Source organism: Microtus oregoni, unplaced genomic scaffold (assembly GCF_018167655.1).
Source record: "Microtus oregoni isolate MIOR12 unplaced genomic scaffold, Mior012 000012F_ref0000307, whole genome shotgun sequence".
In the NCBI taxonomy this organism is placed as follows: domain Eukaryota; kingdom Metazoa; phylum Chordata; class Mammalia; order Rodentia; family Cricetidae; genus Microtus; species Microtus oregoni.
This window is the reverse complement of record NW_024543071.1, coordinates 26,482,763-26,543,710: the sequence shown is the minus strand read 5'-3', so window position 1 is coordinate 26,543,710 and position 60,948 is coordinate 26,482,763. Positions and strand designations below refer to the sequence as shown.

The following is a 60,948-nucleotide window of genomic DNA, read 5'->3' as shown; positions in this document are numbered from 1 at the left end:
AGGCACTAATCATGGACTCTGTGGAAGGACCCTGCCTCGTCAGGATTCCAGTGTCTGCACCTCTGCTATGGTTATTACCGTTCTGTCCACTCTTCAACTGGTCCAGGAGCCTCAACAGTCCGGTCACTGACAAAGTACTGAAGGCTGAGGGAGGGCAGGTTGGTCTTCGTCTCCAGCAGTTATTCAAGGTCCAATTCCCTCAGGAGTTCTTTCCAGGGTTCAACGGCAAAAGGAGCAAAAGGCTCTCACTTGAACTGAGGCCGTGCCTGTGGAGGCACCCAGGATGGGGGAATGCCCGGTTGTGCAATCAACCCCTTCTCTAACTACTCCTCACTCCCTCCCCGCCCCAGTGAGTCGATGAATCAGTGGATTTTCCCCGACCCCAGAAGACTTCCTTCCAAACTCAGGGGCTTTACATAGGTTGTGTCTGGTCCCTCAGAAAACTGACATACAGGTGTTCAAAGCGATTTCTGCGGAGAGCTCAGGGAAGCCGTTTGAGAACTACATTCAGGCACGCCAGGGGCGGGGCCCAGGCAAAGTGCAGTCCCAGAGACCGTCAAGAGCAGAGGGGGTGGGGACTGCCCGCGTAAGTGACTCAACCCTGCTGAGAGGTGGAGACTTAGGCTGGCTTTCCCTCACAGGCACAGAAATGCTATGGATCTGGGCTGTCCTCTCTCTGGTAAGCTTCGGGACGCTTGGGATGTGGGACGCTGCCCACTGTGGACCACCGCGCCGAAATCCAGATGGGGCTAGCATGGCATGACGGCCACCCCGTTCCGTCCAGATGTTCAGAAAGTCGGGGGAGCTGCTTTCTTTCTTGGCTCAGTGCTCAGGACTGAATCCTGGGCTCAGACCCTGCAGCTCGAGCGTTTTGTTTTGTTTTTTTTTTTTTTTCTGGGAAGAGTATGGGTGGGGTACGACCAGAGCTTGGTGCTGGCCGAGTCTTCAATGGCTTTGGCACGGCTGGAGAGGGACTCGGGCCGGGAGATATGCCCAGGCAGAGATCCATTTTGTGGCAGGAGAGGGGTTCCCTCCGAGCCTGTGTGGCACGAGTGGACTTGGCACTTCTGACAATTGGTTCAAACGGGAAAGTGAGTCGACTCTGGGCTGTGGTTACAACCCAGGAGTCAGAAGGCACCATTTCTGAAAGTAACTTTAAGAAAGTAACTTTAAGGAAGTTACTTTGGATTAATAAACTTAATACGTCTCTGAAGATTTGTTTACGTTCTTGTGACAACACGGAAAAAACAAGCAAACCAATTTTCTTCCCTTCCGGGAATTCACGTGTGAAACTGTGGGTGACTGGACTACTGGCTATTTTTACGTTGTTGTTTTGCCCTGTTTCTTCTCTCACTTGCATTTTGCTAGCGCTTCACGGCAAGCTTGTCCCGGTAACCCTTGGGCTCTGGGTCTCAGCCCGGTGTCTGCGACAGGCACAGAAATAAGAACCCTCCGGTCCTTCTCCTATCCAGAAGAGTCCCCTAGGGGCTCAGAGGAGCTAGCTTGATAATGGCCTATCAAAGGGATTCTACCTGGGAAGGGGGGAGGGGCTCACCCTGTTCTGAGTTTAGACAAACTGTCTTATTGGGACCCTAAAAACTCCGAAGTACAATGATCTGAAATCGGTTTTCACGGCAGCAGAGAAGGGAGGAAGACAACCTCTGCCCAGCCTCTGCTCGCTTTTACAAGTGGAAATGAAGTTCAGAGAGCTTAAACACCACAGAGATAGTACAGCTGTTTGGTGGCAGCGCTGATCTGGAACTCAGCTTTAACGCCAAGGCACAAGCAGTTTGTGTATAAACTGAAGACATGCCTACTTCATGGCATGGTTAAGGGGAAATTTTCTTACTATTGATGAGAGAGAGAAAGGGAGAGAGGGAGAGAGGGAGAGAGAGAGAGAGAGAGAGAGAGAGAGAGAGAACAGCCAGAGGTCTGGAGTGTATAGAGAAAGAAGTAGATTGAACATAGCCAGTAGACAGGACATGCCCAGGGCTCTTGTGAGACAGGGGAGAACAGCAGAAGATAGAGAATAGAGAAAACCTAGTGGGAGAAGCAGGAACTGAACATTGAGGAAAGAGAGAGAACAGCAGGATCATCAGGGAGGGAAGCCTGTGAGCTGGAGGGAGTTTAGGGTAGGGGAGAAGATGAGAGGGGCTAGGATGCTAGCATGGACTTTGTGTAACAGGCAAGATACCTTGTCCTTGGCAGGATGTGCCTAAAATTAGAATCTGTGAAGGCCTTTTTCTAGCTACTTTTCGACAACTTGATCTACTGACTCCTCTCTCTGCCCTAGACCACGTTGATCTACCCCTGGAAGGGACATACGAGAACAGCAGTCTGCATGAAGGTTTCCCATCTCTAGTTTTTCTAGATTCTAAGTCCACGCTTGGAACAGATGAGGACTGTGTATCCTCGGTTAGCAAACTTATCTGTGAGGGGCTCAAGTTCTGACTGACAGTCCACCTGTTGTCAGCCTCGGTGGCCTTTCTCGGGGACCACACCAGGTACTCTAACAGCAGCTGGGGTGCTGAGGACTAGACAGAGTTCCCTTCCAGACAGATCCCAGGTTCTGGGCAGGGGTCTTCTGTATCTAAACCAAGACTCCTGCCTGGAACTGGTGGGCAGGGCCAGAGGTGAGTGATGGCAGGACCCCCTTCACAGATCAACACCGGTCTACGGCTTGGCGGACTTTCTGTGCTGTAAGTGTGCTATAGATTTTTAAATTATCAACGGTTTTTGTTACAAATTTTAAGTTAACTTTTTGTTACAGATTTTACAAGTTTTTTTTTAAACCACATCCAGTGAATTTACAAATCCTGAGATACAAGAAGTTTCGAGAAGGGGAGTATGAGTAAAGGAACAATGAGCCGTACTGGGCTGTTTTAGAGCACAGAGTATGTTTTCCTGTGTTATTCTGTTTTGCTGCCCTTCTTCGGGTCACAAAGGCAAGTGACCCTACCTTACCCAAGACAGAGATTTTGTAGGAAACTTTTAAACAACCATTCTTACACCTGGAGAGGAAGGCCATAACCGAACTCCGGAACTGAATTCTTTTTAAATAAAGCAGAATAGCATTTGACAATATTTAAATGTTATCCATACACACAGGGCATTTGGTTCTCTGTAAAACTGAATTTAGTCATCAGAGGGAAAGACTAGAGCAGACAGAGCAAAGACGGCGCAGAGATAAGAGCAGGGAGCAGAGAAGGCTTAGAACTAAGAGATTTTTTTTTTTTTTTTTTTTTGGAGAGTGGAGAGCAGAGAAACTTTATGGATAAGAGATTTGGAGATCGTTTGTTTGTGCAGTGGCAGAAGTTGTTACAATGTGTGAAAATTTGGAAATCTAGTGTGCCACGTTTGGCCATTGGGATGTACTGAGGTCAAGCCATTTGCAGTGAGACAATGAGGTTTAATGGGATCTCTGAGTCTGTGGAAGAAAAGAGATGAGAGAAGAGGTGAAGGGGAGGGAGGAGCATTCTGAATGGGAAGAGCAGGGGGGGGGAGATTCTTTAGAAACACAATGAAGAGCAGGTAGGAAAGACTTAAGGAAACTCCACCAGCAGGAAGATTCCCTTATCTTAGAGGCCCAGGAGAGCATGGAAATATGCCTGATGTACCTTGCAGGTCTCCAACAGTAGCCCCCAGTGAGCCAATGAGAAGTACAGAGAAAAAGTAGGAAGATCCATTGGGAGCTGAGGAGAGACAAATAGTTAGCCATGGTTAGAGACAGAGTTAGCTTCAGGATGGAGTTGAGAGACAGAGCTAGCAAGGAGGGAGCTAGGATTAGAGCGAGGAGATAGACAAGAGAGACAGAGCAAGCTCCAGGAGGGAGCTGAGACCATGTCGGGAGAGGAAGGATGGAAGAGAGAAGGTGACAAGAATTTCAATCCAGGGCATCCCCAAGTGGACTGAGAGCCTTGTCAGGGAAAAACATCCAAAATCACAGAGAAGAGGCATCCCTTTGCCTGGGTTGAGATTCCCAACAGGGAGAGAGAAGCTGCCTGACACATTAGCATGACTTTTGTGACAGTAGTAGTCTCTAGGAACTGACAGGATAGAGTAGGTAGTTCTAAGGAGAGAGCAGGCAGAGAGAAGAAGCAGCTGAAGAGGGATGCTGGGCATTAGGAGCCAGAAGAACCAAATTTTCCATATCTTAGCAGAGTCAAGTCAGCAGCTTGATTCGGAGAGGCTAGGCACCTTGGAAAGGGGTCTCTGTGTGCCCCGTTGGGCAACTGATGCATAAAATGATGACATGACCGATTCATAGTATGGTTAGGGAAAGGTTTTTTAATTGTAGATATGAGAGAAAGAACAGTCAGAGGCATCTGGAAGAGTCAAGAGCAGCGAGAAAGAAGTAGACAGCCTGGCCAGCAGTCTGGATATGGCCTGGGTTATTTGGGAGAAAGGGGGAGAATAACAGAAGGGAGGGGATAGAGAAAGGACAGCGAGAGAAGCAGGAGCAAAGGTGGGGCAGCACACAGCAGGCATAGCAGGGCTATAAGAAGAATGAGTGCTGTGGGGAGGGAAGCCCATGAGCTGGAGGGAGTTGAGGGTAGGAGCGGAGGTGAGGAGCCAGGATGCTAACAGGGTACTTGTGACCCCAGCATGCACTGTGACACACTGAGAGGCCTTCTGCCAGAGGTAAGGGAAATTGGCTCTTTTGACTGCCTTTTTAGCCAACTGCCAGAAATCCTTATATAGTCCAGATTGAACTCATTTATGGATATTTGTACTGCCTTTTGGAGTTTGAGGAATTGAAGTGTTGTTGTTTTTTTTTGTTTGTTTGTTTGTTTTGGATTAGACAGTTTGCTGGTTGCATCTGATATCCAGAGTATACTAAGAGCAGAATGGTAAAAGTTCTTATACCTGGCACCTTATGAAGGAGTGGAAAAAATCCCTTTGATTCTTTAAGAAGTAGTGTATCATATTTGACCTCCAAAAATGTCTTTAGGTTGTCTTAAGATTCTCCTCACTGCAAACTCCATGGTGATCCATTGCTGCAGTGTGGGTGACTTGGAAACAATCTCAGTTCTTAGAGGTTTGCCAAAAGCCTGGAGCTGTGCTCAACTTAGGTATAGTCGTGTCTTTATCACAGGGTGTTTGCCTCAAGAAGCCAAGAAACAGCCTGAAAGAATGCACACAATACATGTACGCACATGTTAATATTTACACACACCTCAGTACATAAATATTAGAATTAAGAATAATTTGTTGTATTTATGATTTATGGCCTAGGAAATTAAAATTTACTAAATAATGTTATAAAGGCAGAGGAGTAATAAATTTGTAATAATAACCCTGTCACCTACATAATCATTGCTGCATTTGATAGTGTCTTCCATCCATCACATGAGACTCCCAAGTTTCCTTACTTAGAGCCTGGCCTTGTCCAACATCAAGCCCCCATTATTCTAGCCTTGTATCACTCCGTGTTTCTCCTAAAATATGCCTCCCATGTCATAGGGCTTTCTTGGTTGTAGCATAAGTGAAATAGAGACAGAGTGAATTGGAACAGAAAAGGAAGTTTGGTTAAATACAGGGAATTTTCAAGCAGTAGATTTGGAAATGGGTTTTCTTTTTCTCCCTTCCCCAAGTCCTTCTGTCTTCAGCACCATTTACAGATACAGCAACTAGCCCCTTCTTTGCCTCTCTTTCTTCTCTCTACTTCTTAGAGACCCCTTTTCTTGTCATAGTTTCTGGGAATTTTCTTTGTACAATAAGTAAGTCTGAAGTCCCCGAACCTTCACAAATTTTTAGAGGCAATAGAAAAGCAGTCTATTTTTACTTTACACCGTGTGTGTTATGAGTCCTGTGTGCATGCATGTGTGTGTGCAGTGTGTGTGCGCGTGTGTGTTGTGTGTGTGTGTGTGTGTGTTATGAAGTGGTACAGGTTTTTAAAGGTTTCATCCCGCCCTATTTAGGAATGTGACGAATTATTTACTAGACAGCCACTTTCCTCATATTTCTGAGAGCAGTTGTTAGAACTGATGGTTGAAGAAAATGGGAGGCGATTTAGAAGAGAACAGCACTTTTACAAGCCGTCTTACAGAAAAATCATAAACCGTGTGTTTTTGTTTTGTTTTGAAAGGGTGGACAAAGACAGCTGCTTCATTTATAACTTAATTATTTCCTTTAAAACAACTCTACAAACATGAAATATTTTTTTCCATTTTTTAGAAGGCCTTTATTTATCCCACAAGGGACTTGAAAGTTTTATGAATGCAATAACTAGACTAAATACAAATCAAAGCCTTAACAAGGGTGGAAAATTTTAAGCTTTGTGGGTTCTGGCACATTGGATTCAAGCTCTTGTGCTTGCAAGGCAAGCACTTTCCCAACTAAGTTGCCCTCTCAACCCAAAGCAAGTGTTTTTAAATCATGGTCAGACTGTAAAACCAGAATCAACTCGGAAGCCATCAGCATCTCTCACCAGCTGCAGTTAACAGACAGAATGTCTCCTACCGTCCCTGTCCACAATAGATAGAACTACAGTCTTCAGAGCAGATGGAGACTTAAATGTAGAAAAATAATTTTTATTCTGAGGAGAGTCAAAAGTGAAAAAGAGCTGATGAACCAGGGTTTGGTTCTGTCTCACTGAGAGTGAATGGTCTCAGGGCCGGAGTGCCAGTGTATCAAGACAACATTGTGATGGCTCGGGCATGCTCAGTGGGAAGTCTGACCATCACAATCCAATTGCCATTTGGAGAGAATCGCAGTTTTTCTGAATTAGAAACTTGAATAAGGAAATCCCCCTAGAAAAGCCCCTTTTAACTTGTATGCTTTGGGTGAATTATCTTGGTTCCAAAAGTCCCTTACCAAGCACATGTTTTACATTACGGACCAGAGACAACTTACTGAAAAGTAACAAAAAGCATGTGGTTTAAGACGGCAATAAAATAATGCAATAAAAAGTAACTTGGAACAAAGTTTAGGATAATGAATCCGTCTCTTCTTCTTTTTGAGTAGATAAATTCTTAAAAATTGCCCAAACAGAATGAAATTTAACGTAAATACTGAAAAACGTTACTCATCTTTTTTTTTAATCAGCCTTATAGTTTCTGAGTCATATCCACACAGGTACATAATTGAATGTTTAATCATTGTAATGTATGGTCGGCTCCTTGATACTTTCTATGTAGATTAACCTGTGTGTATTTCTGTGTAATTATGATAATTGCATAATTTTGATATGTTATAGAGAGGTAATTTATTAAAGGAGCTTGGATTGCCATAATTTTGCTTACTAATCTTATAATTTATAAATAAGTGTCTCTTGGGTCTAAGAAGTAGCTCAGGGATAGTGTTTCCAGCATATGCCAGGCTCTGAGGTTGATCCCATCACCCTAAATAAAATAAACAAATAAATACAATCCATAAAAAAGAAAATAGTGGATAGAAGTGTCTTACAGCCCAAGTTGGGGCCCCGGACCCCACAAAGTGTAAAAGAGAACAAATTTGTAGATTGCCTTCTGACCTCCACTTGTGCAGGTACACACACACACACACACACACACACACACACACGTTCATGTAAGTACCATAGCCTCTAATTTTGTATTATCTTTTCTCTGGGGGCACATGTGGGTGTGTTTGTATAATTCATCAAAGCAGAAAGAAAACTCAATTACCCGCCATTCTGTTACCCCACAAAACCCTTGCTCTCAAATAGAAGAAAGGGGCTTGGAAGCTGCCTCCGTCAGGAAGACTGCCAGCTACGCAAGCAAGAAGTTGCTGCTATACGATGAGCAGCCTTTCTTTTTTAAAAAGGAGATGAGCAGGCCATACTCTCTAATAACTACTCCTGTTCCTGCCACACAGCCTAGTCACCCCGCAGTCATGGCAGTAGACACAGTTGGCTCAAGCAATTGTCCAAGGCCCGCTCAGTGGAGGTGCATTGCTGGGGTCTCTGTGACCACAGTGGCCAGCATAGTAACAATCCACGGGAGGCAAGAAGGCAGTCCACGTTGGTCCACCCTTTGAGAATCTGACTCTGAGTAGTTTATTTTAAGCACATTTAAGGATAGCAAAAATTCGATGAAAACTTTTCTCGTGATAATCAATTCAATCCTGTGTGTACAATAAAGCTCAAGATATGACTGCATTGAAACATCTTTGAAAAGCACAGGTGACATACTCCAGAAAGATGGGCTCCACGGATCAACTACATGTGACACCTTTCAGAAAAATAGCTTTTTATAGATTGACTATCTCACAATAAAGGTCTGGTGTGGGCTTTAACACAGAACAAAGCATGTGAGGCAATGTGGTGTGTGTGTGTGTGTGTGTGTGTGTGTGTGTGTGTGTGTGTGATGGTACTTGTAATGGTCAATGACAACCTGTCAGCTCTCTGCTTTCTGTCGAAACGATGCAATAAAGAAATAGTCTACACGTTGTTCTAGACTTGACTTTGTTTAGCACACATAGTGTTGATGTATAAAATACATATACATGAATTTATACATTTATTTCTATTGCTAGTTGAAACCATTTAATTTTAGATGTTTTCGATGTCTGTTGGAAAACAGATCTGGGATAGTATAGCAGTTCTTGATTCCCCTGGAGCTTAGTCCCAGCTTGCTCCTGGATCCAGGTACAACACTTTAGCCCAACAAGTGCAGTCCCATTCAAAGGTCTTGATTCTCTGGGTTGCTGCTAAGCCCTAAACATTTTTATCAAAATGAACCATGTATGATTCTGGTATTTGTTAGAAGTTTTATATATTACTTGATGAATTTTATGTATATCAGGGTTTCTCAGAACCATCTCCTTTTCTTTTCTCTTCTTTCTTCTCTCCTTCCTTCTCTCCTTCCCTCCCTTCCTCCTTTTCTACCTCCTCTCTCTCTCTCTCTCTCTCTCTCTCTCCCTGACCATTCAAGGTGAGAACTCCTTCAGCTGTGATATGTTCCCAGGTTTATATGTGCTGTTGATGTTTTCAGCTCAGGAGTGTGAGAGAAGGGACAGGCTGCAGTTCTGCACTTATGTTAGTGTCCTAGGGCTGCTATAGCCAGGTCCCAGTGCAGGATAGCTTGAACAGTTTCTCACAGTTCTCCTCTCAGGGCATCTAAGCTCACACTGATGGGCTCATCTCCTTCTGAGGGCTATGAAGGGTCTGTTCAGGCCTCTGTTTTTCACTTACAAATGGCCCTTGTCTCTTTCTGTCGTCATGTCATCTTCCTCTATCTATGAGCACTCACATTTCCTTGTAAAAGAACACCAGCTGTCTTAGTCGCTGTTCTATTACTGTAAAGAGACACCATGAAAAGGTACATAGGCAGACATGGTGCTGGAGAAGTAGCTGAGAGTTTGACATCTCCATCCACGGGCAGCAAGAAGAGAGACACCGGGCCTGGTCTTGAGACCTCTAAGCACACCCCAGTGACACGATTCGTCCAACAAGGCCACACCTCCAAATCCTTCTCAAACAGTGCCACTCCCATGTGACTAAGCATTCAAGTATAGGAGCCTATGTGGGGGGGTGTCTTTCTTATTCAAACCATCACACCAGTTAAATTGGATTAGGACTCACTCTACTAAACTCAGCCAAACCATTTCTGAAATGGCTCTATCTCAAAATGTGACCTTGTTTTAAAGAGCTGTGGGTGTTAGAACATTAGCGCAAGACTTTGCGGTGGGTGGACAGTGCAGCTACATCAATTGTGGATCAACAAGCAGCATGAGGTTGCACCAGTCACTGTAACATTTTACCAGAGAGGGGCTTGGTTGAATCACCCTTCAGGTCCTTTCTGCTCTAAAATGATAAATCCACAGAGAGAGGGATGTTAAATAAAATTGCAAAACCAGTGAGTTACCAAACTGTGGTTCAGTATCAGAGAGCTTAGGAATTATCTGGAAGCTTTGCTAATATAGACAACTTTAACATATTTTCTCGTTTTCTGTTTCTGCCATTCACTCAAATTAACCTCAACTCCCACTTCCCAAAACCTCTTGTTTAAATTCTGAAAAACAAATTTCATAGTATATAAAGGGACACTGTTTACCCTAGGGACCATGTTTTCCCCCATCTATTTGAGCTTTCGAGTTAAAATGCACACTTTCAAACTGAGTTGTCTATCTTTCAGATAATTTCATCAACATGCATTTAAATGACTTTAGAAGCATTCTGTTCTACTATTGTGTTCACATATTAGGGCCACAAAAATATTTACATAACAAGGCAAATTTACCAAGGTATGGTACAAAGATAAAGCAGTATTACAGACAATTTAAAAGCAAACTTCTAAATCATGTATGTAAAAAAATACAAATCTTTTCTGGTACTTTCCCAAGCATAGCACAGTCTCTATGGATAACTAGAAGTGTCACATTTACCTTTCTTTCTTCCTTCCTTCCTTCCTTCCTTCCTTCCCAAAAAATAAAAATAAAATACCCAACTCACAGAAGACAGTCAGTTCACACTTCTCCAGGTATCAAAGCAATTTTTTGGAAAATATATTTACTTATTCCCAGTTCTAGAGAAGCCCAAGCATTAACTTCTAAGTCACGTTTCCTGACTGTCTCTTGACTGTCCCAGTGACTCAGGGTGCATTTTCCACAGGGTCCTGTTAGAACATGGGTAAGAAGGCATCCTTTTATAGTAAGTCTTCTTTAAGAAAGATACCAGAGACTCTTTGGAAATACACCAATACAGCTTACCCCAAACCGCCATTGCAAGTTAGCAGTGACTTATGTGACAGAGCTTCCAATCAGGTCAACAGTTCCTTTCAGTAGAACTCGAAAGAGCCCCCTTCCTTTTTGTCCAGTCTGCTTCAATAAGACAGACTTTCCCTCATGACGAATCAAAGCTGATAGTTCAAGGGATAACCTAGCAGGTCTCAGAGTCTCCGAGGACCAGGGAGAGGGAAACAGTCCTGAACACACTAAGCTGAGGAGATAGGATCAACTAAACAAAGGTTGTATTTAGGATGCTTCATTCAGTAAACTGATAGGACTGCCATCGAAACCAGAAGACAAAATATTGACTTTTTATGAAGGATCAAATGCTGCTCACTTAAACACTCAAAATATGTCTTTGATATATTAGGTTGTTCCTGTTATAGATTCGCTACCATTATCACCCAGGTTCCTAATCTTAGCAGAGAACACAAACCAGAAATCACTGCAGAGCTGTAGATACAGTCTTGCTACCACCAAAGCTTTTCATTCACTATTACGCAATAAACTCATACTCTCAGCAATCAGCGTTATTCATAATTTGATGTGTGTTAAGAGCATTTCTTGTTGATGTTTTTTTTTGCTTGCTTGTTTGTCTTTGCTTCTTGTTTTTTCCCTTTCTCTCTTCTTTTTGGGCAGTGTCTCTATATGTCAGGGCCAGGCTAGCATCAAACTTATGATCCCTCTGCCTCCACTTCACTAGCAGCCGGGATTATATGTCTGAACTATGATTGGCTCAGGCATCCTTTTATTCCTCTTCTTCCCACCTTTCCGTCTTCAGTTTCTAGCCTCTCGTCTCGTTAAAGGAAGCATTTTCCTGTAGTAACTGTGCATTATGGCCTCATTGAAAAAGACACCCTGTGAGTTTGGCTTTTTATTTCATTTATTACCTTCCATGGAGCAAAGGCTTTACTGTGGCATTACAAACTTTATTAAGTCTGATGCCAGCATCAGTATCAGAACCGAACACTGACTGAGCCAGGCATCTGGCAACTCATTCTTGCCATTTAGAGGACTGACGTTTTTCAACACCTAACACCTCCCCCACCCCACCGCTTCTACTTAAAAACATCTTTTCCTGTTTGTTTTGAACCTTAAAAAAGGGGGGGGGGGAGTGCTTTCTTCTCTTTCTGTCTTTTTAAAATCTACTTCAGCCTCAAGATTAGTTGCCATTTTATCCTCGGCACCAGCTTTACCAGGAGGCCCAAGGTCTTTAAGGGGACAGTTTATTTCAGTCACTCAGGAGTCACTCTGCTTGTCATTTCCCTGTTGCTTCTTGAGTACCGTCACTCCTTTCCTGGGACGGTGTGGTGAGCCTGTCCTAGCGGTGATATGGTGATATGGGGCAGGTGCTAGGTCTTGTGGGTGTACTCACTCCTGCAGCATGTCTTCTGTTTGAGAGCTTGAGAACATCTGGAAAACAGTTCCTTACGATGCCGAGGGACAAGGAAATGCCTAGTGGTCTCTGCTTCTCATCATCTGATAACAGGGACAGATGCTCGCAATCCTTTCATCTGGGGACAAATGTGAAGACTCAGGTGTCCACATTCCAGATCCACATCTGTGCCAGACACTGCATCATAGCCATGGCTGTTCATCCAAATGCTGCCCCACCTGGACGGAGGACAAGCAAAGTGAGGTGGACTGACAAGCTTCACCCTCCCTGCTAACCCCAGCCCTGGCTTTAGTGGTCCTCCTACATGGCTCTGCCTCCGCCCCTGCCCCCAGGCTGGATGCTTGAGGGTAACTTTTGGGTCCAAGAGAAACCCTTTCCAAATCCTTCTTTCTCCCAGCGTGTTTTGAAGGATGCACATAAAACTAACCTGCTGGATTTTGTTCAGAATTGTCTGAAAAGAATTGTTCCTGTGCCCAAATGAAGCAAAAGTAACTAAGGAAATCCTCACAAACAAGCAGGAGGGCCCAGCCCAGATTTGGAGCCCAAGTGCCAGGCTGGAGTCCTTTGTTTGTCACTGCTAAATTTGGGTTTCTGGGAAAGTCATTTCTCCAGCTAAGTCAGGATGAGTCTTATGAGGGTTTTACTGTAACTGAAGAGGCAGTAGACGGTAATGAGTTTTGTAAAAAAGGGCCAGGGGTGTCATGCGGGGGCATAAGTAAGTGTGTGTGTGTGGGGGGGGGGGGTGCTCTCACATTACATGGTCACAAGGAATTCAGGAAAGAAGAGAGACTGTATCTAAAAACCAGAGAGAGAGAGAGAGAGAGAGAGAGAAAGAGAGAAAGAAACAAAATTTCTGGTTTTCAGGGAATATTAAAATTTGTAGGTAATGAAACATTCAACTTGATAGTAATTTTAAAAGATTTATTTTATTTTTAGTTGTATGTAGGTGAGTGGACGTGTGGACTTGAGTGCAGAGGTGCCCATGGAGGCCAGAGGAGGGCAGCACAATTCCCGATACTGAAGTTACAGGGGCCCGTGAGCTGCTGCACTGAGATAGTGGGACCCAAGCTCTGGTCCATGGCGAGAGCAGTGCTTGTATCTTACTGCTGACCTGTCTTTAGCATGAAGGAGGCTCACTATTAAAATCTGGCTTGAAGCTGAGCAGATGCCATGATGCCTTTCTAGTTGACATTCCAGGCTTGTTTGCGAATGCAGCATGAGATACATGATCCCTCTATGGCTGTGAGTACCAAAGGGATTCTTTCCTAGGCCAGGAGCCCTAGAAAGCCAGTCGTGAATATGACTGTCCCTTATACATCATTAGGTCTGTAACTTCTCACTGGCCTTCTTTTTATATTTTATTAAAAATTTTTTTCTTTTTTATTTGACATATTTTGATTGTATTTCCCTCTTCCAGATCCTCCCCATTTCCCTACACACCCAACTCTATGATCTCTCTCTCTTAAAAACAAACAAAACCAAAACTGAAACCAAACAAGAAGAACCTCCCACAAAAAAACACAAAAATGAAAATTAAAGCAAATAAGTGAAGAAGAAGAAGAAGAAGAAGAAGAAGAAGAAGAAGAAGAAGAAGAAGAAGAAAACAAAATAAATGCCCAAGTTGAACAAGAAGCCACAAACAGTATGGAGTTCATTTTGTGCTAGCTAACTAGTCCTGGGCTTAGAACCTGCCCTCGAATGTGGTTGAGAAACTCAGCAACACTCTGTCTTAGAAAACTGATTTCCCCTATGCCAGTGGTATCAATTGCAAACAGCTTCTTGGTTAAGGGTGGGAGTCAGTGTCACTTCCTCCTCTCAGTGATGGGACTCCATCTGTCTTAAACCTGTGCGGATCTTTGTGTGTGCTGCCTCAGTCTCTGTGAGTTCACAGTTCATCACTCCTGTTGTGTCTTGAAGTTACCCACATCCTCTGGCTCTAACAATCTTTCTGCCTCCTCTTCCACATAGGTCTCTGGGCCTCAAGGAACAGGGTTTGATAAAGATATCACATTTAGGACTAAGTGCTCTAAAGTACCTCACTCTCTGAACATTGTCCAGTCATGGGGCTCTGTATTAATTCCCATCTCCTGCAAGAAGAAGCTTCTCTGATGAGGGTTGAGTGAGGCACTGACCAATAGGTATAGCAATAAAGCATTAAGAGTCATTTGATTCTTATTTACCTTTAGCAGAGTAATATTAGTAGGTTTTCCCCTACCCGAAATCACTTTCTCTTAATGAATATGCCCCAAATCCTCAAATTCTTATGCCTCTTAGCTCCCTTTACTTATTTGTATAGTAGGATTTCTCCCTAACAAACATATTGCATTTTTTTCTTTCTTCAGTATTTCTTCTCTGGAGATAGTTCATATTTATGTCAGCTTACACCGAGAGCATTGGTCAGGCATTCTTCATGTGTCCTAAGATGAACATTCATTCAAACTGATACGCTCTGAGTAAAGTAGCTAACCCTTCATATTGTAAGTGGATCTCGATCAGTTTGTTGAGTGCTTTAATAAATGAACACTAGCCTGTTTAGCTCCTTAGTAAGACAGATTTCTGCCCCCAGACTGCCTTGGGACTTGAGATGCAGATTTTCTGGTTGGTGACTTATGCATTTGATCTGAGGGCTGACACAGCCAGTTCTTTAAACCCAATAGCGCCATCCATCTGCATGTGCTCACAGACACTTTCCCAGTGATAGATTTCCATTTCCCTGGTGACAAATGCATTCACTTCTATATAAACAAGGCTAGGAGAGAGAATTTATCTTTCTTTCCACTGGCTAGTTCTCAGGCATCTACCAGACAATGCGTGACACACGGTAGGTACACAACACTGCCTTTGTTTACATAATACTTTTTTCAGTAGACCGTAATACCAGGCTTCTCTTGCTTTAAAATATCTTACTTAGGAAGATGGGTATTTAACTAACTTGTATTTCCCTTGTTCCCTTCCTGTCATTTGGCATAATTTACCTACTTTTCCCATCTTTAACTTTTTTAATATTTTTTTTTCTGTTTCTCAAAAACAAAAAAACAGTTAAACATTTAGATTTGTGTAGGATTCCTGCCCTATTCTCCAGTCTCTACCTAAACTATTTCAGTTAGATCACTGTGTTAGGAATATTAAACTAGCCTCTCCACCAATGCAAATAATTCTAATCAGACCAAATCAGACCAAATAAAAGATGCCCATGTTTAGTGCAGTGCTCCTGGGTGGCACCGGGAAAGCATGGCAAAGGGAAAAGAGAGAGAGAGAGAGAGAGAGAGAGAGAGAGAGAGAGAGAGAGAAGGGGAGACCACTCAAAACCCGGAGACCATGTGTACATTCTATGGGGAGCAGTTTACAGTGGTCTTGACCTTCCCTGTGGAGGGATCACCATTTGGCAGGCTTTCTTGGAGGTGGAGTTTGGACTAAGACACTAAGTCTGCTCCCAGGGGAGGGGGCTTGAGATGGAGTTCCTGCCCAGTATTCCAAAGATGGGTGCCAGGGGCTGGGATGAGGCCCCGGACTATAATATTCCAAACTCTTCGTATAAAGGGGTGTTAGGGAGCTGGGGTGATGCTTTTGACCAAACACATTGCATTCAGCAAAGATGAGGTTTTAAATGCCAAAGTTTATAAATGCAAAATGTGCAGTGTGGCTTGCCTCACCTCTGGAAACAGTCAGGATAGGTACTTCAGACCATCTTTTGGGCACCTGACATGGTTCGTTGATGTTGTCGGAAATAAGGAACATTTCCTGAAGAAATCAACTCTGTGATTTCTGATAGGAGGTTGCCACGGGGACAGCTCTAGAGATTGTAGACTCTTTACTCAACTTGATTACGGATTTTACATTTCTCAGATTCCGAATGTAATTTGGAAAATGATTTCCTGCCCTTGGTCCTCGGGAAATACTCAGACTTGCTAGGCCAGTTTGCTACCAGTTTGTAAGTGGGCTACATTCCCAGTCCTCCTTTAGAAACAACAAGAGCCAACCTTTTATCTTGAGATGGTCTCATAAAGTTTCCAAGCTGGCACTGAATTCACTTCGTAGCCCAGTAGACCTTGAACGTGAGGCCTCCGAATCCCTAGTAACTTGGGTGAAGTAGGGACGAGAGGTACAATTCTTTTAGAAATCTCCAAATGGCATAATATATCTATCCTTTTCTGGGAGAGTTATTGATGGCACAATCCACAAATGTTTGGATTTTTGTCCTTCTGTTTCGCCTACTTCACCGTTCATGCTAGGAACTGAGGACCTGCACATATAGTTTCTCTCAGATGTTGGTTAAAATTTTCATACCAAGGACAAGCTCTAGATCCACAGGGCACATGCACATATACACACTTGGGCGTGAAGCTTGAGTGCTTTACGTTTGTCTGTTTAGGCTAGCCCCAGCCCTACAAATGCCCTCTCTCTGACTTTCAATCTGTGTCATTTTCTTGTTTTTACTGAAAAGCCAGAACTGATAGAAAAGAAAAGCAAGTTTGACTCAACACCAACGTTACTCTTCACAGCAGCCCACATAGTCGAAGACAGAAAGGAATCACCCCTCCTCTGGTAGTCGTTTTGACTCAGTTTTGATTATTGTTGCCAGTAGGATTTATTGATTGCTTCTAGCCCCTGAGGTATTTTCCTGATTAGAGAATTCTCCACCCTCTTGTATCAAATCCCCCCATGTGTAGATAATGAATATGTGTGGAAGTTGAAGGCCAACATTGGTATCTCCTGCAATCAGTCTTCACCCTATTTTCTTAAGAGAAGCTTTTTTCACTGCACCTGGGCACCTACTGATTCACCTAGGGGAGCTGGACCACAAGCCCCAGTAATCACCCTGTCTCCATTTCCCCAATGCTGGGACATGACCTCTTTACGTGGGTTTTGGAGGATCCAACTCGAGTCTTCGTGGTTGTATCACAAGCACCTACCAACTGAGCCATCATCTGCCAGTCCAAGTTTGAGAATTTTTATGTGTTGTGAATTCCTGAAATACCAAACTGAATAATTCATCACTCCTTGATCAACATGAGTTTGACAGAGAGTGAAGAGCCATAAAAATTTCAATGACTTTTGTGCAAAACCTCTCTTATTTGAACAATTGATCCTTTGGTATATTTCCAAATAAGTTACTATTCCCTAGTGTCCCCAGTTCTGTCACCATAGCTGATGTCCTGCCTGATGGATACAGTCTGAAAGAGGACCAGCTCACAATCTTTGGTTACTGAGAAAGCAAGAGACAGATATTGCCTTTCTGAAAAGAAAAGTTGATGCCATTAAGTATAGTTTCTGTAAGCTTTCATATTAAAAATGTCTTAGAAAAAGAGACAGATTTGAGTGTTTTTTGTTTGTTTGTTTTGTTTTGTTGTTGTTTTGTTTTTTGAGACAGGGTTTCTTTGTAGCTTTGGGGCCTGTCCTGGAACTAACTCTTGTAGACCAGGCTGGCCTTGAACCCACAGAGATCTGCCTATTTCTGCCTCCTGAGTGCTGGGTTTAAAGGTGAGCGCCACCACTGCCCAGCTTGAGTGTGTTTTAAAAGCAGTAGTTTGTGGGTGGAACTTGGTGTCCAGTAACATGCTTGACATCCATGAGGTCCTGGGTTCAATCCTCAGCACTGCAAAAGTGAAAAAAAAAAAGTCACACAAATGAACTCTGAGACATCCCTGCATATTATTTTACTTTAAAGCAAAATTCATATGCAAATCTGCCTTTGGGAACTTACCTATTTTCCATTAACAGTTGATTGTATTTATATTTATGTGATCAGAACTTGACTTAACAATTGTCTGTTGGGTTGCGTTGGCAATACTTTGGGGGCAATGCCAGCATATTTAGGCTCAAGGCTTCTCCTCCTTGTAGCAGTTCTATGTCCTTTACAGATAGTTGTTCAAGCATGCAAGTCAGTCATGTCCTATGTTAAGTTCACTCACCTCTGAGTACAAGGGAAAGAACACTGTACGAGGAGATGGAAAATTTTAGATGCATTCTAACTATACCTTTCAGTGGTGAGAAACTCCTGACAAGTCAAATGTGTTCTGATATTTTGATGTCACTATTAGAAGTTTACATGTCAGAGAAGCATCTTAAGACACATCTATCCCAGAAGAAAATCCGGTCCACTTCACTGCTTCCTTCCTGCTTCTTCAGTCAGAGGTTCCATGGTACCCTGTGACCTGAACAGGTCATAGACTTTACTGATGAGGAAGGACAGGCTGAGAGGGACTTTAGGATTCTATGGCAGTGACTAAAGATAATTAAATTCTCTTGGCTCAGAAACACCAAAACAGCTAACCACACAAACAGCTCCTACTCCATCATGTACCAGGAAACCCTAGAAAATGATCTTGAGAAAACCCAATTCAGAAGTAGTAGCTCAAAGAATCTGACGATTGATAACGCTCTCTATACATCATCCATAGAAGGAGTGACATACATTTATGTTTAGAGGGTCTTAGCCTTCTCTTTCTGTGAAGAGATACCATGACCATGGCAACACTTACAAAGGAAAACATTTAATTAGGGCTGGCTTACAGTTCAGAGGTTTAGTTCACTGTCATTATGGTGGGAAGCATGGTGTCACTCAGGCAGACCTGATACTGGAGAAGAAACTGTGGAAGTTCTATATTGGGGAATGCAGGAAAAGAAAGCCATGGGTCCTCTCTGGGGTTTCTGAAGCCTCAAAGCCTACCTGCAGTGATATACTTTCTCCAAACAGGGCCAGACTTCCTAATCCTTTCAAGTACTATCACTCCCTGATGACTACATCTTCAAATATATGAATCTTCAGGGTCATTCTTATTTAAACCACCTCAGAGGGCTAAAATATACTTAGAAATCCTGAGAAAGGAATCATGCAGGTGTCACCTCTAAGTTGCTTCAATACATATTTTTGCCTTTTTCCCCATAAGGAACTCCAACTCTATAGCTAGCATAAATAAATAAATAAATAAATAAAATAAAAAAGGAAATAACTTCACTTGGAATTGTGGATTTATATCTTTAGGAGAAAACAATTAAAAATAGATTTAAAGATTCATTCTCTATAATGAAAAGATATATAAGTATATATTTCCTGAACAAGGTGAAGAGACCCATATGGATTTAATGGAAAGTTTATTGTGTCCTTGGTCAACAGTAAAACACTGATCAGATATTGGTCAGAACCTTGATTCTGTGTTGGGTAGCAAGAAGGAAGCATACACATGCTCTGAGTAAGAATCAAGTCTGATAGAAATGACCACTTTCATCTTCACAATTAACGTTCAAAGACAGAAAATACTAGTCTCATTAACATATAAGGAAATTAAGGCACAAAGTTAGTCACTATTGGTGGTGAAAACTAGGTTTCAAACTATGTTTGTTTTGAGCTTTTCCCTTTATTTTGTTGTTAGAACTTCATGTCGATAGTAACAACAATAATACTGTCACTTTCAGGGAACACTTATTTTAAGTACCAGGCATTGTGCTGAGAGCTTTAAACACATGGTTCCATTTAATTCTCACATCAGATCTGTGAGGTGGGATTTATTTCCACTGTTGAGATGAAGAACCCGAGACTGAGAGACAGTAAGGGATTTTCCCTGTCCTCCTCCCCCATCACCAGGCATGAAACAGTGGAGCCGGGCTTCCCTGTGTCTGTAGTGTGGGCTAGAAAAACCTGTGGTTGGACCTGCAGGGCCACAGGGTGCTCCTTCGCTGGCGATCATCAGCATGAGCTTGCTTAGCCCATACACAGATCCAGTCACTTCGGGTGGGTGACACATATTCTTCACATCTCCTGGTTCTGATATCACTAAGATCCTTAGTATGTTTTTCTTTCACAGGTGCTTGCTGGATCACAAGAGGCTGATAGCATCTCTGAGGAATCGAAGTTGAGGAGGAATGTTAGTGAAACTGAGCCTGACTGCCCAGAAGGATTATACCGTGGGGGCCAATTTTGCTGTCAACCATGCCAGCCTGGTAGGTTACACGAAGCATCCAGGGAAGTGGGGTAAGGGGTTGGGATGTTCTACAGGTAAGAATGCGTTGGACGGTTAGTTATACAGTTATTGGCCATCCTATGGTGTATAGAATTACAAAGAAGAGCTAGGGGAAGACTATAAAATTATCCTCCAAACACAAATCTTGGGGTTTTCTTTTTTCTATTTTTATCTCACATGTCCAGGCTGCTTGTGGGGGAAAAAAAAAAGAACTGTCATTCACAAGTTGCATTCATGTCTAAAATGAGAAGATTCATCTTTTTAGTTGTTTTGCAGGAGCTAAAAAGAGTCAACAGTGATGGTTAAAAGACTGTCCTCTCAAAGCTGACTAAATCTGGGGCTCCCTCAGCAAGGAATTTCCACCCTCAGCGGTATGACTCAGCCCCTCTCTTTAGTCTCTCACTAAAGCTCTCTATCCTGGCACTGAAGCCTGCAAAATACATTTGCATTTTGCAGCTGAATAGCCAGATGCGCTAGAAAAGCAATGGACAGCAACGAAAAAGTTTTTCAAAATTCAGTGTTTTGAAATGCAGGGCATTTTTAAACTAAAACTCTCTCAAGTACCAGCAAATGAGAGGCTAAGGAAAATGTAATTCTGAAGCCCAGTTTTCACTTTGGGGTTGACCACAGTTACTTTCAAATCAAGAATAAGACCCAATGGCATTTAGGATTGTTCTGCAGGTTTCAGGCAGTAGTCATAGACCTCCAAAAGGCTTTTGTAGGTTTCATCACTGGCCTCTCAAAAGTTCAAAGCAGGCCCAGGTCATGTACATACAGACTCCAACGGTCTCCATGGGGCACTTTCCTGTCCAGGTTTTCCTAAGAATAGCAAGAGAGTTTCCCCTGTGACACAACCCACTTATACCTAAGTTTCTGCACAGCTCCTGTTTTCCAAATAGCAATTGGGAATCATCTATTTTTTTTTAGTTGCTAAAGACGATCAGTTTACCCTATGAATTTGAAATCCATTTCTATAGTTTGAATTTTTGGATTATATGTTTAAAATTTAAAGTGCAAGCTAAAACAGAGGTGATGTGTTTGCATGCTAAGCTCTCAAAAATGTCAGCTGTGTGCTTTTACTCTACTTTTGTTTGTATTTTAAAAGGGAAATCTCATGCCTGCTGCAAACTTTTACGAAGGAAAAATATGATATGTGTTGAGAACCCCACAATGTCTTTACTCACTGACGCACAATGGGTTATTTATTTTAAAATGCACTGAAAATTGAAAGTTTTGTGTGTGTGGCATTTTATCTTGATGGCCAACTCTGTAGGACTGTACATGTAAATTCCAGAGTAATCAAAGGCTGGAATAGTTTGTATCAATCAGAGCCTAAGTGCACCAACATCTCTGATCTATTTCCAATCTAATTCTTAGTTGTATGGGTTTCTTTTTAATTTAAATTTTTTTTTAAAAAAAATCTTTTCTCATTTTACATACCAATCCCAGTTCCCACTCCCTCCTCTCTTCCCACTCTCCTCACCTACCTTCCACCCCACTTCTATCCACTCCTCAGAGAAGATAAGGCTTCTGATGGGGAGCCAACAAAGCCTAGCACATCACTTTAAGGCAGGACCAAGGCCCTCCCCACTATATCTCGGCTGAGCAAGGTATTCCTGCAAAGAGAATGGGCTCCAAAGAGCCCGTTCAAGCACCAGGGGAAAATCCTGGTCCCACTGCCAGTGGCTGCACAGTCACACAACCATCACCCATCTTCAGAGGGCCTAGTTTGGTCCTATCCTGGTCCCCCCACCCCCACCCCACAGCTGTCGGTCTGAAGTCAGTGAGCTCTCACTAGCTCAGATATGCTGCTTCTGTGGGTACCACCATCATGGTCTTAATCCCTTCGTTCACATTTTTGCTCATCCCTCTCTTCAACTGGACTTTGGGAACTCAGCCCAGTGCTTCGTACTGGATCTCTGCATCTGCTTCCATCAGTTCCTGGATGAAGGTTCTATGATGACAATTAAGATAGTCATCAATCTGATCACAGGAGAAAGCCAGTTCAGGCACCGTCTCCACTATTGCTTAGGATCTTAGCTGGGGTCGTCCTTGTGGATTCCTGGAAATTTCCCTAGTGCCAGGTTTCTTGCTAACTTCATAATTGCTCCCTCAATCAAGATATCTCTCTCCTTGCTATCCTTCTCTGTCCTTCCCCCTCTACACTTTTTCCTATTTCCTCATGTTTTCCTTTTCCCTTCCCTTCTCTTCTCCTCCTCCCCTTCTACCCTCCTTTCTTCCCCTATCCCCATGATCCCAATTTTCTCAGGAGATCTTGTCTATTTCCCCTTTGCAGGAAGATCTATGTGTGTCTTTCTTAGGGTTCGCCTTGTTACCTAGCTTTTCTGGGGTCATGGACTATAGGCTGGTTATCCTTTGCTTTATGTCTAATATCCACTTATGAGTGAGTACATACCATGTTTGTTTTTCAGGATCTGGGTTACCTCACTGAGAATTGGTTTTTTAGCTCCATCCATTTGCCTACAAATTTCAAGTTGGCATTGTTTTTTATTTCTTTTTTCTGCTGAGTAGTACTCCATTGTGTAAATGTACCAGGATTTTCTTTATTCATTCTTCAGCTGAGGAACATCTGAGTTGTTTCCAGGTTCTGGCTATTATGAATAATGCTGCTATGAACACGGTTCAGAAAATGCCCTTATGTTATGAGTGTGCATCCTTTGGGTATATGCCCAAGAGTGGTATTGCTGGGTCTTGAGGTCGGTTGATTCTCAATTTTCTGAGAAACTGGCATACTGATTTCCAAAGTGGCTGTACAAGTTTGCACTTCCACCAGCGATGAAGGAGTGTTCTCTTTACTCTGCATTCCCTTCAGCATAAACGATCTTTGGTGTTTTTGATCTTAGCCATTCTTAAAGGTGTAAGATGGTATCTCAGAGTCATTTTGATTAGCATTTCCCTGATGGTTAAGGATGTTGAGCAGTTCCTTAAGTGTCTTTTCGGCCATTTAAGATTCTACTGTTGAGAATTTTCTGTTTAAATCTATACCCCATTTTTTTAGTTGGATTATTTGGTATTTTGATGTCTAGTTTCTTGAGTTATTTATATATTTTGGAGATTAGTCCTCTGTCTAATGTGGGGTTGGTGAAGATCTTTTCCTATTCAGTAGGATGCCATTTTGTCTTATATATTGTGTCCCTTGCCTTACAGAAGCTTCTCAGTTTCAGAAGGTCCCATTTACTTATTATTGTCCTCAGTGTCTGTGCTACTAGTGATATACTTAGGAAGTGGTCTCCTGTGCCCACGTGTTCAAGGCTACTTCCTACTTTCTCTTTGATGAGATTCAGTATGGTTGAATTTATATTGTCTTTGATTTGGACTTGAGTTTTGTGCATGGGGATAGATGTGAATCTATTTTCATTCTTCTACATGTCAACATCCAGTTATGCCAGCACCATTTGTTGAAGATGTTTTCTTTTTTTCCTTTGTATAATTTCAGCTTCTTTGCCAAAAATAAGGTATTCTTTGGTGTGTAGATTAATATCAGGGTCTTCAATTCAATTCCATTGGTCCACCTCTCTGTTTTTATGCCAATACCAAACTATTTTCATTACTGTAGATTTATAATTGAGCTTGATGTCAGAAATGGTCATGTCTCTAGAAATTCCTTTATTGTACAGGACTGTTTTAGTTATTGTGGGTTTTTTGTTTTTCATATGAAGTTGAGAATTGTTCTGTCAAGGTCTGTGAAGAATTGTGTTGCGATTTTGATAGGGATTGCATTGAATATGTAGGTTGCTTTTGGTAAGATTTCCATTTTTATTATGTTGATCCTACCTATCCAAGGACATAGGAGATCTTTCCATTTCTGATATCTTCCTCAATTATTTTAATTTAAAGACTTAAAGTTCTTTTTGCACAGGTCTTTCACTTCTTTGGTTAATGTTACCCAAAGATATTTTATGTTATTTGTGGATATTGTAGAGGGTAATATTTCTTTGATTTCTTTTTCAGCCCCTTTATCAATTGTATATATAAGGGATACCAGTTTTTCTTTTCTTTTTTAGTTGATCTTGTATCCTGTCACATTGCTGAAGGTTTTTTTTATCAGCTGTATGAGTTCTCTCACAGATTTTGGGGTTACATATGTATATACTATTATATCATCTGCAAATAGTGAAAGTTTGACTTCTTCCTTTCTGATTTGTATCCCCTTCATCTCTTTTTGTTGTCTTATTGCTCTAGCTAGAACTCTGAATCCTATGTTGAATAGATATGGAGAGAGTGGACAGCCTTGCTTTATTCCAATTTTAGTGGACTCACTTTGAGTTTCTTTCCATTTAATTTGATGTTGGCTGTTGGCTTGCTGCATATTGCGTCTATTGTGTTTTGATAAGTTAATTGTATCCCTGATCTCTCCAAGACCTTTTCATGAAGGGGTGTTGGATTTTTTGTTGAATGCTTTTTCAGCATCTTAGGAGATGACTATATGTTTCTTTTCTTACATTGATAGATTTTCATATGGTGAACCACCCCTACATCTCTTGAATGAAGCCAACTTGATCTTGGTGGATGATTTCTTTTTATGTGTTTTTGGATTCGGTTTGCTACACTTCCCTGTATATTTTTCAAAACTTTCCTCTTTATTCATTATCCACTGCCACTTGCTGCCACTTAGAATCTCTGCCTGAGAAGGTGAAGGTCCAGGAAGCTAATGTTTTGTCGTGCTTTCTGCAGGACTTCCTTCAACTCCTAGAGATCCTTTAACACTCAATAGGCATTTAATATAAAAAACTTGGTATTTCCAGAAGGCAGTGTTCTGTAATGCTTGGTCATAGAAAAGCATGTGCATGGTTCTAATAGTAATGACAGAGAAATCTTCATGATTTACATGACAAAAACTTAGGCTTACAGACTCTAAGTGCTCTATCAAAGATTTGATGGAGATTTCTAGAAATTTCCAATGTTCCTTTGCTTAAACTGTATTGTTTATGATCAGGATTTATGAATTTGGGAAAATGTGAATAAGAACAAAATGAGTTTGTTTCATATCCTCAGAAGCCAAGGACAGCCACCTCCATTGTCTACCTACTTTCTTCTCTCCAGAAAAGAGCATTTGATCTTTGATTGTTTCTTTCCCCGTGTTTCTGTTGCTAACTCTCTTACTTTTTATGGGAATATTTTTTTGCCTTTCATTTTTGGAAAGCTCTTAATGTGATTGTCTTCCCAATAGTGTTTTGTCTTTTCCTGTGTGTTTGCATATAATTAGCCTACATAGCATTCCCTGATTTTAAGATTTGTTATTGTCATCTTTGCATACTTCTCATGTTCTTACATGGAGACTGCCCCAGCTCCAAAAATTTAATATCTTTTCTTCTCCATGATAGGTGAATGGAAATATTTGGACTGTACAACCAGTGGTGGTAAACCAAGCTGCCGTCTCTGCAAAGAAGGGAAGGAATATATGGACAAAGAACATTATTCTGATAAGTGCAGAAGATGTACGTTCTGTGATGGAGAACATGGTATGTATCTAAGAAAGCAATTGAAAATATGTGGATCATGCAGAACCACACATGACACAGTTTGAGATAGAGACCTACTCTAGTACCATACTAGCATACAGGAAGGAGCAGAATGAGATCAGCTGGGTCGTGTGGAGTCAGATCCTAAGGTAGTAATCTCTTTTAAGGGTCTTTTCAGCAATTCTCCCAAATGGAGGCAAAGGACAAAATAACCCTATGAGTGGAGTTGTACCAGCTGCAATCAAAGCCACCTATAGAAGCTATTTTTCGTATTTAAACTTGTCTTGTGATCCTTGTTCATTGTAAGAAGAGACTGCGTTTTCATTTCCAGGTCACCCAGACCTGAATAATCACACAGAAACTATATGAATCACAACACTGTTTGGCCAATAGCTCGGGTGTATTCCTAGCTAGCTTTTACACCTTAAATTAACACATTTCTATTAATCTCTGTATTTCCACTAGGCTGTGGCTTACCAGTAATATTCTGGCACCTTTCTCTTTAGTCAGCTGCATGGTATCTCCTTGATTTCACCTACTCTCTCTCTCTCTCTCTCTCTCTCTCTATATATATATATATATATATATATATATATATATATATATGTTCGGATTTCCCTGGCTCTGCTAAGTCATTGGCCAAACAGCTTTCTTCATCAACCAATAAAAACAACACATATACAGAAGGGCATCCCATATCAGATCATGACTGTAAAGAGAAACCCAAGATGTGGGAATAATGTCCCCTCATCTTTGGGGGTCTGGTCTACATCATTCTACTTGGAGACCTGAAATTTTGTAGCTATTTCAATCTATTTTCAAGACCAAGATGAAAAGAAAACAAAGAAGCAATAGCAACAGTCATACTTTGGTTTGATATAAAGAAACCTCTTTGTATCGAGTTTTAAAGCGCGCGGGGGGGGGGCTCTCTCTCTCTCTCTCTCTCTCTCTCTCTCTCTCTCTCTCTCTCTCTTTCGCATAAAGCTTTTACATCAGACTGTTAAAAAGTGATACCAAACTCTGGTTGTACATTAGAGCTACTCAAGGAGCTATTCCAATACTAATGCACAGGTGTTAACTCCCAGTTAAATCAGAATCTCCAAGTTGAGTCTGAACATGTGTCATTTTAAGCCTAATTTAGGCTTATCATGTAGCATTCCAACATGCTAGACATGACAGTGATGATGATAATGGTTTCTAGGCCATGTACTTAAGGCTCAAGGTTCTCAATGAAAGGAACTGAGGGTCCATCTAAGCAATGTTAGAGAGTGTCTGGTGTAACTAGAGACTGTACTTTCATTTCCCAGCTGTCCAATACCAAGTAAACACACAGAAACTTACATTAATTATAAACCGTTTGGTCAATGGCTCAGGCTTCTTACTAGCTAGCTCCTACAACTTAAATTAACCCATTTCTATTTATCTATGTATTGCCATGTGGCAGTGGCATTCTCTCATTTTCTACATGTCTTGTTTCCTTGGTGACTGACTGGCATCTCCCAGACTCCTTCTTTCTCTCTCTATCTCTGCTTGGATTTCCTGCCTGCCTCTATGCTGCCTGAGTATTGGCCAAATCAGTTTCTTTATTAACCAATGGTGATAAGACATATTCACAGCATACAGAGGGGAATCCCACCTCAGTCTGGCTTTCTGGGTTATCTGTCCACTAACAGCTCCACTTGATTGCTGGTCCTTTCCATCTGGTGCTGCCATTTTTTTTATTAGTAAACATTGTCATAAAGGTATGATAGTGTAACAGTTGATAATAAACAGTAGATCTAAAAAAAATCCATGAAAATCCTGGCCATCATTTTCATAACTTATTTTGAACTAGCTGCTACAATGAATGCTTTATAAACGGTCTTTCTAGGTTTAGAAGTGGAAACAAACTGCACCCGGACCCGGAATACCAAATGCAGGTGCAAATCCAACTTCTATTGCAATGCTTCTGTCTGTGAACACTGCGATCCCTGCATCTCGTAAGTTTCAGTATTCAGTGCCTAAAACACTAGCTACAACTTGAGAGACCCTACCCTTCTAGAGAAGAACCACGCTGAGGGGGAGTTAGGAACTGAGTTCTAGTCTTGACTCTTTCATTTGCTCAGGTACCATCAATTAGCCCCAGACATCACTGAGTACTTTCCAGTCTCTGAACGTTACCAAAACCAGGTGACACTGCTGACTGCTTAGGTTGGTGATGGTGATGGGAGACATGCCACTGTCATCAAGGCTTTGGTTCTCAGGGCAAAGAAAGTCAAAAGCCCGATGCTTATTGTACATCAACACTCCTGATGGAGGCTAGGAAAGCCTGGAAAGGAACTGGATCACAAGGACAGTGCCTTGATACTAAAGGGTTTGCTTTTGATTCAAATCTAGCAAACCTGGTTGCACTGCTCACAAATTGGGCTAATTTGAGCAGATCACTTAATCCACCTGAACTTCAGTTCTCTCACTCATGGAATGCAAAGAATATTTAATTAGCTCCACCCACCTGCCACATTTCTCCAGAGATCATGCAAACACAGCTTTTGCATCTCATGGCACCCTTTGTGGTAGTGCACTTGCCCAGCAAGTGCAAGGTTTTGTGTTCAATTCTCAACACTGAAAGAAAAGTAACTTTTGGTTTGTAAGATGCTGGTTTCTTAGAGAATGCTTAGGACTGCTATTTCCTTGTCATTCCATAAGCCTGTAACTCACCTTTGGAACCAATGGGCTTTCATCTAATAGGTTTGAAAAGCAGAGGCATGATGATTCAAATCTTATTAGGAAAAACATTTGAGTTGCTATCTTTGCTCTCCTCTCTAGCTCCAAGTGTCTGAGAGTGGTGAAGGGCAAGTTGGGGATTGCGGGGAAGTAGTTAACTTGGCCAAGTAATAGCACAATGATACCCCTGTCCACTTTTTAATTCTGATTCAGTTTTCTTCTCAATGGCACTCGTTGAGGTATAGTATAATTATCACTGTGCTGTTGGTGAACTTACGGGCTCCTGATCTCTCTGCACACCTGTGTAGGCCTCAGGAAGAAGTGGGCTGTGAACTCGGACTGTCAGAGTTTACTCATCTGAAGAAAAATCCCACAAGTGCCTTTTGACAGCCCTGATCACTCCCTGCTGGAGCCCTGGGCAGCATCCTATGCAGTGGCTCCCTTCAGGTTATTTTAATAAGACTTTTTAAAAAATTGCTCTTGATAAGTTATTTTTTAAATAGCTTATTTTAAGCTCTTGTATCTTTTTTTTAAATCTAGTCACTCTTTTTTATATTTATTTTATTTATTTATTATGTATACAATATTCTGTCTGTGTGTATGCCTGCAGGCCAGAATAGGGCACCAGACCTCTTTACAGATGGTTGTGAGCCACCATGTGGTTGCCGGGAATTGAACTCAGGACCTTTGGAAGAGCAGGCAATGCTCTTAACCACTGAGCCATCTCTCCAGCCCCCAAGCTCTTGTATCTTAAGAATTCAATTTATTGCCAATTTTAAGTTTATTTTTGTCTGTTCTATTCTTTTGCATATCAGTTTTTTATTACCTTTTAAAACTCTTGATATCATATTTATTTTTCAAATATGTGACACAAGGATATGCATGTGATTGCAATGGTGGGGAGACTAGAAGATGCTGTCAGATGCCCCAGAGCTGGAGCTAGAGGTGCCTGTGAGCTGCTTGGTGTGGGTTCTGGGAACTGCTCTCTGATCTCCTCCACAAGCAACAAGCACTCTTAACCACTGAGCCATTTCTCTTGCTCCTATATCTTAAAGTAGATTTAACATCGTTCAACCAAACACTCAATCACAGTTTTTAGCTTGTGCCATCTTTTGATGGTGATCTAGAAATGTCTGAAAGGAAACAAGTACCGGAGAAGAACAGGCAAATAAAAAGAACCCTAATGTGTAATGTGCATTGAAAGACAAGAAGGAATCTATGCAGGCCTTCTAAGCTTCTTCTGCCTTTTCCCCCTAGGTGTGAACATGGAATCCTTGAGAGGTGCACATCAACCAGCAACACCAAATGCAAGCAAGAAAGTAATCATTTGCTTATTTTTTTTAACATCCCTATCATCATGTCAGAACAAAAGCTTATTGGTTTGTTATTGATTGACAGAACAGAGCTTCACTTTATCTTAAAAGCTGCTTAATTTCATATCAAATGTCCAATATTCCCAACCACAGGTTCCAGACATTATTTCATATGGCTGTCCATCATCATCATCCTCGTTTTGGGAATATTGCTTGGTATGTCCTCTTTTTGTTCAAACCGTAGATTGAAATGGCATGGGAAGTAGCCGCTGTGCCCACTGAGAAAGCACAGAAAGCCAGGGAGAGTGTGACAATGACACCTGGTCAACTGACCTTCTCTGAGGCTGTCCTCCCCTAATAAACTATTTACTTTAATGTTTATTTAATTTTTATGTTTCTTTATGTTTTGATTACTCTTTCTTATTTTGTGCCTTTAACTTAAAATCTACAACAACACACTTTATCCAAAAATTACTTCAGAATGTCAGAAGTTAAGGGAAAGCTGGGTCTCATTATTGTTAGTCTAGAAAATCACCTTGAAGCCTAGTGACGGGAAGATCCACCAGCTTTCAGGGACTCAGAATCTTCTAATTTTTCCTCCTTTGGTGGAATGTGAAGCTGTCTCCTCAACTCACTTCCTTCAGTGTGAGGACTTCCTATCAGAATGGCATCTGATTCTCACAGCGGTCTCTTTGATCTTTCAGTGCTTTTATATAAAAAGTATTGGAGAAAATGTCATCGTGACCCTGAATCTGTGACTACAAATTCTGTGAGTATGCAAAGTTGCATTGGCTTTCTTGAAAAAAAAAAAGCAAACAAACAAAAATTAGTGCTTTCTTTAAAACATATATGTGTTTGTTCATGCACAGTTAGAGCAACCATAATAACAACTTAACACGACAGCAGTGAACTTAGTAAGTTTTTGTGGGGTGCTACGTAAAATCATCTAACTCTATAGACAATTGAGTCAAGATGGGGCCTGTTCTGACCTATCCACTTCTTTCTCAAAGAGACCATGTGCACTATCTGTTAGGCAGCACAAGAAAGCATAATTGGAAAGAAACATAGAACTTGGTGTTAAAGACTCTTTTACCAGAGTTTTCCAAGGGAAAAAGTTGGCTTGGGACTCCTAGTGATCCCAAGGGACACTCAAAACCACAAGAAGATTTTTTCACCCTGTATTTACACGTTGCCTTCAGCATTTACAGTGGATGTTTGTTGGGGCTGCTGGCAGTCTACTGGTGCTGCCAGGGACCAGTGTTAGGCTGAGTCATCCCAGCACTCATGAACACAAACATCTGGGTGAGGGACATGATTAAGGAGCCCACTTCAAAATTAAAGTTAGCTTGTAAAAAATCTGATTACGCGGGAAGGCCAAGGCGTAGCATCGGTTGGATTGTTTCTTTAAAGGCAGGTTAAGCTGAAGCAGCAAGGAAACAGGCTGAATAGATAGTTTTAAACAGTCTCAAAGCATATGATGAAGCTGGTTGAAAAAAGTTGAATTTCTGAAGGCAAGCTCACAAGAGGTGTTTCCAGAATCAAATAAACCCTTCCAAGGCTTTACACAAATGCTATAAGGAGCAATAAAGGAGCTTGGAAGCCTGCCAGTGAGAGCTGGAAAAGGGATATGCAAAGCACTGTGTTTCACCTTGCTATTTTCCCTCCAGAAATGCTATAGTCAAAGTGCGGGACTCAGATTCCAAACTCCAGCCAAGGTTTTGCTCTTAAAGTCCACTTAATGGCCACAGTACGGCTCTCTTTAGCTAGCCATGGCACTAATGCTAGATAGAATCTACCACAGGAGGATGGAACCTTATAGGATCAAAATTGAATGATTGAAAGAACTCATCTTACCCAAACAGTCTAATTTTCTATATATATGTACATATACATGTGTATATTATATATATATATACCAGACAATTGTATTATATTTCCTTCTGAATTTAGAAAGAATTGAATGACATTTAAGTATGTATTTCTCTCTCTCTCTCTCTCTCTCTCTCTCTCTCTCTCTCTCTCTCTCTGTTTTAATCCTTCCAGGAAGACATGCCAATGAATCTCCCAGGTAAGTCCTTCTATTACTTTATTTCACAGAAGCGGCTTTGTCAGAATAAGCTTAAACTGGAACAGACTCTAAGATTTTAGAGGGAAATAGTCTTTAAATTTCAGAGACATTGTAGGCTTTCCTGATATTTGAACTGTCAGTTCTATAAAGAGTTTAAATTTATAACAGCCTTAATTAAAAAAAAACCAGGTAGTGATAAGACTTCATATTATGAAAGGTTTAAGAACAATATCTTCCCAATCAGCTGTATCACAAAACTCCCTGTAAACTGATGTCCGGGTCAAATGGAGCCATAGAAAGTTAACACATTCTCCCCTCTACAACACCATGTCCAATTCTATTTGGTCCTGTCCTTTGACTTCTGACTCAGGGAGAGGAAGAACTGACCCTTTAGGTTTGTGGGTCTGTTTATCACGTCTCTAAGGGGCATTAGCCATGATTCTTTTTTTAAAACTTCTGCTTTCATGACTGAGATAAGAAGATGTAACGATAGCATGTGTGCCCAGCTCAGAGATTAAACTACAGAAGCTGCAGCGAGCAGTTCTCTTTGCATCTATAGGACTCACCTGGACTCCAAATTTTGAGAGGAGACATTAACATGGTTTCAGTAATGGAAATCCCTCATAGAAATACATTTTCAGAGAGTATTTTCTGTTTTTCAGACGTTGACTTGCGTAAATACATCCTACATATTGCTGAAGAAATGTCTTTAGATCAAGTTAAGACATTTGTCCGGAAGAATGGGATGTCTGAGGTGATGATAGATGAGATCAAGAACGACAATCTCCAACACACAGCTGAGCAGAAAATCCAGTTGCTTCAGGGGTGGTATCAAGCTCATGGGAGGAAGGATGCATATTGCACTTTAATTAAAGGCCTCAGAAGAATGAAATGCTATGCTCTTGCAGATAGAATTCAGGCCATAATCCAGGCGGACATTGAAAATGCAACTGCAGACACCAGAAATGAAAATGAATGAAAGACAAAGACTCAAGTGAAAGCTACCTCAGTTCCAAAGAGAGAGAGAGAGAGAGAGAGAGAGAGAGAGAGAGAGAGAGAGAGAGGAGAGAGAGAGAATCTTTTAAATCAGCACTGTGGCTGGTGTCTGAGTCAGGAGCATTGCTGTGAATTCAAGGCCAGACTGTGCAACATAGTGATCTCTGAACTAGCCTTGTCTCAAAAATAATAAAAGAAAAAAACAAAGCAAAGAAGAACATTTTAAATAATGGAAGTCTATAAATGTTGTTTGGCTTTTTGTTGAGAATATTTTCTATTTCCTTAGATTTGTAGAGACAATATATTTATAAAATGTGAAGATTTCATGATTCTGTTTTGAGTAATGTTGAAATGCATGTGGAGGATGGGCAGGAACAAGAGCAACCGCCGTAGTGATTTATGTACCCACATAAAAGTCTACACAGAAGCATATAAACTTAATATCATGCTCTGGCCTTGAGTGTGGATAGTGTGTGCTGGCCTGTGATGGACCATTCTGCTCCATGGCCATAAAGGGCAGGAGGTTGGCTATAAAGTCACACACAACTCCAGGATAATCGTAGAGATTTTACCATATACAGGGACTTGGCTAGCCAGCCTTAGAACATACACATGCAAAGCTTGCATGTATATTTAAATGTAGAATTAAATAAGGTTCTGTTGCAAAGATTCTTTTTGTGTGTGTGTGCAGACCATTGGTGTTTGTGAAGTAATATTTCTGATTTAAATTTGTGTGGAAAATGTAGAATAAATCTGAATGATTGAATATATTATATTTATATATCACTTTATACTTCCAAAACAATTTGCTTGTTTCTCGGGTGTCAAAGTGCTTTTTTTTAAATAGGAGTGTATTACTCCAGCCTCACTACCTCTCAGTTTTCTCCTTGCTCAACTTGATACAAACATATCCACTCCTAAACTTGAAAACTTTCCTAAAGGATTAATGCTCCCCCCCCAAAAAAAAAATCAGAACTGCCTTGGAAATTCTAATCTGATTCAGGAGAGCTACATTACTTTTCTAGGGGTAGGTTAAGGCATGGACTCATGCCTACACCACCAGTGGTGGGGATAAAAATGAAAGCCCACTTGATTGCCTTTTGGCAATTCCTGGTGTGTTCTCTTTGCCTGCAAATGACAGTAGATGCTCAGCAAAGCTGAGATGCCCACAAGGCTCTAGGAATTGCTTCTGTTATTCTCTTCAGGTTCTGAAACAAACCATTTTCTCCATCTACTGCTATGCTGGTATCTTTGCATTTAAACCTCTATGAAAGTTGTATTAAATGTGAATTGGAATCTGCAGTGTCTCTTATGTTCACGTACTGTGAACTGAGGAGACTCATAAACAGAAACACACACACTTGTAGTTACCTAGTGATCTTCCACTAACGAACGATTCTTTTCCTCTATGTATGGAAATGTATGATAAAGGAGATAATTTTTTTAATTAAAGTATCATTTTGGCATTTCTAATTCTCTGTTGTCTTGCTCGTTGTCTTATTTTTCCTTCGCTCTAGTAACCACTTAAATGTTACCTGTTCAATGAATCGTTAAACCTTTTGTTAACTTCTGAAGAGCAAATTCCTCTTGTATATCCTCTTAATAGTTAAAATGTTCATTCCATGACTGCTACCACCAAGAATACTCCTAAATAGAACACAACCATTTGCCGAATATAATTATACAGGGGCACTCAAATACTGGTAAAAAAAAATACAAACATTAAGGGGTGAGTTTCTGTGTGTGTGTGTGTTCAGTGAGTTGAAAGGAGCAGATTCAAATACTATACTATAGCAACTTGATGACCACTAGGTCTCCTCTCTCTCCCTCCCTCCCTCACCTTCCCTCCCTCTCTTTCATCCCAAAAAGCCCTTAAAATTTATTTATCCCTTATTTTTTTGCATTTTTGAGAATATCATCTGAACACAGAAATTCATGAGACAATAGCTTCCACATTAAAATCAAATTTAGCAGAAGCTATTTAGCAGAGTCACATAAAGTAAGGTGACTACGGCTCAGTTCATACCTTACAACCAAACAACCAAAGGAGGCTTTGAGGGTCTGCCATATGTGGAGGTGCCCCTTTCTCCCTCTTTTAGGTCAGTTTGTGAAAAAGTGATCCTCTTTTCCTATCATTGACTTCTCTTTCATGTCTTTAATCTTTTTTTAATTACAATAATATTTTTATTTAACCCAATATTTCCAAGAATTGACCTTTTAGGATGCAGTCAGCATTAAAACTTTTATTTAGAACTGGAAGAACAGCTTTGCACAACGGGGGCATGAATTCAGTCCCTAGCAACACAGTTAAACAAAGCAACAGTCCCTTTAAAAATAAAAAAAACCATTACTAACAAAGCACTATTGATAAGACAGCTTACATTCCCCCAGAAAGTCTTAGAACGTGTGTTTATTTTCACCTGTAAACACATCTCAGTTTAGTTTCTCACATTCCGTAGATCTGGTAGGTACAGGAGGACAGTAGCTACAGCAGAAGATAATGTCTACCTTTCTCTTATTGAAGAGTCCAAGAATAAAATGTGCATATTCCAGAAATAAGGAAATATAAAATTATAAGCCTAGGAGAATGAGAAGAGACTGTCAACAGCTTTCTCAACAGCTTAAGGATTAACTATTAACAGTGGGTTACTCTGCTTTCCAGCCCATAGCTCTTTTTGCAAGGCTGAAGCTGTCCTCTGCAAACTTAGGGTCATTCTGCAAACTGAGGATCTGCTTTTAGATACTGCACCCCTGTTCCTGGCCACTCATGACCAGAAATTGATGTGAGCTGAGTTAACTTTTAAATGGTGGGATGTACGTGACTTTTGACTCTTTGGTTTTATATTGTTCCATACCCTTCCCTGCTACGCAAAAGTAGTGTTAGGAAAGATGCAGAGCCTTGGTAAACACTACCAAGGAATGCCAGAGGAAAACAATGGGTTAAATACAAATACTAGTTTAACTGAAAAACTCTGTTAATGGAAATTGCAAAGAAGGGCAATTTGTGTCTGAGTTTTACCTTGAGATTGTAAAAATTCTTTTGTTATTACCTAATGCTTGGTATAAAAGAGGAGGTCAAAAACCAGCCTTTGCCACAGCCTTACAAATCCATCTCTGGCTGTGGTCTCAGCTAGCTGATAAGCCTTTTGTGCTCCATGAAGTTTTTTTTTTTCTTCCTGGAATAAAGTTTGCTTCTGGTTTATTAGACCTTGATGGTCTGTCCCCATCTTTGAGCAACCTCCATGGATCCAACAGTTATAGAGCCCTAGAATAACGGCAACTTTATGGCCAATTAGCTCTACTAGCCGAAGTCTGGATTGGGTGTGTCGTGCTAGACAGCTTTCCTGTCAGGGAGTTGGAAGCGCAGCATCTCCCATCTGTGAGTTAGTTTTGGGGAAGTGTTTTGCTTCCAACCATTGTAGGTATTCTTTTACCTAACATCGCTGGCTCTTGGAGCCTGACTGTCTCAGACTCGGGGGACGTCTGAGTAGATTGCAACCCATCCTGAGCAGCCTTCTTCCCTCGAGGACTCCATCCATTCTCTACAGTCCAATGTGACAACCTCCCAAACGCCAATGTCTCCTCGCTAGCTTGGTAGATGACAACTTTTCTTGAGGAATCTGACCACTGTGGTCTCAGATCGCCTTTAGGAAGAAAGATTGAGTGGGGTTGGGATCGGCCTCCATTTCTCCCAGAGAGATGATAGTGTGGGCTGCCCTATCCAGCCTTGTAGTTGGAAGCAGGAGAAAGTTGCCGAGTCAGCTATGAAACACCCACTCTACAAGGTAAAATTAGCCGTGAGAACCTCCTGTGCCTACTTTGATGAGTTTGAACTTGAACCAAGAACTTTGAGTCCCTTTGAAAAGGCTTTTGTCCATAAGGATGTGACACTTTCCCCTTGGGCGTCACCCAGAGGCTCCAGGAACGACTGTTCCCACACCAGTAATCACAGCTGTGCTCTGGACTTCATGTGGCTTCTTGGTCCAAAGTCACCTTGTTTGAATGAGCCACATCTTGTTTGCGGTAGACATTCTGAGCAGGAATATCACCCAAATGTTCTTTACGGGCCTCAGAAAAAGACTATCTGCAGAAGGTCAGAGACCCTGTGGGTGTTGCATACTTAAACATCCTTAGCAACTCCACAGAATCCGCTGGTGTCTGGTTTGGTCAGGCACCATGTAGTACTGAACTGCCGATTTCTGTACTGTGATGTGGCTAAGGCATACAAGGCAGCATTGTTTACAACTGCTTTCCATGCTCAACTCTGAATGTAAATTTACCTGGATCCGAATTTTATGCCAGGGGCTGGGATGCAGCTCAGTGGGCATCCTAAGACCCTAGGATCCATCCCTACTTTCAAGATAAACAAATAAGGAATGGAAAGGGGGAGTCTATTCAATGCAAGATATTTGCAGTTTCTTTGGAGCACTTTAAAAACCGGTTCATAAACACTGTTTCTTGTTTGTTGGTGACATGCCCACTGCTAATCTAATTATTCCTTTCTGGGGGAACCCTTTTATTTCCCCCGCTGATAGATTTTTGAAGCTTCCTCTGCTACACTTCCTTGGTGTTCTGCAATTTTACTTTAAAAGTTTCAGTGTGGATTTATTTATCTCTTCCTCCTCTTTTTCCTCCTCTCCCTCCTTCTCTTCCCTGTCCTCCTTCTCTCCCTGCGTCTCCTTTACCCACCCATCCTCCTCCTTGTTTTAGCATGTTACCTGACGTCATTCTTGTTCAGCTCCTCGTCGTGTTGGTGAGGTTTTGTAGAAGACACCATCTCACAGCAAACACTCTGGTCCTCTCTTTTGTCTTTTTTGAGAAAGGCACAGTTATCTTCTCTTTCTTCCTTTTATTTATTTTCTGTTCTGAAAACTCAACTGAGCATGCTTCTGTATGGCTCCCTACATTCTTTCTGATGCACAGCACTACCTAGTGAAGTTTCTTGCGTTTCTCTCTACTCTCTCATGCTTTTTGAAAACATATATACAGATTGCATTTAGGGAGATGTTTCATTATTTTCCCAAAATAAGCCATTTCCTTTTTTATTGTTTTTAATGTTTGTGATTATTTTTAAATGCTCGCCTGTACAATTTTGTCTCCGCTTGCTTTTTCATGTAAACTTGATGTGGGGGATTTTCTCTGTTATTTTTTCTTGTTGTAAACAAATACCCAATGAGAAGCAACCAGAGAGAGGAAGCTTGGCTTGCAGTTTGAGTGGACAGTCCGTCATGACAAGGAGGGCCTGCCTGAGGGACTGTGGGAAAGCCACACTGTGACTGCACTCAGCGAGTAGCGACGGAAGAGAGTTGGTGCTCTCTAGCCTTCTCTATGAACCCTGGCCCATGGGATGGGAGCCCCCGATGGTCAGAGTGGTCTTCCCTCTTCGCTTAAACCTATCACGAAACACCTCACAGACTTACCCAAAGGCGTGCCTCTTAAGTGCTTTTAAATCCAGCCAAGGTTGCAATCAAGATTACCCCAATTTTATCCCACCGTTGCTTCTTTAAGGATTCTACAATTCTCTGGAAGTCCTTTCCAAAAGCAGGGTTTTTTTTTTTAATTAAATTTTATTTGTTGTGATTTCATTCTGCCAACTGTAATTTCACTTTCCTCATGTGACATCTGTATGTGTGTGCACACATGCATGCTCATATGCACAGTTTACACATTTGTGTGCAGGTACACATACCGATGTGCGTGGACAGGGAGGTCAGAGGAGGATAAGAGGTGCTCTGGTCGCTCACTCTCCATGTTATTCTGTTGAGACATGGACTCTCACCGAACCTGGACCTAGACTAGCAGCCAGCCATCTCTGTCCACTTCACATCACCCATGTTACATGCCTACCACACTTGGCGGCTTTTTACATGAGTTCTGGGGACTTGAACTAAAATTACCCACATCTCTGATACTTTGAGTTTTCTTGTAAGATTCCTCCAGTTACTGGGTAGAAACATTGACCAGAGCCAGAAATCACACAAGTGGGCAAAATGGCTCTACTATCCAAGAAATGAAAAAGGAAAAGAATAAGAAGGCCCCTAAGCAACGAGCAACTTTAAGAAGAGAGGATCTAGGCTCTTGGCTGTTGGTTAAAATCACCTGACTCAATGTAATCTGGGTTAAAAATGTCTTAGCTATAAAATCCAAGGCCCAAGATTTTGTCAGTAAAAAGTCAACAGTGAAGGTTGAAACTGACTCCAAACCCATCACCAAAAAATACAGTAGGTCAGAGGAAAGCGGTGCTGTATTTCCACATGGCCACAAGATGGCACTGTGACTCCAGCGCCGACTCAGATGCTGGCTCCAAATTTTGTCATAGTTTGACTCTCCAACTCAACACGCCAACAGAACAGAATAGAGTAAAACAAGAGTATCTAGAATAGGGCAACTTCCTAGGTCAAAGGCTACCCCATTTTCACGACCTAGCTGTTTAACTTTAGACTGAACATCCCTGAAGTTTGGTTTCCATTCCTGTAAATTGAAATCATGCTCTCTCGGTCCTTCATAGGACTGTGAGGTACCAGAAGGAGATACATAGGTGAGCATGTGATACATTGTAATGTACTATGATACTGGTTCTTAAGCTCAATGTTCATAAAAATCAACTGAGGACATTTGGGAAGCGTGGATGGTGTAGCTCAGGTATGGAGCACTTAACTCACGCCGGTGAGTCCCTGGGTTTGATGCCCAGGACTCTAAAATTTGTATTCCTAGATCCAGGCATGTTCTAGTAGGCTTGACGCTGGACATAGTCAGCTGCTGCATATTAACCTGCAATCATGACAATGTACAAGGCCTTGGGCCACAACTTGAGAGGTTTCATGATGCCAACACCCATGGAAAGAAGTTATTTTCAACTTAGAGACTGATTTCACTATGTAAGCAAAAGTTGAGCAAGTGCTTCACCATTTTTAAATTGACTAAATGTGACGTCTATATTGTCACCACCTTCCTAGGTTAATAGGAAGCACTTGGGAAGGAAATGTTCCCTAGATGACAAGCGGATGACAGCCAGGTGTAGAACCCACGAAGGCCAGCTGATTCACAGGTATATTCACGATACAGAACGCTGATAGAATCGGTGGAATTCTTCTTGGCTTTGCCTTTGGACCTTGATGCGCTCACACTTGTCTATAAATGCGTGACTCGGTGTCTTCTGGTAGAGCCTGGAGTGGTCGCCTCTGCTGACACAGTGAGAAAACAGAGCAATGATGTTCCATGACCCTCTTGGAATTCTTTGTCACCATGGCAACAGACTGCCAGGACTTGCTGGCCGGTGTCAATGGAACTTTCCTAATCCCTCCTCCTTCACCTCCATCCCAGAGGGTTCTCAGTCTGGTTCCCAGAAAAATATAATGGGGGAAGATTTAAATTCCAGCTCTAGGCCCAGGGCCAGTGCACAATATCTCGGATGCGTTCAGAGTGCACAGGGCACACTCTGCCTGCGGTTTCTCCATTCCTCTCTCACGGCCCTAGCCCCTGACTGACCTAGACATCACACCTTACTCATCCCTTCACTGAGAAAGGCCTTTCTTAAGAACTTGGAATACGGAAAGTCCCTTCTTCCCATCCTTTTGTTTTTAATCTAGATGAAAATCACATAACATAAAAACCTAAAGTATACAATTCAGTGGTATTTAGTATTTCAAAATATTGTGCAACTTCTACTTCCATCTGATTCCAAAAACTTTTATTGCTTCAAAGGAAAACTGGTGTCCATCCAATAAGCAACTTTCCCCTGCTCGCCCCTGACTCCAGCCCCCCATCAGGAGTCGGGATTCAGATTTCTATGTCTGTAGGTTCAACTAGTCAGAGCATTTCACAGGAATTGTCTTGGTCTGAGAAGCCTTATATATGGCATCTTTCAAGAAAGTATTTCAAAACAGTAAAAACTGGTCAAATGAAGAAGCAGATGTTGGTTGCTCCATACTCAGACAAGGAATGTGATGGCAACCAGTTATATCACGGGATAGCCGAGTTCAAAGCTCTCAGCTTCCCTCGTCTTTACAAGGTGGCATGATGGAAATACAATGCTTATAATGCTTCTCAAATGTCAACTGCATGTTTGTGTGGTGGGGTGGGGGTGTAATATGAGCCCTTTTGTGTCCTAGGGTTTCTACCCACGATTGAACAACGATTCAGAAAAATGGATGACTCTGGTAATGGCATCGACAGGTCATCTCATAGGCATTGTAACTTCCTTTCTGCCCTGTCAAAATCAACACAGGTTAGAGTCGGGAGATTTTTTTCCTGTGCTTGTGTTTTGTGGATAGAATAAATGAAAAGCACAGATGTGGTCTTACTCTTCAAATTAAGGTATGACACATGCAAAAATTAAAAAAAAAAGTACCTTTCCATTACTAAGTAACCATTCTGGTACATCACCATGATTCAATTAGTATTGAGTCTGCAGATTCAATACTAATACTAGATTTAAATGCAGATAAATCTCTTCAGAAGCAACAAAAGATTTGGGAAGCAGGTATCAAGAGCAATGGTATGTAAACTGAAATCTTCATTAATGAAATTTCTTTCTCAAGTGAGGTCTTTTCTTTGAGGATTTTTATTTGTTCATTCATTTAGCCAATCAACAGACGCCTTTTCATTCCTAAGAAGTTTGTGTCTATTCAACCCAAATAGCGGAGGTGGCAGAACAAAGAAAAGTTTTATCAGGCTTACCATGGGAAATCAATGAGAGTCATGGCCCATTTGAAGGTAGCAGCAATGCCAAAAATCCCCTGTGCAACTTCCTGAAAGCTATGACCCAGAAATGCCTCCTCTCAGTGACTGTTTACTGCTTGAGCTCTCCAGGGGGAAGGGGCATCTTTGGTCTCTCCATACCCTCTGCCTGGGATCAATCTTATGAGGATCTAGGGTATGTGGCCCACAGCTGCTCTGATTGTTATTGTTATTGTATACTTACAATAACAAATGTTATGCAGTGAGGATCAGGAAGCTCAGAGCTACTTAAGTAGATTCCATGGGTTAGTAGATTCCCTGGGTTGTATTCTAGTGTAGACAGAAACTGCGCATTGGTTTCCTGGCTGCCCAGACCTGAATAATCATATAGAAACTATATTAATTACAACACTGTTTGGCCGATGGCTCATGCATATTTCCAGCTAGCTCTTACATCTTAAATTAACCATTTCTATTAATCTATGTATCATAATGAGGCTGTGACCAATTAGTAAGGTTCCAGCATCTTTCTCCTTTGGCAGCTACAAGGCTGCTGCTTCTTTTTCTTCTTCTTCTTCTTCTTCTTCTTCTTCTTCTTCTTCTTCTTCTTCTTCTTCTTCTTCTTCCTCTCTCTCTCTCTCTCTCTCTCTCTCTCTCTCTCTCTCTCTCTCTGTGTGTGTGTTTGTGTGTTCAAATTTCCCACCTGGCTTTATTCTGCCCTGCCATAGGCCAAATAAGCTTCTTTACTAATCAATGGTAATAAAACATGTTCACAGCATACAGAGGGGAATCCCGCATTATTCTAGATATTGGTCAGTGCTGCAAACTTGTGTAGGGTGGTGTGGGGGTGTGCACATGTGCAAACATGTGTGCATGTGTGTATGTGCATGTGTGTGCGTCCATATGTGAATATATCTAAATGCAGGCACGTAACTGTTGACATGCTTCAGCTACTTGGATTAATGAAAAACTTCAGATCCTTCCTATATGGGACCCTCCACAGGCTTCCTGAATGTCTGCCCAGCATGGCAGAAGTCTTTCCAAAGACTGAGAAATCCAGCGAAGAGGGGGAAAAAATAACAACAGGGTCACAATGTACAGCCATTTTACAACCTCACTATGTAGAAGTGCAGCATCTCTTTGCCAAGCACAACTGAGCATACAATGACACTGGCACAATGTGTAACGGGGTTTATGAGGGGACGAATACTAGCAGAGAGTAATCAATGATGAGCCACAGTAGAACCTGAACTCAGTGATACAGTACCAAACAATATTGCCAAATAGAAGAGCAGGTGAGTGAATGGAAAGTCTATACTGTCTGCAGAACAAAAATTCCATGCTGGTTTTCAATTATATTAGTAGGTATCATAATAGGACTATATTCTGAAGTGTTCTACTGTGAGGACAGGGTACAGAATTCATTGTCAGAGAGATAAGTACAATAAAACTAATGTGTAGTTCAGAATGTTTGTCAATTGATAGTGAACAAATTAAAATACTATTTTCCCACAACCACCAGAAGTCAAAGTTATCACTTAAACCCTTTATATTTTTGACAGGATACATGCATTTTGAAATAATTTTTTAAAAAATTTCCAAAACGGATAAGAACCAAGAATCATTGTATGTGAGGAGAAACTTTTACTTATATCATGTAGACTCTTACATTAATTCATGAGAAAATACGCAGATATGTAAGAGCTATTAGTTACATTTCCTGAAATCTTAAATATTATTGTAGGAAGCATGTTCATAATATAGCCTATAAAAATGAAAACAAATAATTGAGTTTCATGAACAGTTTTCAAGATCAGTGTAGACTAACAGAAATACTGTGTTCTAGAGCTGGTGGTGTTTAAGTGTGGTTTGTCTTTAATAACTCTCATGCTGAGGTTTGGTCCCCGGTGCCCTGGAATTGGCACTTGGTGCCTTTAGGAGATGACTAGGTCATTGACAGCAATGAATACTTTGCTCACAGTGGGTTCCCTGAGGGTTGAATTGGTTGATTGGTGAGTAGGTCATTGTAAAACACATCTAGTTTCTCTGGCACTCTTTTCCTTGCTTTTGCTCTGCACCCCCTGGTAGTCTTCCATGTTGGATGGCAGCATCAAGCCTCACCAGAAACTAGTACCATGCTCTTCAGGCTTTCCAGTAGCCAGATGCAAAGCAATTGCATGCTTTATTATGGAATGCCTAGTCTTGGGAATCCTGTGATAACAATGAAAGATAGACTAACATGGGGCCAAGAAAAATCTCAATTTAAGTCCTAGCTTCAACATTTATTAGCCATGTAGCCTTGATAAATGTACATGACATCTCTGAGGCTTAGTCTCCCCAAAGGTAAATGGTATATAGAGTTATTTTAAATCAGGCCCCTAATGTGGTACCTATGGCAATGACAGTCAAGAAGGACTCTCTATAGCATACAAACCTTATGCATCAGACTCCCTCATCTCTACCTACTTCCACAACTGTCCATCCATTTCCACTGTACCAAAAACTCTGCTTAACTCTAATTGTTTGTTACTGAGTGTCCAAGGGACTTGTCCTGGGTGTACTGTGTCTTCCACCTGATCCTCTGTAGTTAGAGTTGGTCATTCTCGTCACCATTTCTTGGCTTCAATATCTCGTCAAGGTTTGTAATCAAGTATCTTTAAATGCCACTGAAGGGATTAGATTGAAACATCTAGAAGTAGGCCGGCCTGATCTTGCGTGGGAAATAGCTTCGGGGAGGAATTTCAGCAGGTACATCCTCTCTGCTCCTTCCTTGAAGGATAGTCTCTTCTTGCCACCTACGTGTAGAGGATCCAAAAACAGACGCCTGATGAGCCAACTCTGCCTTTCCGTGGCTTCTCCTGGAGCAGCAGGCAGCTGCATGTCAATCACAGCATCAATCATGCTCTTTGACAGGAGTTCTCAGATCCGTGGGCAGAGCTCAGGTTGATATCATTTCTTCATTCGGTCTGATGTTTTGCTTCAAGCAGATTTTGGGGAAGCAATGAGAATTCAAGGCTCATGACAGGAGCATTGACAACAAAGTAATAAAAAGCTTATGCTTGGTTATGTGCCAGTGTTCGTGGGGGCCTCATTAGCAGGACTAATCTTTCTGAAAAGCTAGGAATAACACACAACAAGAAGCACATTAGCTCTTTAGTCTTCTTTTTGTTAACCTCCATTTTTTTTTTTAATCTGAGTCTTATTTCTTGCCAGGATGGTCAATGTAAAATTCCTACGCGTTTCCCAGTTCTTTGCTCTACTATTAACCTCTGGATGAGAACCTCAGAACTGCTGTTTTGACAGCATCCAGTTTCACCCTACTTGAACCATTTTCTAAATCATCACCAGTTCTGTCTTTCTAAATATAGCGCTGATTATTTTCTCTCTTCTCATAACTATTCAATAATCCTTCGCGTCTTTTAGGGAAAAACTGAACTCATTTTGGGACCCCCCCCCATCCTTTCCTTAGCCAGTGAAGAACAGCTATAACAGTGGGGAGAAACACAGGAAAGGGGAAGACACCGGGGAAGCTGTCTTACCTCTAGGAGAAATACTGCGCAGTAGCGTAAAGCAGGCAGGCACTGGTATTTTAAGAAGATTTGTGTTTTCTCTGAAACTACAAAGTGTATCCAAGTTATTTACTCCTTTGTTCACTCTGGTTGATCACATGATCCCAAGGACTCCTTACTCTCCCCGGCGCAAGGGAATTATGCATACACAATGACATGCATGGCTTGTCATGTAGATTTCTCTATCCCATGCGATACATTGCATGCTCCTAGCCTCACTAAATTATTGTCAACTTTGGCCCTGTGGCTGCTTTATCCACTGAAAGGTGTCCAGATTGTGTGTGCCTGTTGTAGCAGAAGCCTTAGGAGCTATGTTCTATGGTGTAGTGTACACGCTCTCGCTCTCTTCCTCTCTGTCCCCTCCCTCCTTCACTCTTTTTTCTTCTTCTTTTCTTACTTTGAGATCATCGAGTCACATTTAGTGGCTGCTGTAGCTGATCTGCGATGGAAAAGCAGTACATGTGGGAAATTAGCATTTGCTGTACTACTCGGTCTCTTGAGATATTAGTATTGGTTACTACAGCAGCCCTTTATCCTGATCTAAGCTCAACTGTACATTCCCTTCCACTGTGTTCCATGTATTGGCTACTGCTTACAACCCACCCCCAAACAGCAGCTTACACTAGCCATGGCTCTTTAGTTTGCCTAAAAAGGTACAATCCTGCAGTGCTCAGGTGCAGGGGACGGGGAGTGCAGATAGCATCCCTCTGCTCCCTGCTGCGTGCTAATGCAGTGCAGTAGTTAAGAGCTGGCACCAGACAGTGCAGTAGTTAAGAGCTGGCACCAGAAGAAGCTGCTCATGCTCGCACATGTCGGTTGCTGTCACCCGGAATCTCAGCTGAACTGTGGCCAGAAACTATTTCACATGGCTGCCCACTTTCTTCACAGCGTGGCCCAGGGTCTCCACAAAGAAAGCTTTCCCAGAAAATAATGCAGGAGCTATATCGCTGTTCATGACCCTCAGAGCCATTTCTGCGCTGCATCTCACCCCACATACAGAACAGCAACGATACGGCCTAACGAACATCTAGATGCTAGCTCTACAAAGAAACAGAACCAATGGGATGTATTTGTGTGTGCGCATAAAGACAGGATGGGGGAGATTTCAAAGGAATTGTCTCAAGCTCTTTTGTGCAGGCATGCTGGACATCTGCAGAGCAGACTGCCTGGAATCTAATGGCAGCCTCATCTGAAGGTGTCTGGGGGAGGCAGAATTACTTTCAGATTTAGGTCACATGTTGGGAGTCTCTGGGGAGAAAGTCCTAACCTCACAAGGAGGCTAATCAGTGTGTGTGTGTGTGTGTGTGTGTGTGTGTGTGTGTGTTCACATGTCTGACTCAACTTCAAAAATTCACAATGGATATATTATGCAAAACACTGCACAGGGCAGGGGTGGGGAAGACGGAGCAGGGAAGTTTGTAATACACACTCAACTTAAAAATATTTTAATCACAATGAAAACATATAAACCAACCTAGTGGGAAAGAAAATGTAGTTTTCCTACAATGTAAGAATAAAGGAGAAATGAGTAAATTGGGAAAAATGACTGATATTTATTGTAAAATGTCCTTAGAAATATGAATAATATACCTAGAACTGAATAGATTTGTTTAAACCAGTCAGTTAATGAAACAAAGCAGCGGTGATCAAGTGCCCTCTAACCACATCACGCTGCACATATGGAAGAAGTTAAAAAAGACACAAGGCCAGGGTTCGACCCTGAACCCCATGTTCTGAGCACTGGCTTGGACTCTCCCACTGTCTTCACAAATACAGAATGGTTGGCAAGAAGGGTCTTAGTGTATTGGCTATGGCTCAGGAAGTCTCAATTTGAAATCATCTAGTCTCCAGTCTCTCTGGTTCCAGACTTTTGACAGATGAAGAACTGAATTAAAATTAGCAGTTGTCAGCAGAATCTCCATCTTGCTTGAGGTGAGAACCGCAGTAGGCAGAACTTTCATGTACCCCTGAATTCCAAATTCTACCACCACCCCCAGCCTTCCCAGTTTGATGTTACAAGCAGATTTGGCCTCCAGGGATAGTGAAGCTGTGAAGACAGATCCCCTCTTGACTATAAATAGTTTCTTAGTAAATGGGACACCAGCAAGTTCTTTCGGCTCCTTTTCCCATGTGACATCATCAGGACAATATCACCGATGAACCAGGAAGCAAACCCACATCATCCATTGAACCTGCTTTGCCCTTGATATTCGATTTGACTAAACTCGATGTAGGACCTTGCCTTCCATTTTTTACCAAAAGAAAACCCCCACAAAAAACAAAAACCAATCACCAAGAACAGGAAAAACATTGTGTACCTGTCAACCCAAGCTATTTTTTTTTTCTCATTCTTCTTTGCTATGTGGACTTTGTTCATGCTGAGGATGCTGCTGTGCTGGCCTACTCCAGGGAGTATGACAAATGCAGGAAAAGTTTACTCCTACACTGAAAATTTAAAGTAAAATGCTATACATATGTTTTATAGTTACATTGTCTTTAAAATATAATACCATGGTATACAATAATAAATATTCTTATGCCCATTAGCCAAGCAGAGTATACACAATTATATTTGGCATATTTATCTAACTTTTAAAATAAAAACATTTAAATGCATGAGAAAAAATTGGAAAACTAATAACACAGAAAACACCTTAAGGGTTTATCAGTCGGCCTTGAATCAGGACGTTATGATTTACAGTTTCAGGAAAAGCAGAATGACAATTATAGCACAAATCTCTCAGAAATAGGAACTTAATGGAAGCCTGTCCACTTAAGAAGAAAAGGAAACATCACATGGGTTTCCTGTAATAATGTCAGAAAATGATTTACACAAGAAAGAATACAGGATGATGAAGACACAACCTTACACATGCCTCTTTTGGAAAAATACCCAATCATGACATGCTCGGATGTGTGCACACACAGAACACACTTGAGAAAACAATTGCCCCAGTGAGTTATTTTCCCCCAAGAACTTTTTAAATCATCAGGAGCCCAAATATATTTTGTTTCTATTATTTTTTGACTCCTGATATTAGTGTCTAACTAACTCTCATTATCATTTGTTATCACAGTCCGACATTTGTACAGCTGAATAGCCTCTCACATAATTCATATCCCTTCCAGGTTTTATCCCTAATCACTGTACAATTCAGATCTCCTCTCTCCAACTGCGTTTTTTAGACCTTCAAAAGTATTAATCTGATTTATAATTATGGTACCTAAATAGTTATTATATATATAATACAACACACAATATACGCAATATACAATATATAATAAATAAAATAAACAATAAAATAAATAGTTATACACTATATATATATATATATATACACACACACAATAGCAAATTGTCAATGAAACGTCAGTATTAATGTGAGTAGACCATATTTTTAACTTTCTGCCTGAACTGTATTTGTGAAACTACCTTTGAAGTCAATCAGTACTTAGTCTCTACTCAAGTGCATACTTCCATGTGCAGCCTCTGAAACATGCAAGCCACATGCATTGACATGTCTAATCCTTCAGTTTTATAGAGAAATGTAGCATGCACTGTTTGATAGTATCATGCTTGGCTTATGCAATGTGCTATAAATTACATTTTCACATTGGCATGTTTTCAAATCATATTGTATAAAATTTAAGAGTAGTGATTTCAGAACATCTGTAACCTGAAGTCAGAGGCATGCTGTGGAATCCATGGAAAGTCAAATCTAGTAAGTACTTCCTCTATGTTTGTGTGATAAAATAATTTTAAAAAGTAAATGAATCAAAACATAAAAAAATAACATAAATCTTATCATTTTCAGTTTTTTAATCTTTAATTACTTAAAGTAGGGGTAATTATAAAAACTGCAAAATGAATGAAAAATTATAAGACTCAGGAGAGTAAAATGCATAATGTTTTATATAATACATATATAATATAGTCTTTCATAAATATTTATTTTTATAACATACCGTAGGAATTTGCTTGCTTTTTGGTTTACTACAGATTCAGTGCACTTTCTTTGTTGAATTTCTTAAGGCATTTCTGTTTCTTTTTGAAATAAGACAAGCCTAGTTTTTCTTCCTCTTTCACACTATGACTCATGCACATTTCTTGGTGTGCCTGCCACTTTATTGAATATGTTCTTCTGTACATCCAGCTATACTGTATACATCTTTCAGAGAATGTGCCTACCTATTTGGGCCTTCTGAGAATGGTTATCATCATGCAGCTGTGTAAGAATAGGCTGCTATTCTTGGTCACTTGTGTGAGCCAATCCCAGGACAAGAGGAAACAGTTTCTGCTACCAACCTACCCCTAAAAGACAAAAAGAGAGTGGATTTTGCTTTCCTTCAAAAGGGTGTTAGAGGCCACTGACAAAATTCCTCAGAAATACCTATGCTCCTTACAGAGGTATATTAATTCCTTCAACACTAAAGGACTTCTTCCTTAAGAAGGAAGCTGTAGTGCTGTGGGAGAACATACATTGTAAAATTTGTTACTCTTATTTCCTTAATAAAATGCTTATTGACCAGCAGCCAGGCAGGAAGTGTAAGTGGGGCAACCAGAATAGGAGAATTCTGGGAAGAAGAAAGGCAGAGATGCAGTTGTCAGGCAGACACAGAGGAAGCAAGATAAGAACACCTCACTGATAAAAGGTACCAAACCAGGTGGCTAACCATAGACAAGAATTATGGGTTAATTTAAGTTGTAGGAGCTAGTTTATAACAAGCCTGAGCTAATAGGCCAAACAGTTTATTTGTTACTCGTATGTCCTTAATAAAATGCTTATGTGTGTTTCTTTGGGACTGAACAGCTGTGGGACAGGGTGGGACAGAAACTTTGGTCTGCACTGTAATATTTAAGTATCCAACAACTTTCAAGTACATAAAAACCATGAAAGGAGGATTATACTAAAAAAAAAATCCAGATTTCTCTGCCTTCACTTAAAGGGAATTCAGTCTGTTTGATGCAGTGCTCAGGAAAATTGTATTTAGAAGTCACATCTCAAAGGACATCTGGCCCTAACTCAGGAAGGATTGCCAGGCCACCATGAATTATCTTTTCTACAACACTTTTTTTAGCTGTTTGTTTCTAAATTCAAAAGGACATTTTAGTGACTTTTAGTGAGAAAAAGTTGGGTCCCTTTTGCTCATACTTGCATCCTGAATAAGTCAGTGAACATTTGTTAACTTAAAAAAGCATATAAGCAGGAAAGGAATTGATTGAGATAGAACTAAGCACCAATGAAGCACATTGAATTGATTTCATTGATTCTGGCGCTCTTCCCTCTAAGTCCATGTGCTGACAGCAAACACTGTAGTGATATTTTGTTTGTGCTGTAACACATAAAGCTTACCTGAAGATCAGAGTGCAGAAATAGCCATGCTAGTTAGCCATAGAGGCCAGGCAGTGGTGACACACACCTTTAATTCCAGCACTTAGGAGAGAGAGGCATATAAATCTCTGTGGGTTCAAGGGCACCCTAGTCTACATGAGATTAATCCAGTCTCAAAGAGAATGGGCGGTGGTGGCTCACAACTTTAATCCCAGTAATTGGGAGTAACACGTTTTTAACATCAATACTAGGGAGGTGGAAACAGGAAGGAATATGGCTAGACGAAGAGAAGAATATAAGACAGGAGGAAACAAGAGCTCACCGTATTCAGTCTGGGAACTTATAGAGAGATAAGATACACCTATTCAGTCTGAGCATTTCATAGAGTTAAGAACTAGTGGCTGGCTGCACTGCTTCTCTGATCTTCACTTTTCACCCCCTAATATCTGACTCTGAGTTTTTATTAAGATCAATTAGAATTTGTGCATGAGGACTGAAAGTGAAGGTGACCTTGTAGAATAGCAGGAGCCATTTAACAGCACATACTTAGGGCTGGGGGAAAGTCCTCTCAGAAGATGAAAAATGGTTGGTCCCAGGAAACAATTAGCCATAGCCAATTAAGAGCCTTCTGCTAATATTTTCCAAATCTTACCCTACTTATTTCCTAATTGCTCTCATCAGTATCTTATGCCTTTCCTAACTGGTCATAAGCAACATGAACCTATGGTACAGAATGAGGAACGTGTTTGCTTGGTGTGCACACATATCAAACCCTGATAGCCTGCCCTGGCATTCCCTTCTCATGAAATGGGACCTATAACCCACCACCTTTTCTAGTTACCAGTTACCCATCAAGAAGGTCCACATTGCAACACATCGATGTTGTCTTTCAAATAAATCCCTCAGAAATAATTTCTTTTTAAAATGCCATGCACACAGACTATAAATCTACCTTAAAATAAATTTCACCTTGGTCCTGAAGGAGTGTAATCAAATGATTTTTATAATCAAGACTATAGCTCGCATAGAGAAAACAGAATATTCTAGAAAAAGTATAGGTGCATTTGACCACAAAAGGCTTGTTTTCTCATTTTGACCTCTTGATTGCTTTATCATCACAGAGACATGAGGAGAGGCATAGAGAAGAATGAAGAGGAAAGGGTTCTTGCTTTGTCCATTGTGATTAAGCTAAAATTCTTAGGACCCAACTCCCTCTGTCTCTGGAATGCTCACTCTCCAGTTTTAAGTTGCCACCAATACTCCCAGCTCCACTCTTACACATGATGACCGTATCTCACTTTGGACTTCTCCAGGCTCCCATAACACAACCTGTGGCTGCTGCCCACCATATCTGTCAGGCTCTCTGTGCCTTCAATAACACTTACCTGATGAATTAATTCACACCACTATACTTTGTTCTGGGGCTCATGCTCTTTAGAGGCTACAAGAGTACTTTATCTGCAGTCTTCCAGACAAAGGGCAAGCAGGTTGGTTGTCTGTCCAAGGACCGTAGTCTCCAGGGGCAGTTCAGTATGGGCAAGTTTGTCTCTGGTGTCTTCAGAAAGCTCACTGAATCAAGAGCATTTAACTCTGCTTTTTCCCCAAGAAGACTGCTGGAGTTTGTATTTATCACTTATGAGCTGTGTAGACTTGAGCAAATCATTTATTGCTACAAATTTCCTTTTGTGTAGGATGAGAATGATACTAACGACTAGTGAGTTGAGCCATGCATTGGATTTGACGGAGTTCTTGGTCCATAGAGAGTATGTGACAAACACATCTGGGTCTTTGTATTTTCATTATTGCTCACATTAATCTCATCTCAGAAGACCTAGGAAGGTTGTTTGTACAGGAAGTCTCACGTTTTCCATGTTTTTGTTGGCTCCTGGAAAAGAGGGACATTTCTGTTTCATTTCTTGTCATGTGTGTCTGTGTATATCCATCTATCATTTGTCTGTCTGTCTGTCTGTCATCTATCATCTATCAAAAAATCTTTCTTTGGTGGATACTACAAAATATTTAGATGATGGATTTGATATTTTAGCATTTTCCTATACTTTGATATTGGCCCAATTATCTTTGAGCTACTTGAGAGACATTTATTAAATTTTACTTTATTGACTTGTAAAGCTGTAATGCCATGCAAATGATTTTAAATTACAAATCCACCCCACCTCTCACATCAACAGGGTCTCACTGCATAGCTCTGCCTGTCCTGGAACTTCCTATGTAGACCAGGCTGGCCTCAAACTCCAGAAATAATCTGCTTCTGCTTCCCAGCTACGATTAAAGGCCGGGCCTTGTCTCATTCTTTTGACAGGGATTTTGTCTTGGTATCTAAATTTGGAATTCCAGTAACTTTTGAAAAGTTATATCACACACACACACACACACACACACACACACACAATTCTGGGGGAAGCATGATCTCCTGTCATGACATGCGTGTGGGGAGGTCTAGGTCTTGAGATTATTGTGGCCTTTTATTGAACTGCTTTCCCTGGGGAAATGTGAAAAAAAAATGTTTCTGTTTACCCAAGACAGGCATCAGCGACAGACCAGAGAAATGATTCCACCCAAATCAAGTTTAGAGAGCCAGTTAGTTGGGGTACTTACAGGAGGAAAGATGGTGCAGTGACAGCTGCATCTCCAGAAAACACACTCCCAAGTCACATGACAACTGATGAAAGCTGCATCCCTGGCTCTCCTTGTCCAGCTTGCAGTCAGATCCACAGAGTGGCAGATTCTCTTCTCCCTAGCAAGTCTTCCTTCCTTGTTTAACTGTGGGGAGGGCTATGCAAATCTTGAAACTTGGGAGAAGGTTTAGTCTGTGGAAAGAAATAACTACAAAATACTTTCTCTTTGTGCTGCTATGGGTCCAGACCTTCCTTCCCCCTTCCCCTCTACTGCTGGTCACAACAATATTGTACTGAATAAGTTAATAAGTGCTTATTCACACTTACGAATAACTTCATAGGAAAAAAGAGAAACTGTTTACCTGCACACAGGTACTAGCAGAATTGTTCCATTTAAAATGTGATATGAAAATAAAATTTGAGCCAACGTAGCACGATTAATAAAAACCCTGAGACACATATTGGGGTTCAACCTAAAGGCCAGAAAAGCAAAACAACCAGCCACTAGGTCTTACCTCACCTCAGTCCAAAATAGCGATCCTGCCTCCAGGAATACTCAGAATGAGAATGACTGAGAGCTGTCTCCTTCCATTTTATAATCCTCTCTAGTGCTGGGATTAAAGATGTGTACCACTACTGCCTGGTTTCTATGGCAAACGAGTGGCTACTGGGATTAAAAGTGTGTATCTGGTATGTAAGGCTGACCAGCGAGGCTGTTTTACTTTCTGATCTTCAGGCAAGCTTTATTTATTAAAACATAAGTGAAATATCATTACAAGTCAATGATGAATTTTATTCAGGACCCTAGACATTATGAAGTATAATTCATCTTCTTTATTCTTCTCATTTTTCTGTCTTTCCTTCTTTGGCTTTGAAGTTGAAAGCAAGGACTGAAATATCTAAAACATCATCGTGTCATGAGACCGGTATGCGATGACATGGAGGAACACTCACTGTAAAGCCCTGTCACTGGCTGCACTACTAATTCAATGCTTTCACGGCCTTGAGAAAACACGCCTGAGCATCTCCGAGAGAACCGACCAAATGTGAGTTTCTAATGTGTGATGTTGCTGAAGCCAGAGAAGCAGACTCATCTTATGATGCAGCAGTTTGCGTGATTCTGGCTTCACATTTTGCAAGAATGAGTTGGAAATATGAGTCAAACATCTAAAAGCCTACCCACTCTCTGTCCCAATAGGTTTAAATATTTTATAAGAATATTTGCTACAGAATTTCTCAGAATACAAAAAAATGTGGGAAAAAACCAAATTACTAATATTACAATGTTATTAAAGAATAATACAAATATTATCAAAGGTTATTTTAAAAAATCTTTAAATGTAAATTTATTTAGATGGAAAATAATATTTGCAGTACTAAGGGATAAGGCAGATACACAAGTATATCATATGACCCATATTTTATATGATTTTTATTAGATGATATTAACAAAAATTTTATGAATATATGAGATGCTTAAGGTCATACTTCAGTTTTTATTGTCTTTTTTCTCCTCATTTTTGGCAGGTTAAATTTTTGTGCCTTAAATAACTGCTTTTATACAGTTATACAATCAGAGAAAGACTTTATTAGTGAGGTTGTGATAAATAAAAAAAACACAATACCAAGGACCTACATTTAAATTTCATGAAGACATTATAGTCCATTCAAAAAATAAGAGTAAATTTGAGAGGAGGCTGAAGGCCTAATAAATATAAATACTGAAAATACACTAATAGACAAGAGACTCTATATTAGAAAATATTACTTCTTACCAAATTGCTCTAAAATTTTTATCAAATCTAGCCAAGATCAAAGCAAGTCTGTGCATATGTGAAGGTGTGTAAGTATTACCTATGTTGGTGTTGACAAGATAGCTCTATACACGCTATCAGAAGTATGAAAATCAGGCTAACATTATGGCCTTGTGGATAAAGGCGCTTGCTGCCAAGCCTTAAGACCTGAGCTCCATCCTTGCAAGCCCTGTGGTAAGAGGAGGAGTCTGATCTCTAAAAGCTGCCCTTTGACCCTGACATGCAAGCTCACCTGTGCCTACACGTATGTGCAAATGTAAAAGTAAATTTTAATTAGGGTATTCTTTTTAAGTTCAACAACCTAAAATAATTACTAACAAAATAGTTATAGGTGATGAAAGTTGGACACCCACGAAGCCATTAGTAAAGAAGACAAAACATAACGGCTCACTTCATTAGACAGCAAGATTCATTTGAAAGCAGTTAAGTGGTTTTAATAGCATTAATGAGCAAAACCGCTTAACGTTCACATGGAGATGAGAAATGTCCTACCTTCTCACTGTAGCCCCAAACTAATTCCAAAGGAGCATGTATCCAAGTGGATAGCTCAAATTATGACTTTCGGGGGTTACAACACTAAAGGATGTCTTTATGAACTTGCTGGAGGTAGAGATTTTCTAAACAAAGCACACAGAAAAGCACAAACCATAAAAGAAAAAAGGTGATGCTGAACTAAACCTCCATTAAGGTCAGATTGTGAAATGGTATCATTATGGCAGAGATATGGAAAGCCACAAAATTCATTATGATGCTTGCTGCACTGATATCGCTAATAGACTCACTTCCAGAACACATAAACTTCCAAAGACATTCAGAAATAAAAGGAAACAAATCAGTTAATATAATATTTAAAAGTCAGCAAACTCCTTGAAAGTCATCTTTAGTCAGGAGATAATCACATGATCAATCAACTTGTACAAGTTCACAAGTTCAAATGCCAACTGAAACCAGCTCAAATATTTCACAACCACAAACAGATAAAATAAAAGCAAGCAAGTAAACAGTCAACATGGAATGCTGCAAGGGTTAGTGACATTGTGAACTAGAACTCCTCCACAGGCAATATATGTTGATAGAAGTTGACATCTTCTCCCTCTTCTCCTCCTCTTCCTCCTCCTCCCTCTTCTCCTCTGCTTATATAGCCCAGGCCAGAGTCAATTTCATTCTTCACGTGCCCTGAAGAATGAATTCTTATCAGCATAAAGCATAATATGAATGTTTCTGCAAGATTATAATAGCCTCAAATTGAAAGTAACTCAAACATCCACCAGAAGCAGAATCAACACCCAGATTTAATGTGTTCATAGAGCATGCAGTGTGGATGGTGCTTTTCCTGAGTGGATCAATAAAGAAACTGGTATATGCTGCATTAAACAATTTTATAAAGCTAAAATATTGTTACATAGTTTTATAGTTCTTGGAAGGAGCATAAATGTAGTGATAATATTTTATTTCTCTATTTAGAGGTTAGACGTATGACAAGTTCACTTATTTAAAAAAGCAACTTAGTAAGTCAAATACTTGTATGTGAATTATATATTAGCTGAATTTATATGTTAAGAAAAAGGTAAATAAATCATTAGAATGCACACATACAACTGTAGCACGATTAATAAAAACCCAGAGACAGAAATTGGGGTTTAACTTGGAAGTCGAAAAGCAAAACAGTCACTGGCTCTTACCTCTACCTCAGTCTGAAGTGATGATTCTGCCTCCAGGAATCTCAGAATGAGACTGTGTGTGAGAGCTGTCTCCTCCCACTCTATATTCCTCTCTAGTGATGGGATTAAAGGCGTGCACCACTACCGCCTGGTTTCTACGTCAAACTAGTGTGGCTTCTGGGGTTAAAGGTGTGTGTCACCAATGCCTCGTCTGTAAGACTGATCAGTGCTGCTGTTTTACTCTCTGAACTTCAGGCAAGCTTTATTTATTAAAATACCAATGAAATATCACTACTTACAATTAACTGGTAGAAGGGTGAAATAGATAAATTTCTTTTTCCAGTGTAAATGAGGTAAATGAGGTTGTCATATAACTGTCTGTGGCTTCAAACTTCTACAGATGAAGCCTGAGAACCGTAATGGGATGCGCGTGTCCGATGTGTTTTTTATTTGAGATTCCTGATGTCTGAGGTGGCCCTTCCAATGAGGATTTGAACTGGCCCACCTGGTGGCTGGCTATCTGACTGAACTGCCAAGCCCTCAGTTTTCTCCCTGACTCTAGCTAGCCTCACACACACAGCATGTGAGCCCACGTGTCTGGGTTGGGTTTCTTTCAAAACGGCCCTGGATCTCCATGTCTCAGTTCTTGGTCCATGCCAGCCGTCCCTGATAAGCTTCCAGCCTAGGTTGATGAAACAAAATCACTGAAAATATTAAAGAAGACTTATTTTATAAATAGCAATGGATTTTTGTCTCCATTCTGGCTTTTATAAAACAGCCAAGAAAATAACAAAGAACTATGCCTACCACAGAGGGGAAACAGCAATGTAAAAGTTTAAATTCAAATGTCAAAAATGCCAGGAAGATTTTTTTAAAAAAAAAAAAATTGGCATTTAGGCTGGAGAGATGGCTCAGAGGTTAAGAGCATTGCCTGTTCTTCCAAAGGTCCTGAGTTCAATTCCCAGCAACCACATGGTGGCTCACAACCATCTGTAATGAGGTCTGGTCCCTCTTCTGGCCTGCAGGCATACATACACACAGACAGAATATTGTATACATAATAAATAAATAAATAAATATTTTTAAAAAAATTGGCATTTACACACACATATATGCACAAAAATATTAAAGAAATTTTCTAAACCACATTACTCTCAGCCTAAATTTGAGACCCAGAGAAAAATGTGTTTATTATATATTCATGAAAATAACAGTGTAAGCCAGGCGGTGGTGGCGCACGCCTTTAATCCCAGCACTCGGGAGGCAGAGCCAGGCGGATCTCTGGGAGTTCGAGGCCAGCCTGGTCTACAAGAGCTAGTTCCAGGACAGGCACCAAAAGCTACGGAGAAACCCTGTCTCGAAAAAACGAAAAAAAAAAAAAAGAAAAAGAAAATAACAATGTAAATGAAGTCACTAATTGCATTTTTCAGGGCAGACATGGACTGTTGTGAAGTTCACCATCAAGTGTTTGTCCATAGCATTAGTTACTATTCTGTTCTAGGTGCATAAGACTGCGGAAAAATACAGACTTTGTATAGGAAGATATACGACTTGTTATAGTTATTTAGATAGAACCTAGACATTTAGGCTGAATATTCTAACTTTAAATTTTTTACTTAAAACAATTTGAAAGGATCTGGAAGTGAGAAAAATCATGTTCTTGGGCAGATTTGGCTCAGAGATACCATTCATTGGTGCTCTCTCCCAAGTGGCATATTCCATTAAAAAAACAAAACTGCAGAGAAGCCTTTCTGATGGAAATTAACTGCAGATCCCAGTGGGGGCACCAAGTCTAAGGCCTACCAACCGAGAAGTTAACTAGTTTTCTCGATTTAGAAAGCAAACTCAGATAAACATACCGATCCTCATATACCTCTGTTTAAGAAGCGTTTTCCCAAAGAGCTGGTGTCCAGGTCCATTTCCTTTTGGTTCCAGGAGAATGATTACTTAATCCTCTTCGGTAGCCTGCCAAATGCATGCAAGCTCCAAGCCAGAAAAGGCTGTTGCCTTGATCACAGCCCTCCTTGATTTAAGACTCAGCATCTATGGCCCTTCTCTGGGAAAGCATTTTGGCAGCTGTTTGAACAGGAATTGTTTGAGGGCTAGCTGTGAGATCCAGAGGGAAATTAAAAGTCTGTGAAGGCTGGCCTTTAAACAAAGGTCTTGTCATTGCTTAATTCACATTTAAGGCAGTGAATCATAAGGAAGGGGAAAAAAGCCTTATCAGACAGATGGGTTAAATAAATCATATAATAGACTTGTATTTAGAAGTAGAAACAGAAGCTAGGGTTGTAATCCAAGTAACAAGGACCTCAAAATTCCCTCTTTACCTAAGTGGTTCCACTATTATTCTTCCCAGTTTGCCTTTGTTTTAAAGGAAAATAGCACCAAGAGTAAAACACAAACCATCCCAATAACAATAAGAAATATTAATCACTTGAGCGTTTTTCTTCTTTTTCTCCACTGCTTTTTGTTGTTGTTGTTGTTGTTGCTGCTGTCACTACCATCTCTGGGTTTCTAGTTTTTCCTCGAATATACAGATCAAACTTTCATAAATATTTTCTTCTTCACAGAGTCACTCAGGAGCCCAAACGTTCATTGTTTTTAATGACAGCACTTGCCCTTTGTACAATCAGCTCTCCGAGCTACTCAGGGGCTTCCCAGCAAATCTGAAGCTGCCAGCACAAGCCATGTTGAATAAAGAGCCGGCGTGGATCCTTTCCTGGAACCAGACTGCGTCTTTCTGAACTGTTTACAGAAGTCAATTTTTTTCCCCTTCGGTTCCAACAGAGCTGGTGACAAAGAAAAACGAGCACATTCTTGAGAAATCCAGAGGTCAAGATCACAGGACAAAAGGGCCCGGCAGTTTACTCCTGCTTATCAACATTTTGTACAGAAGAAAAAAAAAAAGACTGCTTAATTTCCCTGAAATTAGGTAGCCAAAATTGTAACTAATTCTGGGGGTGGTAAGACAAACTTGGACGGAACTTTATTTGTGTTAACGGAAAGGAAAGGACACAGTGGGACTCACTTTCCCGCATGCTTCTGGAACTTCCCAGGCGCATTTCCTTTCCCTATAGCTTCTTGTCTGGCCGCATGCCTGCAGAAGTATACATGTAAAATGATGGTTTCGTGAGAAGATCAGGTGGGTCTCTGACTCGTCCATTTCTCAGCTCTGATAGTCTCTGCACAGAGAACATCTCTGGAAATCACCCAGAATTGCGAAAAGGCTCTGGTTTTGGCATGACACATCTAACTGGATAAATAGATCCCAATAGCCTCGTCAAATAATTTTCTTGTCGCGGAAATGAGGATAAATATCACTCCACATGGCTGGAATAAGGATTAAATTAAGTGAGGGAAAGGAATAGTACATTGTACAAAAGAAGTTCCCAGTCAATGAAAGATAACTTGAATTCCTAAGACAAATAGTATCTCGAATTGATTACAAACCTATTTGCCAAACTTTAAGACCCAGAGAAACTGAATTATCACTACATGTCTCTATATTGGGCTGAAAAAGACATAGTAGTAGAAACCCTTGATATTATTTCCAAAGTATACACAGTCAAGTCGTAGGGACGTTACCAAAGGAGCCTATATACACTTTTATCTCGCAAAGAGATACAGGAAAGGAAAATTCATTTCAAATTAAATTATACAAGAAGTTAGGGAACTAGAATTGGACAATTTTCCAATTGAAAACAGTTTTGATTTTTAAAAATCGAAACATGTAGAATCTGAAAAATGTTGTTTTAATATTTACGGTAGTCTTTTAGCTGTCTTGTGGGCAACGTACTGGGATTCTGGCGTGGTTTCATTCTTAGGGTCGTGAGACATTTGTTAAGCAAGATGAAACTTACTCTCTGTGTTGGCGAATTGACAGCTTCCACTTTTTCTGAGAAAGGATAGGAAAATGTACAGTGTGCTTTTATACTTCTGCTGTTGACGTAAAAACTACATGTAGAAGGGTACACACACCATCAATATACAAATCCCTACATTTCTCACAAGCAGACACACTCATGGAACCAGCACTCCTTAGCAGCTGTTCTCAGTCTGTGGCTTGTGACCCCTTTACTGATCAAACAACCCTGTCATGGGGTCACATATCACATATATGATCCTTTCACTGGGGCTGCATATCAGATATTTACATTATGATTCATAACAGTGCAAAATTACAGTTATAAAGTATCAATGAAAATAATTTTATGGTTGAGGGTCACCACAACATGAGGAACTGTTTGAAAGGGTTGTAGCATTAGGAAGTAAAAACTGCTGCCTTTAAAAAATTATAAGTACAGCATAGGCTGGCTATATCAAGTCTTTCTCTGTACCATTGAAAGACCCTCCAAGAGTGTCTTTCCTCTGGGGAGACCCTTCCCAAGGAACAGCGAGACCACTTGTACGGATGCAAACAGCAAGAGGTTTATTCAGATACACAGGTACCTGGGGCGACAAAGTCTCTCAGAGGACTTGCGCACCTCCAGGTCAGGGTAATGGGTTTATATATGTTTTGGGGAGCAAAAAGCATGGTACAGAAGCGAGAAGCATAGTTACAGGGTTTTCATTGGTCAGTTTGAATGTGGCCGAGTTCAGGTCGGGACAAGGTCTCTAGTTCCCGAGAATTCAGATATGGGCTGCCTTGGCTCTTATCTAGGG

The 60,948-nt window shown here is 40.9% G+C and overlaps 1 protein-coding gene across 1 annotated transcript; it reads left to right on the top strand.

Annotated features, from left to right (window-relative positions):
• The first annotated feature begins 629 nt into the window (after positions 1-629).
• Fas (Fas cell surface death receptor) lies at positions 630-34,058 on the top strand. The gene is made up of 9 exons (XM_041661540.1): positions 630-679; positions 19,873-20,008; positions 25,374-25,511; positions 27,382-27,490; positions 29,472-29,533; positions 29,681-29,743; positions 30,232-30,296; positions 31,571-31,595; positions 32,258-34,058. Exons 1-9 carry the CDS (start codon positions 650-652, stop codon positions 32,572-32,574), a joined length of 945 nt encoding a protein of 314 aa, XP_041517474.1. The 5' UTR covers positions 630-649; the 3' UTR covers positions 32,575-34,058.
• Positions 34,059-60,948: the final 26,890 nt, after the last annotated feature.

What these genes read in the sequence shown, in the direction of transcription:
- Fas (XM_041661540.1), top strand. Translation starts at nt 650, where the DNA reads ATGCTATGGATCTGGGCTGTCCTCTCTCTG. An exon ending in CACTGCGATCCCTGCATCTC is followed by an intron (nt 27,491 to 29,471) that starts GTAAGTTTCAGT and finishes TTTTCCCCCTAG; the next exon opens with GTGTGAACATGGAATCCTTG. An exon ending in CGTTTTGGGAATATTGCTTG is followed by an intron (nt 29,744 to 30,231) that starts GTATGTCCTCTT and finishes TTGATCTTTCAG; the next exon opens with TGCTTTTATATAAAAAGTAT.